This window comes from Malania oleifera, chromosome 2 (assembly GCF_029873635.1).
Source record: "Malania oleifera isolate guangnan ecotype guangnan chromosome 2, ASM2987363v1, whole genome shotgun sequence".
NCBI lineage: Eukaryota > Viridiplantae > Streptophyta > Magnoliopsida > Santalales > Ximeniaceae > Malania > Malania oleifera.
This window is the reverse complement of record NC_080418.1, coordinates 146,216,833-146,288,921: the sequence shown is the minus strand read 5'-3', so window position 1 is coordinate 146,288,921 and position 72,089 is coordinate 146,216,833. Positions and strand designations below refer to the sequence as shown.

Below are 72,089 nucleotides of genomic sequence, written 5' to 3'. Positions count from 1 at the left end.
AGTTCAAATATATGTGGATGATATTATATTTGGAGTTACAAATAAAGATCTATGTAAAGAATTTGCCACATGTATGCAAAAAGAGTTTGAGATGAGTATGATGGGAGAACTAAACTACTTTCTTAGATTACAAATCAAACAAGCAAGAAATGGAATTTTCATAAATCAAACTAAATACATTAAAGACATGTTAAAAAAGTTTGATATGGAAGAAAGTAAACCCATAGGAACTCCTATGAGTACTTCAACTAGTCTTGACAAAAATGAAAAAGGAAAATAAGTTGATACTAAGCATTATCGAGGAATGATAGGAAGCCTACTCTATTTAACAGCAAGTAGGCCAGATATCATGTTTAGTGTATGTATGTGTGCAAGATTTCAGTCAGCCCCAAAGGAATCACATCAAACAGCAGTCAAAAGAATCCTTAGGTATCTCCTAGGTACACTTGAACTAGGATTTTGGTATCCAAAGGAATCTGAATTTGAAATGATTAGTTATTCAGATGCAGACTTTGCTGGATGCAAAATAGATAGAAAAAGCACAAGTGGAACGTGTCATTTTCTAGGACATTCTTTAGTTTCATGGTTTTCAAAGAAACAAAATTATGTAGCATTATCTACAAGCAGAATACATTGCTGCAGGAAGTTGTTGTGCTCAAACATTGTATATGAAACAACAGTTAAAAGATTTTCAAATACAATATCAAACTATCCCTATCAAGTGTGATAACACAAGTGCTATTAATATTTCAAAAAATCTAGTATCTCACTCAAGAACAAAACACATCGATATAAGACATCATTTCTTGAGAGATCATGTACAAAACGAAGATATAGTACTGGAATTTGTAAATACACATAATCAATTAGCAGATATTTTCACAAAACCTTTGTCGGAAGAAAGATTCATATTTATAAGAAGAGAATTGGGCATGCTTCACAGTCGTGAAGTAATTTAGGAATTGTTCTGGTTGGCAGGCGACTGCCTTGCTACTGTCTTTCAAAATTCCACAAAGACAGGCACCTGCCACATTGAAGCAGGCGACTGCCTCGCGGCGGGTAGGGTTTAAAACCCTATTTTAAGTCATTTTAAAACCCACCAGGCGCCTGACCATTCTTTTTTCTCTCTGAAACCCTTCGTCTCGATCACTCTCCATACACAAATCCTGCTCAAAACATCTAGCAACCTAGTATCAAATCCTTCCTCCACACCCTTCCTCCACACAATAACTCGAGCTTAACTTAGAGTTTCTTTGATTTTCTTCTTCATACAAACATGCCTAGATCAAAATCCGTTGATGTTAAAGGATCCTCATCTTCCACAAGAATCAATAACGATGAAGTGGAGATATGGTTGGTCACTCCACACGCCAAGCAACTTTACCAAAATCAAATTGCTTCAGCTGAACCGATATTAGGTAAAGTTCTCAATGTAACGTTTTTCAATTCCAATTTTCCATAAATCATGGAACTTTTCAAGAACATTGGGTGGGATAAGTTTATCACCTACCAAGCTAAAGGCTATTATCCCAATGTTGTACGTATTTTTTATGCAAACATGAAGCGATGTTAAAATGGAATCAAAACAAATTTTCTTGAGAAAGACATCCACTTAACTTCAATATCTTTGGGAAAGATTCGTTGAATTAAGATAAGGGATTTTGAGGTTCATATTATTGAGAAGCAATGGATTATGGCTCAAGGTTTTACACCACAAGAGTTTTTACCTCTGGTTATGACTAACACTCATGTTAACTTTGGCCATCCTCCACTTTATAAGTAGCTTAGTTTAAAAGCCCTAATTCTGCACAAGCTCATTACAGATAAAATTTTACCACGATCTGGTTCTCACGATCACATTTCATTTCTGGATTGTTTTGTAATGTGGTGCATTCTCAAAGGGAAGAAGTTGGATCTTCCAAGTTTGATCATTCAGTGGATTATTATGAAAGTTGATGCTCCCCGTGTTGTCCTACCATTTGCGGGAATGTTGAATATGGTTTTCGCTCATTTTAATGTCTTAACTCCATCATTCAACTTTACTAGCAAGATGTACTATGATATCTTTTCTAACACCGTTCTAAAACGGATGGGCTATAAATATTCTCCTCAAGGGTGGTTCCATAAAGGACATATGAATGTCTCATCTGCACCACCACCTTCTTCATCATCTATCCACACACCTTCAGTTCAGCCTGATCCAGATACTCTGTCATGGTTTGTTCCATTTTTTAACCATTATATGCCGTTTAGTGATGGTATGAGATCTGGTCTTAGTACTTTGCAAGAGAAGGTTACATCCATAGAAACTCACTGTTCACAAATTGATAAACGAGTTGAAAAGATTGAGCAACAGTTAGCTAGTTCTTCTAAAGGAAAATCTCCTATGAGTATCAGCTCTGCTACATCCAATGAGGATGAATCTGGAGAACAAGAAGAAGGAGAAGATGACAGTGAACAAGAGGAAGGAAACAATGAATCTGAAGAACAACAAGAAGTAGATTATGAAAGTGAAAATATGGAAGCCTCTGACTAATGTGCTTTTACCTATCACTTTTATGTGTTTTTATGTATTCAAGTTTTATCAGCTAGGCTATCTTTGATGTTCTAAAACTAGTATTTTGACTTGCAGCATTTCTCTGTTTTTGTATCTCTTTCTCCTTTTTGATTGACATCCAAAGGGGGAGAAATGTTTAAGAGGAAGTTGTGAGTGCAAAAATATGATACAAACATGATAAACTTATGGTTTGCAAATCTTTATTATGGTTAGTGACTTTTAATAAGCTGGATGGATGTTTCTGTGTACTTATATGCATGGCTTATTCTAGGATTAGATTATGGACTTACTTATATGCATAAGTTATACTTTTAAATATATCATGCATATTGATAGGGGGAGCCATAATTATTAAAAGCTTATTATTTTTGCTCTCCATTTATCATCATCAAAAAGGGGAAGATTGTTGGCCTAATAAGGCTTACAATTCTTATTTTGATGATAACAAATCAAATGATATGTTTAATATGTTTCTAGCAAAAGTTTTCAGGAAAACAGTAAACTTAAAGTGCAGAAGGAAGTTGATGAATTACAAAGAATCCTTGAAGAATACAAAGAAAAGCTTATGGGTTATAAAGAGCATGAAGAACAAAGTTATACTGTGAAAAGCTCAAAGGAAAGATTGCAACTACAAAGTTGATGGAAGAACAAGTTTGAAGACTAAAAGAGTTATATTAAGGATATTCTAAATGTAAGTACTTCAAGGTTAAACTCAAATATAAAGTAGTTTGAAGCTCATAGAAAATCAAAAATATGTTTTTAATCATATATAACTTTTCAATAAATAAAAAGGGCTTAAAAAGAGAATTTTTTTTTTTTTTTTTGAAATAAGGAAGGTCCAGACGACTATCATGATGAGACAGGCAACTGCCACATTAAGAAAATGATTTTTCAAAAAGTCAGTAGTTAAATAGGCGACTGGCGGCATTCTATGTTGAGAGTTGCTTTGTGACAGGCAACTGTCAATCGTGGCAGGCGATTGCCACTCTAACATTGGCAATAAATCTCTCAACGGGAAGATTTTTTAAACCACGTTTTTAAACATATTTATTTCAAAATACCTGGAAATGATTTTTAGGAATCTTTGGGAGTAATGGATGGTTTCTAAAGCCTCTATAAATAGTCCTAATCCCCAAAAGTTTTTTTTTTTTTAAGAGAATGAGAAAAGAGAACATTGGTGAAATATTCAAAAGAGTTTTGAAATTGAGCAATCTTCTAAAGCTTCCAAATCTAGCAATCTTCAAAAAGTTTTCAGATCCAGCAATATTCAAAGGCTTTTAGATCGAATTTCAAAGGTTTTAAATCAACCGGGTCTTCAAGTATTCAAAATTTTTCAAAGGATCTGAAACTCTTTCAAGCTTAATTTCTAATCTGATATTTATTTATATTTTGAAGCAAAGTTTTTTTAAAAATCAGAATCTTTTATTTTCTTTGGAAAATTATTTGATAATTCATACAAAGTATTGAGCTTGAAATTTCTTATATTTGAATTACTTTGAAGTATAAAATGAGCTGATCATTGTACTAATTTACTCTATTGTGAGAGTTCTCTTTTGTACACAAATTTCTTTATTATCTTTCTTAAACGATTCAGAGTTGTTGAATCATTGAACCAAGCAAGGGGTTATTGTTTGGAGAGGCGGGCGCTAGCCTAATCGAAGGAGTGTGTTGTAAATTGGTATTGTTCCTCCAGGTAACGCAATTGATATAGTGGAATCCTTTGGTGCTTTGCCAAAGGTGAGGACGTAGGCTGTGTTGAAGCCGAACCTCGTAAAAATTCTTGCCTCTTTCTCTCTACTTTATTTTACATTCTTTACTTGCTATTGTAATAAGATTTATAAGTGCCGATTGCAGGTTCTAAATTAAGAAAGAAACAAAGGTACTTGATAAATAGAAAGTACGTTTTGATTAATTGTTTGCAGAAACCCAAAAAGGGAGTACGTTGATTAATCTGCGGAAATCCTAATCAAGTAAAGTGTATACTAAGAGACTACAGAGAAATCAACAAAAGCTTAAATATTTTTGATTGATTGATCTCATTGATTGAATTATATTTTTAAATTTCAGCTTTCTTAAGTGTGGTTATTGTTCATATATATCTTGATTTCTGGGTTATTAAAATCAGAAAGTCTAAAAATTACTAAAATATAAAAAGAATCCAATTCACCCCCCTCTTGGGAAGATATTCCTCATTTCAATAGCATTATTGGGAAATAGAAAAAGAAAATGGTATATTTTAGGGAATGTAAATATTTTATATTTTATGTCTTATGTTTTAAAGATGGTAAGAAATAAATGATTGTGAATACTAGATGTTTTCTTTTGGGATATGTATATATGTTGAATACAGGTGGAAGCATGATTCATTACGGTATGTAGGTAGATTTTAGAAAACTCTGGTATTATATTTGTGGAGATTATATTTATGTTTCCGCTGCGTATATGTTAATTATGGATTATCAGCGATTTTATTAGGTATAACGCGCCGGACCCGGGTTTAAGGGTTTGGGGCGTTATAGACTGCTTCCTGATCGAGAAGTTGAGTTTGGAATTGACCTAGCTTTGGGGACAACGCTGATTTTTAAAGTTCCGTATAGAATGACACCGGTCGAATTAAAAGAGTTGAAAGAGCAGCTGTAGGAGTTGTTAGACAAAGGGTTTATTAGGCCTAGCGTGTCACCCTAGGGAGTGCCGGTGTTGTTTGTGAGAAGGAAAGATGAGTTGATGAGAATGTGCATCGACTACAAAGAAATGAATAAGGTGACTATTAAAAATAAATACTCGCTTCCCTGCATTGATGATTTGTTTAACTAGGACCATTTGAGGAGCACGAGGACCATTTGAGGACAGTACTGCAGATCTTGAGGGAAAGGAGATTGTATGTCAAATTTAAGAAATGTGAGTTTTGGTTGAAGCAAATAGCGTTTCTCGGTCATGTTGTATCTGGTGGTGGTATCTCTGTTGATTCGAGTAAGATTGAGGCGATAGTGGACTGAGCACGACCGAAGAATGTGCAAGAGATCAAAAGCTTCTTGGGACTAGTAGGTTACTATCACCGATTTGTAGAAGGATTCTCTAAACTGTTAGACCCTTTGACTAGAATGACCACGAAGAATGCAAGGTTTGAATGGATATATAAATGTGAACAGAGCTTCCAAGAGTTAAAGCAGTGACTCATCACTGCATTGGTTCTGACAATTCCTTCGGGAGAGGAAGGTTTTGTAATTTACAGTGATGCGTCACGCAAAAGGCTCAGGTGTGTTTTGATGCAGCGAGGGAGAGTTGTAGCATATGTTTCACAGTAGCTCAAAAAATATGAAAAGAATTACCCTACCTATGATTTAGAGTTAGCAGCGGTGGTTTATGCATTGAAAATTTGGAGACATTATTTGTATGGGGGTAGGTGTGATATATTCACAGATATAAGAGCTTGAAGTACTTATCATACAAAAGGAATTAATTATGAGGCAGAGGAGATGGCTAGAGCTGATTAAAGATTATGACTGCACCATCAGTTACCACCTAGGAAAAGCTAACGTGGTAGCTGATACTTTGAGCCAGAAATCAATAGGATCATCAATGTTAGCGCTCGTGAGTCAGCATCTGATCCACATGGATTTAGAGAAGCTTGGCGTGGAACTGGTAGAGGGAGATCACCAGGCATTCATTGTCAATCTGGTAATTCAGCCCACATTACAGGAAAGAGTTAAAACTATTCAAATGAAAGATGCGGAATTAGTGAAGATTATGGATAAAGTGTATAATGGTCAGGGAGCGGAGTTTAATATCTCATATGATGGAGCTTTGAGGATCCGTACCAAGTTGTGTGTGCCTGCTGATGCTGAGATTAAAAAAATTGTCTTGGAGGAAGTGCACCGATATCTTTATACAGTGAGCCCTGGTAGTACTAAGATGTACATGAATCTTTGGGAGTCTTTTTGGTGGAGTAATATGAAGAAAGAAATTGTTGAATTTGTAATGCAGTGTTTAACATGCCAGCAGGTAAAAGCTGAGCATCAGAGACCGGCGGGATCATCGTAGCCACTTCACATCCCCAAATGGAAGTGGGAGCATATTTCGATGGATTTCATTACAGGATTACCGTTGGCGTTGCATGGGCGGGACACCATCTGGGTAGTCGTTGACCGATTGACAAAGGCTACCCACTTTCTTCCCATCAGAGTTAACTACTCCATGAGTAAATTGGTCGAGCTATACATTCAAGAGATAGTTAGACTACATGGCGTGCCAGTGCCCATAGTATCGGACCAAGACCCACGGTTCTCATCTCGTTTTTAGAGAAGTTTGCAAGGAGCCATGGTGTAATGACCTGCTTTTCATGTTGTTTTTTATTTTTTTTACCACTTAAACACATAGAAAATATAGAGCAAATATTTTTGTAATACTACTGAAAACATCTCTGGCCCCAAGGGAGCACTGAGGAAACTATGTCCACATTACATTGCTAAGCAGCGAAAACATAAAACCGTAAACAATATATACAATACCAGAAATCTAAAAAGTCCCAAAATATACATTACAAAATACCCAGTGACGTCGTCAAAGATCCTGAGATCTTCCCTCAAACCACTAATACCACAGAAACATCTACCCTTTCAGGAAGGGCAGTGCAAGAACTCCTCTACCCGCGAGCCTGATCTGCTCGCCTAACTGGATCACCTAAAAAATGGTAAATCATTGGGATAAGACAACGCTCAGTAAGAGAAAATATGTTATTACTAGTGTGTAGCTACTGAGTTACTCATTTAAAACTACTATTATAGTACTTGAGACTATAAAACTTCTAGTCTAGTATACTATACAGATCACGTTTATTATAGCTTAAAATACAACTGGATATCTGAGTTTTCTAATCACATATAATTCTAATATTATAATAAAACTGCTGTTGTACTGTATATCTGTATGTGTATATATATAAACAACTGTGATAATATCTCATGATAGGGTTGTACGGCCAGTAGGCGGGATTTACTTTGGTTGGCCTACCAGGCAAGTCAATCCATATCTCTATCAACAATCTGGCCCACTGCAGTCTCTCCGGGCATACTACTACTCTATCTAGTCTAACTGGCCACCTCAACCTAGCTTTCTAGGGAGACTGTAATCTCTCCTGATGCGGTTAGACAGAATCCACATACTATCTGAGATATGTGGTTGCACTCTAATCTGAAATAGCAAAAGTACCGTGCTCTGCTGTCTAAATCTGACTGAATATCTCCATAGGGTCTGATACTATTTAGTACTGATATATATAATCATCTTGCTATTTTTACCATGATATAGAAATAACCATAACATCTTTACTACTCTGCATAATCTGGATTTCTAACTGAATAATTGAATAAACTGAATGACTGACTATTATGGATCTGAAGTCATAGCATTCTGAATATTAATTTAAATCATATTTTCTGAAAACTGATATCAATATTTTCCTGCTAATAAGCTGTAAAATATGATATTTGTAAAACTGTATAAATATCATACTAAACTGTAATAAACCCATGCCACACAATAAAGTAATTAAATCTCATGCTTCAAAATTTGCATCTCCTGATATAATAATAATAATAAAATTCTAGAAAACTAAATAATAATACTGATACATATAAAATTTTGTGGCAACCTCTCTAAAATTTCTAGCATAACATATTTCCCTTACCTGGCTACTGAAAAGCCCCTACAATGTCACACCCGTAGGGTTCCCCGTTCAACACCCTGAAAACAATATCTCCCTGAACAAAATTTCAGTATTTCTTCGACTACTACTTTTCCTACAACTACGAAAAAGAAAAATACTAATTAAAGAGTCTTACCTTGAATTTGGGATGGAGTTCAAATCAGCCCTACTAACAATCCACTCAGCAGACTTGAAGAGAACTTTCCCAGGAGTGTTGTGGTGGCTTTGGATCGTCGAACTGGCAAGAATCCAACCCAAAATCTTAGAGAGAAGGGGGAGGGGATGAACAGGAGAGAGAGAGAGAGAGAGAGAGAGAGAGAGAGAGAGAGGGGGGGGGAGGGTTTCTGCGCGTAATTCTGCAGAAAATTAGAGTTTACGCTATTTATACACTGGCCTTTGTCGATGAGGACCTGCTGTGACCCCCCCTTTACAATTTTCTTTCTTTCTCCTTTTATTATTTAATTAATATAATTCCTTTGGGTCTTTACACATGGGTTCTTAGTTGACGTTCGGCACAACATTTCATCCTCAGACCGATGGACAGACAGAAAGGGTCATACAAATACTGGAGGATATATTGCGAGCCTATGTGTTGGACTTTGGAGGTAGTTGGATCCAATATTTACCACTGATTGAATTTTCTTATAAAAACAACTACCAGACCAGTATTGGGATGACACCATATGAAGCATTGTATGGTAGGAGGTGCCGATCACCGTTATATTAGAATGAAATTGGTGAAAATAGGTTTTGGGGCCAAAGATGGTTCAACAGACTTTAGAGAAGATCAGACTCACTCGAGACCGAATCAAAATAGCTCAAAGTTGATAGAAAAGTCATGCAGACACTCGCCGATGAGAGCTAGAGTTTGGTGTGGGAGATCATATATTTTGGAAAGTTACACCGATGAAAGGAGTTATGAGGTTTTGGAAAAAGGGTAAGTTGAGCTATAGTGATCCAAAAATTAAATTAAATTAAAATTAAAATTATTTAATTAAATAAATAATAAATTATTATTATTAATAATTTAATGATATAATATAATATTTTATATATATATATATATTTATCCTTCAGGAAGAAATTGATTCTTCTGAGATACAGAGAGCTCTCGCTCTCTCTCTCTAGCTCTACTTCGTCTCTCCTCTCAATTCCTCTCCATCTCTCCTTGATTTCCGGCAATACATACGCCGATTGGAGAACGGAAAATTACCCTGGGTTCCATTCTCCGCCACCGATATTTCAACCGGAGTGGATTTATCATAGGAGCGTCATAGGCACCACTCCTGCAGTAAGGTAAAATGAATAAATTATGTCAAGAATTTTTATAATTTAACCGAATAAATTGTAATATGAAACTACAGGAATTATATAAATGTTTTTCTAAATAATTTAGTATATGGAAAGTGGATTTTGGATTATTATTATTATTATTATTATTATTATTATTATTATTATTATTATTATTATTATTATTATTATTATTATGAGTTAATTAAATGGGTGTTTGTGAGCTTAAGGATTTTATAATAATTATTATTTTAAAGTTGAACTGATTGAATTAAAGTATTTGATTTTTGAATTATTGTAATAAATTTTCTGAATGATTTGGCTGGGTGAAATTATTAGCTCGAGTGTTTAACATGTTTTGGTTAAGGATTAAAGTGAGTAGGGTTGGTTAACTCTGTTTTTCCTTTAAATATATATTTTGAATTAAATAAATGACGAAAATAATTAAATTGGTATTTTTCGGTAAAATATATATTGGGTATAGAATTTCTTGTTTTCCTGTAGTTTATATAATTATAATTATTGAATAAATTGTGTGGCATAAGGTTTAATTTATATTTTATTGCATAATTGAATTAGAGTATTTTTGTGGTATTATCGTGAAAATGAGATTTGGATCATTTGATGGAAATACTGTATTAATTTCTGGAATGGTTGAAAAGAATGCATGTATAGTACATAATTATGGTGGCATATAGACCACGGATAGTTTTATCAAATTGCAAAGTATGGTTTAAAAACTCCGATGGACCATAGATCACTTGATATCGTAGCTACAGTAATGAAGAGTTAGTGCAACCACACGTCTCGAGGAGAGTGTTGGTGTTGAATAGTCAATTGGGCCAGTGAAGCGTAGAGTTCCCCCTGGAGTCTAGACCAGCATGGGAAGCCAGTCGTACTAGCAAAGATGGAGTGTAGTTGACTTAACTTGGTGGCAGGCAGACCAGGGTTAAGTACAGCCTATGGGCCGCACAACTCGTTATGGGGGGAAGCATGTCGTTTATCCATTCAGAAGTGAGTTCTTATATTCATATTTGTAAATTTAACCAAAGTATAATAGAGTAAAGTATATGAAAATAGAGCATATTTAACAGAGTATAACAGAGTAGAGTATTTTAGAGATTATAATTCATAGAATATAGCTACAAAATGTTTACAGTACACAACTTATAGTTGTAAAAGTATTAACAACTTACAGTTTATAATAGTTATAGTTTTCATGTGAAAGTTAATTATAGCAAAGTATTAAATGTATTTTATTTTGTAGTTTTTCGTGTAAATGAGGCGAGGTAAACTTTCCATCGAGGGCTTGCTGAGTAAGGCGAGTGCCCTGATAGGTAACAGTTATAGCCACGCTCAAGCTAAATGGGAAAGGTTACATAAGGTATTAGAGCAAAGAGGCATTACATGTATGGGCGTATAATCTCCCCAATCCTCGAGAACTCTCGCTTATAAATAATGGTGCATGTGTGAGTATGGTCTATAAATGATTTTACAATTGTTGTTTATTAACAAATAGTTATTTTATGTATACACTAAACTGATTGGCCACACACTGATGATAATTTTATTCATCCTTAGTGAGAAATGTCTCACTCCATCATTATCAAATATTTTTTAGATGTCATATGGAGAGAGAGAGAGAGAGAGAGAGAGAGAGAGAGGGAGAGAGGAATCAGTGTAGCGCAACGGAAGCGTAGGTGGGGGTTAGAAATAGTAGTTTAGATTAATAATTAAATTTATTATTTATGGTTTATCTTAGAATTTCTAAGAATGTATTTAAATTTGTTCTTGGAGATATTCTTGTAATAAAAGGTTTTTAGTACTCTGATATATAAATATTGAGGTCTTTCGCTATATAATTATTTGGTATCAAAGATTTATTATTTTAAAATAACACTTTGGACCCCAGTTTTGGGTTCGGGGTGTTACAAGTGGTATCAGAGTTTTATGTTATTACTTCCTGCAAACTTTAGGGATGATTAATACCAGAGTATAGGTTTGAGTTAGGATGAGGATAGGAACAAATAGATTAGGATATTGAAATTAAATTTTGAGTTTTGTTTCGTGGCCTGGAGGCAGAAACCCCTTGATGGTCTTTTGTGGTTTTCTGAATTAGTTGCAAGTTTTAGAAAATCATGGTAAATCCATTGACGATGATGTTTCTGAGCAGAGAGATTGGAACTTGAAATTTGAACTCGAATGTTAGGTTGATTGATTTGTGGAGAAAAGTCATTAAAAGGGAATCTTAGTAATTTATGTGTTGTGATTTGACGGTTTGTGATCAAGTTGGGTGTTTAATGTTTAAATTGAAGTTTGAGTGTCAAACTGGTAACTTATTCAGGAGAAATTCATAAGGGAAAATTTAAGTATTTCAATATGAGGATTACTAATAAACTCGGGCTATCAATCTTATAGTTAAATATCTATTTAAAGGAAAATCTCATAGTTGTGTTAAGTGATTGATTAACGAATTTTGAGAAAGAAATTCTTTTTAGTTTAATAATATAATATTATATATATATATATATATATATATATATATATATCAATCCACCTGAAGGATCAAAAGATCCTTCAGGAAGAAATTGATTCTTCTGAGATACAAAGCTCTCTCTCTCTCTCTCTCTCTCTCTCTCTCTCTCTCTCTCTCTCTCTCTCTCTCTCCTTCTCTCTCTCTCTCTCTCCAGCTCTACCTCGTCTCTCTCCTCAATCCCTCTCCCTCTCTCCTTGATTTTTTGGCAATACGTGCACCGATTGGAGAAACAGAAAATACCCCTAGGTTCCATTATTCACCATCGACATTTTAACCAGAGCGAATTTATCGTTGGAGCGTTGTAGGCACCACTCCTAGGGTAAGGTAAGGAGAATAAATTATGTCAGAAATTTTTATAATTTAATTAATTAAATTGTAATATGAATTTATAGGAATTATACACACGTTTTTCTGAATATTTTGGTATATGGAAATGGATTTAAATTATTATTATTATTATTATTATTATTATTATTATTATGAGTTAATTAAATGGGTGTTTGTGAGCTTAGAGATTTATAATAATTGTTATTTTAAAGTTGAACCGTTTGAATTAAAGTATTTGTTTTTGGATTATTGTAGTAGATTTTCTGAATGATTTGGCCAATTGAAATTATTAGTTTGAGTGGTTAAACATATTTTGGTAAAGGATTAAAGTGAGTAGGGTTGGTTATCTCCATTTTTCCATTAAATATATATATTTTGAGTTAAATAAATGGTGGAGATAATTAAATCGGTATTTTTCGGTAAAACAGATATTGGGTATAAAATTTTCTGTTTTCCAGTAGTTCACATAATTATAATTATTAAATAAATTGTGTGGCATGAGGTTTAATTATATTTTACTGCATAATTGAATCTCAGTTATTTTGTGGTATTATCGTGAAAATGTGATTTGGACCATTTGATGAAAATACTAGAAATGTGTTGATATATATATATATATATATATATATATATATATATATATATATATATATATTAATTTCTCAAATGGTTGAAATTGCATGTATAGTAAATAATTATGGTGACATATAGATCACGGGTAGTTTTATCAAATTGCAAAGTATGGTTTAAGAACTCCGATGGACCATAGATCGCTCGGTACTGTAGCTACAGTAATGAAGAGTTAGTGCAACCACACGCCTTGGGGAGAGTATTGGTATTGAATAGTCGATTGGGCCAGTGAAGTGTAGAGTTTCCTCTAAAGTCTAGACCAACATGGGAAGGCCAATTGTACTAGTAGAGATGGAGTATAGTTGACTTAACCTGGAGGCAGGCCGACCTGGGTTAAGTCCAGCTTACGGGCCGCACAACCCGTCATGGAAGGAAGCATGTCGTTTATCCATTCAGGAGTGAGTTCTTATCTTTATATTTGTAAATTTAACCAAAGTATAATAGAGTAGAGTATAAAAATACAGAGCATATTTAACAGAATATAACAGAATAAAGTATTTCAGAGATTACAATTCATAGAGTATAGTTGCAAAATGTTTACAGCACACAAGTTATAGTTGCAAAAGTATTAACAGCTTACAGTTTATAATAGGTGTGAGTTATAGTTTTCATGTGAAAGTTAAAAAGTATTAAATGTATTTTAGTCTGTAGTTTTTCGTGTAAATGAGGCAAGGTGAACTCTCTACCGAAGGCTTGCTGAGTAAGGCGAGTGCAATTGTGGTCACGCCCAAGCTAAATGGGTAAGGTTACATAAGATATTAGAGTAAAGGGGCGTTACATGTATGAGCGTGTAATCTCTCCAATCTTCAAGAACTCTTGCTTATAAATAATGGTGCATGTGTGAGTATGGTCTATAAATGATTTTATAATTGTTTTTTATTGACAAATGGTTATTTTATGTATACACTAAACTCATTGATGACACACTGATGATAATTTATTCCATCCTTACTGAGAAGTGTCTCACCCCGTCATTATCAAATATTTTTTAGATGCCTTGTGGAGAGAGATAGGAATTAAAGTAGTGCAGTGGAAGCGTGAGTGGGGTTAGAAATAGTAGTTTAGATTAATAATTAAATTTGTTATTTATGATTTATCTTAGAATTTCTAAGAATGTATTTAAATTTGTTATTGGAGATATTTTGGTAATAAAAGGCTTTTAGTACTTTGGAATATAAATATTGAAGTCTTCCAATATATAATTATTTGGTATAAGAGATTTATTATTTTTAAATAACACTTCGGGCCCCAATTTCATGTTTGGGGTGTAACACCCCAACCTGGGGTATTTGTAAACTGTATAAATACTGTACTAATCTACTATGAGCTCATGCCCACTAAAAAAAATTAGGGTATAAGTGACGGTTTTAAAATAGTTACTATATGTACTGGTACTACTAACTTTTAGTGACGAATTAAAAATTTCTTCACTAATAATGGAGTATTAGTGACGAATCATAACTATTACTAAAACTCTAATACCATCACTATAAATTCAAGAACGACTCAACTCAAATTCATCACTAATACTAAGCGTTAGTGAAGGATTCAAATTTGTGACTAATAATAGGGTATTAGTGACGAATTATAAATTCGTCACTATTACTAGGCATTAGTGAAGGATTCAAATTCGTCACTAATACTAGTCATTAATGACGAATTTGTTATTCGTCAATATTAGTGACGAATTTGAATCATTCACTAATAATTTAGAAAATTTAAAAATCTTTAATACTTATTTTTTTTAATCATCAATTTCTATATATCTGTAATTACATTTTCGAATACATAAAACGAAACCATAATTACTACAAAATTCGTAAATCATTCAAAATTTCGAATTCAAATACAAATTCAATTAAAATAAAGAAATAACATTTGTTTAGATAACAAAAAAAAAATCAAAATATTCAAAATTCAAATACAAATACTAGTACAAATTCAAATTAAAATACAAAAATTTCATTTGTTCAAATAACAATAAAAATTATAAAGAAATAGTCAAAAGTTGCATCTGACGTCGACTGTAGTGCACGTATGGCATTATGCTGATGTTATGACAACCGCGAACCCTACAAATTAAAAGTCATTAAAAAAAATTAATATACAAATAGAAAGCTGACGCTCGGTATAATCAGGAAAAATAATTATATGATATAACAAATTCGCAAAGATTTCATAATCGTGCATATTACACAATTTGTACAGTAGTAATATCAATAATGAAAAAAATAATGTCAGTATTTAAAGCTAAACATTGAGTTCACATATTTCCATTGAGTTGCACACTTGAAAGGTAGTCTAAAAAGTCGAAGGGATGAAAGGGTCTTTGAATAACCATAAGAAGATACACGCACAACTATACTTGCAACTACTTATATATATTATGTGTAATTACCTTTTAGTTTTTTGAAAGGTAAATTGAGTGATTTCATTAATAAACAAAGCTCAAGTCAGAGGCCTGAGGATACAAAAGTGTAGGAAGACCCAAAACAGGAAACCAACAAAGCAATAAAAACAATGAGCAGCCAACAAATCAACAGAAAAACTGAAGAGAACACCAATAATAGAAAATGTCAAAGCAACTGAATCAACCACCAAGAATTTGATAATGTTCATTAACCATTCATGTAATTATTATCTTAATATTGAGATACCTTTAGTTAAAGTCTTTTAGGCATGTTTAGTCATGAAAATTAGTTTATAATTTTTTTCTATGATGGTGTTTAAGACCTTTCAAATAGTTGATTAATTTTTTAGGACATGAGGTTAGTCTGTCCTTCTACCCTAATCTCCAATTAAATAAATTTATGTCTAATATTTGAGTCCTCTGTTACCCTTTTGATAAGCTTAGGTGCTTATGAGCTAGTTTTAATTACGTATTTAAAATTTTCATTAATTAATTATTTAATTTTTATTCTTCTTAATCAGTTTGTCATCCTAAAAAATAAAACAGTTTTTGGAGAAATCAAATAAGTTGAATAGAAGGGAAAATGTGCATATGACTTAAAATAGGAGAGGACTTAAAATAGGAGTCATGTTTCATTACATGCTCCTCCTTTTAGATAGATGCATTTTGAAAAGTTTTGAAGGGAATTGAGAAAAATGAAAGGAAATGAAAGAATAAGTTACTCATAGTTTAGGAGAAAATGATAATTAAGGAAGAACAAAGATTTACTTGAAGATAAAAAGATTACAGTTTTAAGGATGTCTCTTTGTAAGTACTTCATGTAAACTTCAATATAAACTGAATTGAAGCTCTTATAAATAAAAAGAAACTAAAAAACACATTTTTAAAAGACCTTAAAATATGTTTTTAAATCAAAGTAACAAATGTCTCAAATGAAGAAAAGTTTTCAAAGTAAATAAGAAAAATTCTGAAAGCCAGGCGACTGCCCCATATAGGCAGTTGACTGCCAAATTTTAAAAGAATTAAACTTGGGAGGCAGTAGGGTCTCAGGCGACTGCTTGAACATTGTCAGGCGCCTAGGTGGTCAAGTCAGGCGACTACCTATGTCTTGGTAGGTGACTGCCAAATTTAAAAATAATTAAACTTGTGAGGCAGTAGGGTCCAAGGCGACTGTCTGAACCTTGTCAAGCGCTTGAGTGGTCAATCTAGGCGACTTCCTGTGTCTTGGTAGGCGACTGCCAATCTTCTAGTTGTTTTGTTTTTCACTATGGCAGGCGACTGCTAGGTTGTGGCAGGTGACTGCCACTCGAACAGACTTTTAAAACTTCAACTAGAAGATTTTTTAAATAGATTTCTTGGGCACTACTCTTTTGGAAAACTTGATGTTTATTCCTTAACAAGCCTCCCCCTCACAGTATGCATAAATAAAAAGAGTAAGCACTCTATGTCTCAATATAAGCATATTCAAATGAAGACTTCTAGAACTTTTCGAGTTTAAAACCCTTTGAGCTTAGTTCAATTTGCGTTTAGCTTTGAAAATGACATTTAAACAAATTTTCAGTTATTATGAGCCATATGCTACAAGTGTATGGCAAAGCTCAAAGACTCGGCTCCTAAGTATTGATTTGCTACTTATGATTATTGTGATCCAAAAACAAGTCATTTATGCTTTAAACACTTGTTACACAGTAAACTCTACGCTAAACTTTTAAGCCAAAAGTTGGGTGAGCATATCAAGGATGAAGAGTTAAGAATTTTTCTAAACAATCTCCCCCATTTGACATCATCAAAAGGTGTGAGGAACAAGAATAATCATTTGCTTCAAAAACTCCCCCTTTTGACATTAAAACTAGTTCAGACAAAATGAATCACTTATGCTTATTATATATCAATTCAAGTGAGTACTCTATACCAGTATAAGCAACCATTTGAATCCTTAGTAAATTCTAAAGCATAATACTGTGCCAAATGGTGTCCATGAACCATATTTTTATGAAGTCAAATGAGTTATATTTAATTTGCATCATTTTTAGGAAAGGCTCAACAACCAAGACACAATATGAGTTTCATGCATATGCATCATAACACTTTTAAGACAATTCTCCTAGGATGAAGCTTAAGATTCCATGAATGTTATCATGCATGCATTTATGCAATTTATATTAACGATGAAGTTCATTTACTCATTCATCATTTATCATCCTACATAATACCACTCAACCAACATATAACAACCTAATAACAACTACTCAGCATGCAGTTTTCATTGTGACTATATCCATTCATCAATTAGCATGCAACATCCTAATGTCAACTACTCAGCATACAGTTCCCAATACATTATTAACTTGTCAGCACACAATCAATTGCCTATTTTCATTCAGTTGCCTGCATATGACGATCCAACCAGCATCCATTATCCAGTAGTCAATCAGCATGCACTAATTTATCCAGCATGCAAAAGATCCATCAAACATGTATACTCCAAAATATAAACGTTATGCTAAAATACTCCATGAGCAGCATAATGAAATATATGTTTTTGTATAGTAATCTTTTGTTTTTATTTCCAAGAGGTTTCATCAATGTTTCTTTGAAGAGCAAGGTCTAGAGCATAAGCTTGTACTACGCAGGTCGTTTGATAATGTGAGGTTGTTGTATGGATAGTACTATTTGGGGAGTATTAGTCGCTTGTAGTTAAACCATAAGGGCCAACAAAATATAAGGATTTATGAAGGGGAAGATAGAGTTCCAAAGAAGAGCGATGAGAATTGTCCTAATTGTCACAATGCAAATATTCAAGGAAATCAATAGTGAGTTACTCCAGTAATATTGGGCAATCCTTTTCTACAATGGATAATAAATGCTATTCTAATTGCATCATGGTATCATGGAAGGGCTTCAAGCAGATTTAGTGGGATTACAAGTACTAAATACTAGTTATGAGACCGTAAATATTCTATGTTGCAACTACTAAATTCTAGTTGAGTTAATGAGCCGTGCAATAATTTTCCCACAAAGGTGGGACATAATGAAGGAGATTGTGCATGCTATTAGCTTATAAGACAAAGGTAGATGGTCTAGTTAAGTGTTCACATGGGTTTACAAGAAGGTTCATTAGAAGAATTTTGATTTCTTCGTTCAAAGGGTTTGTTAATGGATGAAAGTGTAATAATTATTCTAATCAATTATTTTTAATGATAATAAAAGGATATTTTTATAGTTAACAATAAGATTTTATTAAACTTTTTTTTAAAATAGGTTAAGGATGGAAAGATTTTTGAAAGAATGAATAAAAGAGAAGAAAATTTGTAGACTTCTAGTCTTCTACCGGCACTTAATTGCTTCATCTTGCAACTTAATTTTAAGTCGGAGAGATCTTTAGTTAGAGAAGAAAAATTGTAAAGGCAATCAATTGCTTGATCTGTCCACTGACCAATTAAAATTGTTTGCAATTTAAATTACAAAATTTATCATTTAATTAAATTATTACTTACATAATTTATTATTTAATTATATTCTGCTCAACTTACAATAATTAACAGTTTTCTTATAATGACATAATTAGAAAAACCCATGGTTGGATTGTTAATGTCACTTGTTCTTGGAATTTTTTTGCTTTCAAAATATAAAAAATACTCAAAAAATAAGTGAGATAATCATTTATAGAGTGAACACTAAAAATATTAATAAGATGAGCAATGTTGGTTTCTAAGAGGAAGGAGACCACCAAAACATGTAACAACCCAACCCCGAGGGGCCTGAGATATTAACTTTTTACTACTAATTTACAGCGGAAGCAAAATAAACTCAATTATTATTAAACCAGAGCACTAATTATCCATATTACAATCATTTATTTCGAAAGAAGAAAAATTACACAAGCATAAATATCTGACATCATACTAATATTTCTAAGCAAATCTTTATTTTTCTATCCCCACCTGCATACTTATTAAACCTGATTTCCAACATGCTCTTCAGAGTTATCTGAAATAAAAATATGATTGGAGTGAGACGACGCTCAGTAAGTAAATAAGATTATTATTAGTGTGTGACCAAAATGAGTTTTTTTAAAAAAATTTCGTAAAACAATATTTAATACTATAACTTCAAAATTTCTTTTAGAATAAATATAAATTTAAAAATTTCTGCATAAAACTTTTGTCATCAATTACAACAGTAAAATTTTATAATTATATAGTATAACTGTTAAATTAAACTTTTAACTTTAAAACTGTATAAACATTTAATGATAAACGTACATATACTTTTCCTTATACGTTTTCCTTAGATCGTCATTTAATTACCAAAATGATCCTTTTCACGTAAACTTACACTTTTCCTTCAAATCATCAGTAACTTTGTACACATAATTAAATATGTATAAACATATATTATAAAAACCACCCTTAGGCCTATTTTCCGTAAGTCATGTTTACCCCCATGACTGGGTTGTGCAGTCTGAAGACTGGACTTAGCTGGCTGGCTGACCAAACTAAATCAACGTACGTAAACTTTAAGTGAGATTTTCTTTATTAAGTCCTGGTCCGGAACCAGGTGTGCACTCAGGAGAAATCCACTAACATAAATAACCACTCTGTAAACAGTGTGGGTGCACACTGATCCGTATAAACTTTAAGCTATGGTACCGAGCATCTGTAACTTTGAACTTTCGTTGTCATAAGGGGTTTTAAAATCATCTTATTATAATTTATGCAATTTAAAATAATATCGTGAAAATCTCATCTTTACTCATATTTTCATAAAAAATGTAACGTAAAAATAAACTCATGCCACACAATTTTTGTATTAAAAATATATATAATTTTATTTTTAAATAGAAAGAAATGCTGAAATTTTACCCGATGGGATTAGAACATTTCTTAACCCAAAAATAGATGTAAGTATATTAAAACTAGAACTGGTATAATTAAATATGCGTAAAAATAAACTCATGGAAATTTTGTAGAACTAATTAACATAATTGAAATTTACTTATAAAATAAACTCGGGTATAAATTTTAAATAAAAAAAAAAACTAACATAATCAAAATTTACTTACCTTCTTCTTTTACAGTGTGCTACGAACACAAAAACTATCTTTAAGAAATGAGATCGGAAAGAGTGGGTGAGTGAAAACTTACTCAAAATTCTCTCTCCACCACAAATTCTTTCACTCACTAATCCTTCTCTTCCTTGGAAAATTGTTGTGAAAAATGAAGGTTGAAAGCTCCCTATTTATAGGAAATTTTGGAGAAGAAATGAAATTTATAAAAGTATGGGGAGATGGGTGAAATTATAATTTTTTTAAAATTAAAGAATGGGCAAGGTATGGGTTGAGTATGGGATGGGGATGAAGGCCATGTGAGAGTGCTTGCCACCATTCCCATTAAATAAATTTTTAATTAACTACTTACCTAATTAATTAATCAATTAGTTAATTAATTATTTTATTATTTTATTATTTTTTTTAATCATTATTATCATTATTATTATCATTGTTATTACTTTTAAACTATTTTTAGTATTTATTTATTTTATTATTTATTTTTGAACAAGAATTAAATTTAAATTTTGAAAACTTATGTGGGCCCCACATGGTCTTGTGGGCCCCATACAACTTCGAGATTCGAATGGATCCTACGTAACTCGAATAACTCTTATACGATTTTATGTATCCTACATAGCTTTGAGACTCGTGTAAACCTCCATACGGCTTCGGGACTCATGTAGGCCCACACAATCTTGTGGGCCCCGCATAGGATACTTATATTATTATTATTTTATCATATATTTCTACAAATTATATCAGTCAAAACATTATTTTATGTACTTATTTACGTATATAAATAGTGTCTTGTGGCTCCGGGACTCATGTGTACCCCACATAGTCTTGTGGGCCCCACATATGATACTTATATTATTATCATCTTATTATGTATTTCTATAAATTATGTCTGTCAAAATACTATTTTATGTATATATACTTATTTATGTGTACAAACAGTGTCTATCCTGTTTATCCTATGAAATTCTATTTTGACCAGGCCGACCTCCAGGGAGCGACTGAACCGCAATGGTCTCTGAGCACTCGCTTAGACAAGGTCTTTCTTAGGCATCAAACATGGAATCAAGGATCCTATAGAAAAACACTTCTGTATTGATATTAACTCAATGACCATTTTTATTATTTTATTATTATTGTGCTTTAATCATCTATATATTTTTGGGTCATCACAATCTCCCCTCCTTATAAAAATTTCGTCCTCGAAATTTGCTAATTTAAAATGAATACTGTATAATTGGTTGTGCTATTTAAAAGAGTACATTGATTAACGATTTGACTAAGTCTTAGAATAGATTGAGGGTCAATTTGGCGAAGTATTTTATTTTGGGAATTGAAGTGTGAATCGTCGGTCTAATAGAGGTTGAAATGAAAAAGAAATTCAGAAGATGTAGAAAAGGATAATTATATATATGTATATATATTATACATGTCCTATAAATTAAAAATAGACGAGATCTGGCCTTTAAAGCCTTAGATCAACGTCAACATCTATCGCAGTACTAGCGGTGTCACTACTAACTGCTTTTTTCCTTTCTTGGCAGAGTTGACCTCTTATAATGTCTCCGGCTTGGGTCGGAAAAAGGGAGAGAACACCCGTTTGTTCGGCGAAGGAGGAAGAGCTGCCCTCTTCCCGAGTTATTGGTGGCCCGTGTATGAGTCTCAATGCGAATCGGATTTCCTTGTAATGGTGAAGTAGGCCAGCATTATCCGAAACCCTTAGTGTGGTGACTACGATATTGCCATTGTAAGGGATATGGCTCATTGGTGTGATATTAGTTGTAAGTTTCATAGTCGGAATATTCTCGATAGGGAAGAGGGTTGGAAGAATGGCAGGGGCACTGCTCGGGTCGGTAGTGGCGGAGGAGGTAATATGGAGAATTGATGGGGCAGTAGTTGAGATAGTGGCTTCTCCAACTGATTCCCGCCTACCCCTACAGTTCTCAAACCAAAAGTGCACATTCCTCTGCTCGATTGGACCATACCTTCGAAGTTGTGCTGCAAGTAAGATAGTTCGCTCCACAGAAGGGAGTTCCCCTTGACTACTGCAGAAGGCCTCCTCTAAAATCTCCAGCTGTGCCTTGCTAGGTTTCCATCTTTGGATTGGCGATCTAGTGCTGCTCTCAGCAGCTTGAGGAGTTGGGTGATTTGGCAACATTTTTAAGTAATGAGACAACCAAGAGAAAAGTTGGGAAGAACTAATCTCTTCAAACCGAAATGTGGTTGTTCAAGATGGTAGAAAACTGTGAGGCTTAGAGTTTAAGGAGGGCGTACCCTTTTTATAAGGGAATGACCGCGTGTTGTGGAAATCGAGAGAGAGCGACGTGTACTGCGAGAATCGAGGGAGAGCGACGCGTGTCACGGATATCGAGCAACGCATTTTGCACAAATCGAGGGATAAAGATGTGCGTCGTGAGAACCGAGAGGGGGTGACACGTGTCATAGATATCGATTAACGCGTTTTGCACAAATCGAGGGAGAATGACGTGTGTCACAAGAATCGAGAGAGAGCGACGCGTGTCACGGATATTGAACAACGCGTTTTGCACAAATCGAGGAATAGCGACATGTGTCGCGGAAATTGAGCGAGCGACACGTATTGCAAAATTTGCGGACTCTAGGTTTTTTTTTTATGTTTTTACATCTTTATTAATGCTTTAACTATAATTAATTTCATCCTTAGATCACCACTTGGGTGGGTGGCCTAGAGGTAAGGAACCGGCCGCGCATCCATGTGATCGTGGGTTCAAGTCCCCACTATGCCCAAGTGGTCTCATGCCCTGGCTTTGCTTCAAGGGTAAGTGAGCTATAGCTGATGATTTTCACCCATGAGGTTTTTTTTTTTTTTTTTTTTTTTAACTACAAGAGTAGCCCTTTATATATATATTCCATTATTATTATTATTATTATTATTATTATTATTATTATTATTAAATATATGTTGGGCATGTTTAGCCAATTGATGATTTGACATTGGTTAGTTATTTAAAGGAAATTAGTTAATTTTTATATTGCTTTCATTAATGGAATTTTTTTTTTATATAGAAAAAATTAAGTTGTATTAAATTTTATAAATTTATACCAAATTAAAGATTTTGTCAAAATTTGTACTCCTAAATCAAACTTGGATACTTGATGGAAATTGAATATGTAATGGGAAAAAATAGATATACATATTTAACTTGCACATACTAAGAGATTATATATATATATATATTTTTTTTTGAATTTAAATATAATAAGCAATATTTGAATTATATTTAATTCCTTATAAACTGATACAAAATTAAAATTAAAGATTTTGTCAAAATATATATTCCTAAATTAAGCTTGAATGTTTTGTTGATAACTGAATATGTAACGTAAAAATACATATTCATATCCAACTTATGCATGCAAAGAAATTTTTTGGATAAATTCAGATTTCATAATAGACCGTTTGTTCATATCTATTTATATGTGTAGTACTTCTAAACTCAGGAAGGTCTAATGGGTTATTTCTTATATATTTAGTGAAAATAATAACAGAGAAAATAAATAAATCTAAGATATTATTATATTTATATATATAAAAATTTTAAATTATTAATGCATTTGACAATTAATTATGAATCATCAATATGGGTACGTGTTTCTACAAACATAAATAACATATTTAAATTAATTAACGTGTCTTCAATAATACTACCATTTTTTCTTAGAGAATTTATGATTATTACCTGTCTTTGGGAGCCTTCACGTTAATCTCATTTCCTTCAATGCTACTATCTTTAGGATCCATTCTTAAACAATGACCAAATATTATTTTAAAATCATAAATCTATTATTAACGTATAATAATATAACAAACTAAAATAAATATTTTAAACTACCCAATCCTACCCAAACCATGTTTTATACCTATGCTCTGGTAAAATTTATATATTATATTATGCAGAACCTATATCCTATGCTCTGGTAAATTATTTCTTAAAGTCTACAGAACCTATAACCTATTGCTCTGATACCAAATGTAACACCCCAATCCCGAGGGGCCTGGAATATTAACTTTTTACTACTAATTTATAGGGGAAGCAAAATAAACTCAATTATTATTAAACCAGAGCACTAATTATCCATATTACAATCATTTATTTCAAATGAAGAAAAATTACACAAGTATAAATATCTGACATCATATTAATATTTCTAAGCAAATCTTTATTTTTCTATCCCCACCCGCATGCTTGCTAAGCCTGATTTCTAACATGCTCTTTAGAGTTATCTGAAATAAAAATATGATTGGAGTGAGACGACGCTCAGTAAGTAAATAAGATTATTATTAGTGTGTGGCTAAAATGAGTTTTTTTAAAAAATTTCGTAAAACAATATTTAATACTATAACTTCAAAATTTCTTTTAGAGTAAATATAAATTTAAAAATTTCTGCATAAAACTTTTGTCATCAATTACAACAGTAAAATTTTATAATTATATAGTATAACTGTTAAATTAAACTTTTAACTTTAAAACTGTATAAACATTTAATGATAAACGTACATATACTTTTCCTTATACGTTTTCCTTAGATCGTCATTTAATTACCAAAATGATCTTTTTCACGTAAACTTACACTTTTCCTTCAAATCATCAGTAACTTTGTATACGTAATTAAATATGTATAAACATATATTATAAAAACCACCCTTAGGCCTGTTTTCCGTAAGTCATGTTTACCCCCATGACTGGGTTGTGCGGTCCGAAGACTGGACTTAGCTGGCTGGCCGCCAACCAAACTAAATCAACGTACTTAAACTTTAAGTGAGATTTTCCTTATTAAGTCCTGGTCCGGAACCAGGTGTGCACTCAGGAGAAATCCACTAACATAAATAACCACTCTATAAACAGTGTAGGTGCACTCTGATCCGTATAAACTTTAAGCTACGGTACCGAACATCTGTAACTTTGAACTTTCGTTGCTATAAGGGGTTTTAAAATCATCTAATTATAATTTATGCAATTTAAAATAATATCGTGAAAATCTCATCTTTACTCATATTTTCATAAAAAAATGTAACGTAAAAATAAACTCATGCCACACAAATTTTGTGTTAAAAATATATATATATATATATATATATATATATATAATTTTATTTTTGAATAGAAAGAAATGCTGAAATTTTACACGAGGGGATTAGAACATTTTTTAACCCAAAAATAGATGCAAGTATATTAAAGATAAAACTGGTATAATTAAATATACGTAAAAATAAACTCATGGAAATTTTGTAGAACTAATTAACATAATTGAAATTTACTTATAAAATAAACTCGGGTATAAATTTTAAATAAAAAAAAACTAACATAATTAAAATTTACTTACCTTCTTCTTTTACCGTGTGCTACGAATACAAAAACTATCTTTAAGAAATGAGATCGGAAAGAGTGGGTGAGTGAAAACTTACTCAAAATTCTCTCTCCACCACAAATTCTTTCACTCACTAATCCTTCTCTTCCTTGGAAAATTATTGTGAAAAATGAAGGTTGAGAGCTCCCTATTTATAGGAAAATTTTGGGGAAAAAATGAAATTTATAAAAGTATGGGGAGATGGGTGAAATTATAATTTTTTTAAAATTGAAGAATGGTCAAGGGATGGGCAAGATATGGGTTGAGTATGGGATGCAGATGGAGGCCATGTGGAAGTACTTGCCACCATTCCCATTAAATAAATTTTTAATTAACTACTTACCTAATTAATTAATCAATTAGTTAATTAATTATTTTATTATTTTATTATTTTTCTTAATCATTATTATCATTATTATTATCATTGTTATTACTTTTAAACTATTTTTAGTATTTATTTATTTTATTATTTATTTTTGAACAAGAATTAAATTTAAATTTTGAAAACTCATGTGGACCCCACATGGTCTTGTGGGCCCCACACAACTTCGAGATTCGAATGGATCCTACGTAACTCGAATAACTCTTATACGATTTTATGCATCCTATGTAGACACCCCATTTTTTACCTAGGCCCAATATATGTATTACTATTATTATTATTATTTTATTATTATTATTATTATTATTGTTTATTCTTATTATTATTATTATTATTAATCTTCACTAATCTTGTTATTTTTATTATTATTATTATTATTATTATTATTATTATTATTTGTATTATTATTATTTTTCAGTAGTATTATTAATAGTACTTTATTATTATTATTATTTTCATTATTATTTTTAATTTTTATTATCATTATTATTAGTATTTTTATTACTATTATTACTATTATTTAATTTATTATTATTATTATTATTATTATTTTTCATTAGTATTATTATTATTACTTTTATTTTTATTTCTATTTATATTGTTTATTATTATTATTATTATTATTTATTATTTTCATTATTATTGACATTATTTTTAATTATTAGTATTTTTACCTTTATTATTACTATTATTATTATTATTTTATTTATTTATTTATCTTTGTTATTACTATTATTATTGTTATTATTTATTTCGGTTATTATTATTATTATTATTATTATTGTTATTATTTTGTTGTCACTATTATTTTTAGTATCTTTATTATCATTATTATTATTACTATTATTTATTTATCTTATTATTATTATTATTATTATTATTATTTTCTGTATTATTATTATTATTATTAGTTATTTTTGTCATTACTATTATATATATTATTACCATAAAATATGAAGGGAATAAAAATGAAAAAGGAAAGGAGAAGAAAGAATTTTTATGGTTGAGATTTTATAAAAGGGGGGAGCCGGGGGCGCTACACAGACACAGCCAGCAGCAAGCCAAGGAAAAAAAAAAAAAAAAGACCTAAACCTCTCTCTCTCTCGCTGCAACAGTAGCACCGCCACCCTCCATCCATTCCCACACCCTCATCTCTCAGCACCTCCGTCCCTCTCTCCCATTCTGTCACAACAGTCGAGCCAGCATCAGACAACCTCACCTCGCCCCACTGCCAAGCCTCCGGCCACCCTCCCACTCGACGGCACAGCAACCCAGCTGCCTCAGGCTCCTGCTCTTGATCCCCTGCCGCACCACACCTCAGCCCCGTCGCTCACTCACGTCGTCTCCGGCCACCAGCAGAAAAACGCAGCGGCTGCTCCATCCTCCAGCCACCGCACCATTCCCAGATCCAGTCCGGCGGCCCCTTGTGTCCCTGCAACTCCGACGAACCTGCAATTCCGGTCACCTTCTCCAGCAACAACCGAGCACCATCCTAGAATTTCCACCGTCATCTTAGGCTCCTAAGCTCTCCGGTCACCTTCTCCAGCAACAGCTACTCCTCCGGTATCCCCCTCTGCAACTGCTGCTGCTGCTGCTCCTTCCACACTGAACTCCAGCTCCCAGCACCGCCAGCCCTGCAGACCCGAGAAGCCACCACCGAGCCAAGCCATCATCTCCGGCAACCCCTCGGTGACTCTCTCAAACACACACACCTTGTAAACACCCACACACACGCACAGGACACACACACACAGAACACGCACACACTCACACCCTGCACACACACACTCTGCTGCTCACTGTAATACAGCACACACAACACTCACATACACACACACACATATATATATATATATATATATATTTTTATTGTTAGTGTTAATATATATATACATGTATATACATATATACTTTTACATTTATTGCTATTCCTATATTATTAGCCGTATTAATATTATTATTTACATATTATCATTAGTAATATTGTTACATTACTTGATATTATTATTAAAATTACTATATATATATATATATTTTTGGATATTATTATTAGTATTGTTATTATGTTGATTATCATATTGATTTTATTTGTATTGATATTCTATTGTTGTATTATTATCGCCATGATTATTGTTGTATATTATTGTTAAAACATTTGTTATCGTCATATTTATATGTATATGAATTTTTTCTGTTTTCATTGTCATTATTAATTTTAATGTATACATGTCTATATTTAGGGTTTATATTGTTTATATCGTTACGAATAATTGTTGATTATGTTAAGCAGTTTATATATGTATTTAGCTATGCATGTTTCATGATTTAACATTATTATTCCAGGCTACATATCCTTGTCGTGGTAATCGTTTAATTTCTTTGGTGAATATTAATTGATTTGTTCCCATTGTTGTAGGGTTCGTAAAATTTGTTAGTTGATGTTCTTGTTGGTATTTTGGTGGTGCATATTATTTAATGAACATTATTATTGTTGTAGAAGTGTTACAATTAAAATTTGTTTTAACCTTCAAGCTTATACTTTTGTTGTATTTAGGGTATGTATTAAATTTCATATTCATTTTTAGGGTTTCCTTATTTGGATTTGCAGAGTTTCCATTTTATCACGTATTGATTTCCATAGTTTGACTATTTCTATATTATCATATATATGTATTTATTGTTTCCATATTGTTACACATTGATTTCCTTTTTAGGGTTTGATTTTTCCTATTATTGGATATTATTGTTTATGATCAAATTAAAGTTATATAGAGCCTATATTGTTATTAATATTATGATGTATACACCTTTTTATTCTAGTAGCATTTATCATTGGTAATTATGTGCTATGATATATATACATATTGGTTGTGTTATTTTTATAGTAGTATTATTGGTACAAGTAGTGTATTATTATTATAATATATTAGGGCTTCAGTTACTTCATGTTAATATGGTATGTTTTGAACTATTATTATGATTTTGTTAATATGGTATCTTTTGGATTATTAGTATTATTGTATTACTACCGTATACCTCGGGTTCTTCCCTATTGCTATGTTAATTACGTATATATCTTAGGGTTTTGATTAATTCATACTGTTTATGGTATTTTTAGAATTTTTAGGATCTAAGCATATATGGTATTTTTTTTTTTAGTATTTTGATATATATAGTGATAGTATTATAGTATTGCTATTATGTTTGCATGTGATGAGATGTATTTATGGTATCTAATTACTTATTTTGACATTCATGATATTTTAGTAAGTGTGAGTTGCTTATGACTCTATCACCATATATTAAAACCTCCCATACTAGTATTTTTCTTATAAAAATTTTATATACAATTTCAAAATTTGGGAGCATATTTTTTTTAGATATTTTATTGATTTTTATTATCCCTATGATTTTATTGCGGGGGTATGAGCCTTCGGGCATCACGTACCCTAAGCTCTGAGGGAATATATATATGTATATATTTATTTATTTATTTTTCATACGTATTTATAAATTCATTAAAAGGAGTAATTTAAAGACTTATTAGATTAACTTAGGGATAATTTCAAATTAATTAGGTACCGTTCGTAAGAACGGGCGCGTAGGGGGTGCTCGTACCTTCCCATCGCGTAACCGAACTCCCGACCCCAACTCTGGTAATGTAGACCGATTCTTCCCCTAACGGGGTAGTAATCATGTGTTCTAACCGCACTAAAGGTTAGTGGCGACTCCAAAATTCCATGTTTTCCTTGAAATATTAAAATGATTTCTAATTTCGCCGCCCGGGGCACACGCGCTCCCGGGACGCCCCGACATCCTACATAGCTTTGAGACTCGTGTAAACCTTCATACGGCTTCGGGACTCATGTGGGCCCCACACAGTCTTGTGGGCCCCGCATAGGATACCTATATTATTATTATTTTATCATATATTTTTACAAATTATATCAGTCAAAACATTATTTTATGTACTTATTTACGTATATAAATAGTGTCTTGTGGCTCCGAGACTCATGTGGACCCCACATAGTCTTGTGGGCCCCACATGTGATACTTATATTAATATCATCTTATTATGTATTTCTACAAATTATGTCTGTCAAAATACTATTTTATGTATATATACTTATTTACGTGTACAAACAGTGTCTATCCTGTTTATCCTATGAAATTTCATTTTGATCAGGCCGACCTCCAGGGAGCGACTGAGCCGCAATGGTCTCTGAGCACTCGCTTAGACAAGGTCTTTCTTAGGCATCAAACATGGAATCAAAGATCCTACACAAAAACACTTCTGTATTGATATTAACTCAATGACCATTTTTATTATTTTATTATTATTATGCTTTAATCATATATATATATATATATTTGGGTCATCACAAGACAAGCAGCTAAACTAGCTCCACCTCATGTTCAGCAACCAGCTCCTCTACGTGATGCACCTTCATGGTTTATGTCTTATCATCAGCAGTTCACAGACTTTAGTACAAAAATGCGTGCTAACTCACTCTTCAAGCAAACTATGCTTCTCTAGATCAAAGACTTGGCCGGATTGAGTAGCATATGACCAGCACTTCCTCTTCACATGGAAAGGTTCCAATGGAAGCTGATTCCGATGAACGTAAAGAAGAAAATGAAGAAGAAAGAAAAGATGATGAGTCTGATGATGATGATGTTGGGAACACTCTGTGACTTCTTTTGTTGCTTATTGCTCGTATTGCTTATTTTTTGAAAGCTTGTTATTAATATGCCATGAACTTAATTTTAGGACTTATTGATTCTTACATGGAACATGTTATTCTCTATTTTTGTGCTTAAATCTAATCTTTGTCTTAGTATGCATACGCTTATTGTTTTATCTCTCTTTGACACTAATAGTGTTTATCATTTTTGCTTCACTTTTTCAACATTAATTTAATTTTGTGTCTTTCTAGGAAAATATTTTGTCCACCCTATTGTATTTCTATTCTCATCAAATATGTTATCCTATTCTATGAAAATTTACAAAAAAGTGTGTGCAAATGAAATAAGACTTATAAGATGGTTAAGCAATATAAATATGGAAGAATGCTGGCAGAAATGAACTCATTTGCAATAGCTAGTTTGTGTACTTGCAATCATGGTTCATGGAAGCGGCAGCAGGTAGCATAACGTACAACAATGGGAGTAGCAGTCCTCATTTTAAAATCTAAGTTTAAAAATATTTTAGCTGGTTTAATATGGAATGCTCATTTCATAATTCCTCTGTTTAAATAAGCATATCATATTTCAAGACTGCCATAAGATTGAAACATAAGGTTGTGACAGTGGAAAAGATGGAGGTGGATTATAGTGGTTAAGGCGGTATTCCTCACGAGTATCAGCAAGCTAGTGGTGGTGGATTATAGTGATTGGTATAGCAACAAGGTGTGATTGTGGTCCTAGTTTTGGGGCAGTAGTTAGATAGTGACGTAGATTAAACTAGTATGAGTATTCGTTAATCATTGAAAAATTTCTATAATATAACACAAACAAAATCATGAAATACTTTTGCACAAGTACTATGTTAAGCTATAAGTACCATACATACCTTCTAATCAGAGGAGTCACCTGCATCATCTGGTCAAGATTGGCGCATAATTTCTTCGAAATGCACTTGCCTTTTCATCATGGCTTGCAGCTGGGCTTGAACGGTGGAGATCATGTCTTTCAATTGCGTGTTCTCCATTTCCACCATTTGCATCCATCAAGCCATCTCCTGCTCATGATACTCGGCCTCTCGACGCCTTCGCTCCATGTCTACACGAGTCACCGCACCCATGGATGATGATGTTGTTGGGATGATGTATCCACTTCCAAGTCCTTTCACCCAGCCCCCCGCTCAGCCTCTCGACGCCTTTGTTGCTCATTGCCCAAGCACCTGGTAAAGTAGGCATCGGTGTTTATCCTAGTCTTTTTAATGCCGATGTCCCACCAAGTATACTTAAACAGGTGGACGACTCTGTTGGCTCCATAGCTAAGCTCTATAATGTCATCTAGCACAACAAAGTAATCAATTTCTTTATCTCGTTCTGTGCCTAGCACCGCAATCCCACAATTTTGGGTTCGTCTATGTAGTTCAAAGGACTTTGTATGAAATTGTAACCCGTTGACAATGCAACCGCTGTAGCAGTTAACTCGTTGATCGGGGCCACATGCCAACGCATATAAATCTTTACTTGCCATTGGTTCCTCATTGTAATACATGATTTTCATCAATTAAATAAACAGGAGTTTAGAAGAATAAACCCTCAATAGAGAAAACATACATTGCTTCTCACTCAAGCAGTATTTGTTACTTACACGACTCTCCTACCAATTGATAAATTCCTTCTTATGTCTTTCGTCAACATTCCGTTCATTTTAGGTCAGGAGTTCAGCTTTATATTCGCTATATGCAATAGTAATACATGTTAATGTCAACTAAGTATATAATTATGCATATGTAAATACAATGCAAAGTAAGGAGGTTGGAACCACGTACTCGATATATGGAACAGTTCATCACAATTATTGAGGACGTAAAAATGAGCCTTTTGTAGGTCGTCCATATCAATAAAATCGTAAATTTGTGCACCAAGAGGCTGAACATTTTCTCAAAATATAAAGCTCCTGGGTTCTTCATCTTCGGCATTAATAGCATGAACGTCTGCATTTCGCTCCTCACGAGTGAGTATTGTGTCAATACCATGTAGATACATTGAGCAAAATGCAAGACATTCACTGTCAATGTATGTCTCAATGATTGAACCTTCCAGTTGTGCCTTATTGCGCATGCAGTCCTTCAAAGTGGACAAGAACCTATGCATTTTACATAGCATTATAGACTTGTAGATACAATAAAGAAAAAAAAATAAAAACAAGGAAATCACGTGATCATTATACAAGGACTTTATAATTTAACTCTCAATAGAATACATCCAACGACATTGAACCGGTCCTCCAATTATGGCTTCCCTTGGTAAATGGATGGCTAGGTGGACCTTCACATCGAAGAATGTTGGCGGAAATATTTTCTCCAGCTTGCATAATATGATCATGATATCATCCTCTAACCGTTCAAGTACGTTTACGCTCAATTTTTTTTAGCACAACTATCGAAAAAAGATTCTCAACTCAATCAGCACCGAGTGAACATCTTCAGTCAAGTGTCCACGAAGGAAAATAGGTAGAACATGTTGTAGAAGGACGTGACAGTCATGACTTTTCATTCCTAGCATCTTCCCTTCCTTCGTGTTTATGCATCGAGTTATGTTTGATGCATATCCATCGGGAAACTTCACTTATTTCAACCATTCGAAGAAGTTATTCTTCTTATCCTTCGAAAATGTGTAACAAGCTGATAGCATGAGAATTTTGTCCCCATCATGAAACAAATGCAACTCAAGTCGTATTCCCATATCTTCCATATCCTAGTGAGCATTTGCGGTGTCCTTTGTCTTCCCATCTTTCTAGTATGGCAACTCAAAGAAGATACTTCTCTTTGTCCAATTCAACTGCCACTCAGCGCGTTTTCTTTTTCTACTGGTCGGTGTTTCCCCAAATTTCACATCTCCGATCAACCTTAGCTGATTTAATATCTCTTCCCCACTTAGTCGCTTTGGCTAAGACCTTCGTTCCGGTTTTCCATTGAAGCTTATGACGCCACGAGTCCTCCAAGGATGTCCAGTTCGTAGAAACCAACGATGACACATAAAGCATAACTTGCGGCCATGCTTCAAGGATAAGAACCCATTATCCTTATTACATACTAGGCATGCTAAGTAACCTTTTGTGCTCCAACCTGACAAGTTTTCGTAAGCGGGGAAATCATTAATTGTCCATAAGACGGCGGCATGCATTTGAAATGTTGTCCCAGTTTCCACATCAAATGTCTCCCCTCCTTTTCCCCATAATTCTTTCAACTCGTCAATTAACGGATGCAGGTAAACATCAATATCATTACCAGGTGCCCTCGGTCCGGGAATAAGCAGAGCCATATAAATGAAAAGTTCTTTTATACATCGTCATGGCGGCATATTATATGACATCATCATAACTGGTCATGTAGTAACCCGACCCCGAAAAAGAAAAAAAAAAAAAAAAGATATTTTGGAGAAGATATTTGAAAAGAGATATTTTTAGATATTTATATATAAATATCTTGGATGAGATATTTATTTAGATTACTTAAGGGCTAAGTAAGGATTTATTCTATAAATTCTCTTATCCTCTCTCATTCTCTCATTCTCTCTCTCTCTCTCTCTCTCTCTCTCTCTCTCTCTCTCTCTCATTTTCTCTCTCTCAAGGATTTATTCTATAAATTCTCTTATCCTCTCTCATTCTCTCATTCTCTCTCTCTCTCTCTCTCTCTCTCTCTAAGATCCTTCACCGTTCGTCATCCGTTTCCAAAAACGGAGGGTACTGCGTGGATCAGAAGAGGAAACTCTACACTTTTAGTAGATCGGATTGTCGTTTCGGAGAGTTTCGGGTTTTCCCAAGAATCGAGGTAGGAATCTAATCCTAATTTTGATTGGATATTTGGATAACAGTAGAAAACATAGTAAGGTTATGTTTTGTGGTTTTAGGTTTTCAGGATCTCGAGTTGTCGTTTTGGACCGTTTTCGTACGAAGTTTCATTTCGAATATAAGGTAAGGGGAATTTGATTACAACAATTATTTTGGAAAACTAAACCGCTAAAAAGTTAGTTTATGTTATTATCTATGATTTAACTGCTTATTTGTGAAATTCTACCGAGCAGAGATGCCGGTTTGACGATTTTACGATTTTTGGTAAAAACGAGGATTTCGACGTATGATCTCCAAATTTTACAAATATCGTTATTTGTGTTTATACTATAGTAGGAGAGGCTCGTTTCCTTTATTTATTTAGTTAAACTATGTATATTGAATTTCTTTCATTTAGCGGGTTTTTGTATTAAACTTGTGTGATATATGTTGAAATTGAAATGAATGTATTTTCTATACTACTGATATAGAATATGGGAATGAAATTCCAATTTGTTATATTGACAATGTGAGAAACAGAGGCTGGTGATACACCGAGCCGCATCAGTAAACAAAGAGGGGTACACTGAGTGGAAAGACGCCAGTTTGAACCCGCTGGAATTATTTCTATACTATTGATATAGATTATGGGAAATAAAATTTTATCATATTTGTATAAATTGAATTTATGATACACGGAACCACAGCTTGAGAGTCTCGGGAGGGTTGAAAAATACTTTTTTTGCAAGGTGAAATGAAACCACTGTTATATGATACGGCACGATATCGTAGCTAGATGTACACGTGCAACCACACGTACTAAACGATGTGGGTACCAAGATGGTCGGCTAGTAGGGTGAAACCATTGGCTGATATTGGGCCAATGGAGGTAGTCGGATCGTATGTAGGTACTCGGCAGTGTCTGCACGAACAGGGCATTGGCCGAGTACCAGTGCACAATCCGAGCCACGGGGTAAAACTGGTTATAGGGATATTTTGCTGTTGGTCATTTGATAAATCATTAAATGGTCGAAAGACAGATGTGAGAATTTTGTAATATGAATAATGATATACCTGATGCATTACTGTATTGAAAATATTTGATTTATATTCCAGATGTTGAATGAAAATATGCATGTATGCAGTCACACACTGTTGTAACTCCTTCTTCTTTACTGAGAGGTGTCTCACCCTATCTTACAACCTTTGTTTTCAAGTCCATCCGTGTGTCGGTCCTAGTAGATAAAAGGACTAGGGAGGTTATTTTGGTTAGCTTACGTAAGCATCTAAATTTTTGTACTAAACTTAATGAAAGTCCTTTTTGGAGGGTTGTAATATGACGATTACTCTAAGTCCGAATGTATGTAAATTATGGATGTATTAGTGAACTCTGGTATAAGGCTAGTAGTAATCCCAATGGATGTTTATGTTTTTCCGCGACATTTACATCATGATTATGTATGTTTTACACTCGTATGTCCCTGTTTAGGGCGGGTTGTTTCCATATCTTGAACAGGTATAGGTATTTGATGTATGTGAGTGACACCTGAGTCCGTGTAAAGGGTCGGGTCGTTACAGGTCACATGTTATACGAATTGTTCATGTTACCGAAAGAATTGAACCCATCTGAAGCAAGGCCAAGTCTGATATTGCAACGATCACTAGCAAACCACAGATGTATTTTATCAAAATTGGCCCAAGCTTCGGAGTTCGCTGGATGGCTAAGGGTGTTTCCATCTTGAAGACATTTCTCTTGATATCATCTCATATCTGTAGCAGTCTTTTTGCACATATACAATTGTTGCAACTGCGAGATTAATGAACAATATCGCAAAACTTTTTTAGAGATCTTTTTACCCTTCTTCTAATTAGTTGTATACCTCAGTTCACCACATTCTGGGCACTCGTTCGCATTTTCATGTTCACCATAAAAGAGTGCACAATCATACCTACATGCATGTATTAGAGTGTAACCGAAACCCAATTCACACATGTACGTCTTCGCCTCATAAAAAGACCTAGGAAGTGTTTCACTATCAGGCAATGCTGCCTTAATAAGGCTTAAATGCATGTTGAATGCGCTTTGAGATAGCTAATGCATTGTCCTTGGATGAAGCAACTTTATCAAAAACTCTAATTTTGAGAACTTTTTACAGTTTGGATATAAGGGCACCCGTGCATCCCTCATGAGATTAGCAAATGGTTACCGAGTCAATTCAACGTACTAGCATCGCAAAGTACAATACCTGCTGAAGTAGATTCATCACCAGTACGCAACACAGGCACATTGCTCGTGTCCATTACAATCCCCCTTTTCAAGTCACCTAACATTTTAATTACCCCTTTCGAATATGTATCACCACCTACTATATTTGCCCCTTCATCTTCAGCGTTATCATCATTGCCCTAATTTGCATAATCTTCACCGTGGAACACCCATGTTGTGTACCTTTTCTCCATTCCAAAGTCTAATAAATGTGAATGGACCAAATGAATGTGTTTGAACGTTATGTTCTGGCATTTCTTGTAAGGACACCTTATTCTACTGGCTTTGTCTGCACGATGACGCGTGAACTCTATGAAATCATGTACCCCTTTAACGTATTCTAGCAAAAACCTACCCCAAGCGTTCATCCAACTTTTATCCATGTTCATTAATTACCTTATAACATGTTCAAGTAAATGGTGTTCATTACATTCTCATAATGTTTATAACGCATGCATTGTGAATCCTATAATCAACCATCATACTCTAAAGGGTAGGGATCCTATCTCATTTAGGAATATTTCATTTACATTGCGATCAATCGCTCAAATTCCTTCGTCGTAGTCATTATAAATTTTGACAGCATCTCCTCATGTCTCTCCAAGTACACGAGATGGAGGAAGTGAACATGTTGCTAGTTTTCCATCACTAACAAATTGTCACGACCCCCCACTATGCACCCAGAGAACACAAGTAGAGACGCGCTCAAAATATATAATGACAATTGACAAAGCATAAACAATGACAACAATGTAAATTCAACTTCCTGAACTATCCACATTGGACAATCCAAGAATGATTGAAATACAAACATTACTAATTATAAGTGAAACAAATAATTAACATGTTCAAGTGATTATTAGTCAACATAGTATGACTAATAATCAATTGAAATATAACAATTGATTTGTCTCACATGTACGATTAGGTATGAATGTACAGTAATCGTTCTTGGACGAGTCTAAACTTCAATGAATACATGAAATTGCAGTAATTAATTTGGCATTTTACTTCATATGACATTTAGTTCTTGACCTTTCACTGTACACTTAAGATTGTTGTTATTAGTCAAGTCTTTTTGATTTTCAATTATAAGTCTAAGATCGTCTCTTTTCTTACGAATTTCAACACGTGAGAGGTGTGAGTTAGAATGACTTTAAGTTTTAACTGATCATGCATAAATTTCTTTGTACATAGTTTTATTATGGACAAACTTTAACGAAAATTCGGCAACATGCCGTCTGTAAATTGAACATATCCCAAAAATTCCTGCACTAAAATTTGATAGATTCAAGCAATATACTAACAATATGTATAATCATAACTCTTAGAATCGTATTCCTGACTCAAATTATAAATTCATAGAAAGGCATAAATCATTTCGAATGTATATGAATATCATAGAAGACTATCGAATAGATGAAACGAATCATACGAACGTAAGATTTGGATATGTCTCCCCCAAAACCCAACTTAAAATTTTTATACATTTGCACAATGACCTTCTTTCGCCATTTATGTAAGTTTTGTCCACCAATAGAGAAGAAATAAGTTGAACTCTAGTCATACTCCTCAAACTTTAAATTTCATTAAGTTAATTAGTTTGCCTATGTGGTTGGTGAAATTATCTTATCTCTCTAGCATATTGTACTGTTCATTCTTTAGTTTGTTTTCTAACTATTTAATTATTTTGTGTATTCTCTTTTTAACAAATTTAATTATTGATCGATGTTACTATTAGTGTATCCAAATGGTGTTTAAGTATCTAATATATATATATATAAGATGCAGCGTCATTTAAAGAAGAGAATCCCAAGAGGATCTATGTTTCTAATTTGCAATCATTAATTGAAACGCTTTATGCTATAAATATATCTTGTATGTAGTTGTCACCATTCACCACCCATCAAAGTTTTTGAGTCAAACAAATTTTTGAGTCAAATGGAAGCTACTTGGCAGAATGTGATGGAGAGCTCTTATCAGTTTTTGTGGGTCATTTGGGAAATGGGTTGAGGTCTTCAGGCTAAATCACATTGCCACGGTATGGGTCAAGATTGAGAGTTTGGGAAACCATATGCTCTTTTTTAGTGATTCGTCCTCTATATGGGCAGTTGCTAAAACCCCAAAAATGGGGAACAAAATTTACTTTTCCAGATTTTATGGTGAGACTCAAAGCATTATTTTCTACTCTCTGAAAATGAAAAGGTATCACTGTTTTGGTTATGACGTTTCTTTGGAGAATTTCTACAGCACAAGGAAGCAAAACATTTGTTGTTAGGTTGAGCCGAATGGACTTTAGATTTTTTTGCAGAGTGAAGTTTCAATGGCTTTGTGGCAGCTAAATGGTTCTTTTTTTTTTTTGGTGTCCATTGAATTTTATTTAATCATTGCTAGAAATGGGTGTAATTGTGAATGTTTTGAGGAAGTTTAATATCATATTCTATTCTAAATATGTTGTGAAATTCTTTGTGTGCACGTTGTGTAGAAAAAAATTGCTATCTTTGAACTAACTGTTGAATTTCATGGCGAACAAAATCATAGAAATTTTGATTTTTGCTTTGGTTGCAATTTAGAATTTGAAAAACATTTAAAAAAAAAAAAAAAAAAGAGCATAAAACTTAAGGACTTGTTTAAAATTTGGAAAATGTTAGATAAACGAAAGAAAAATATGAAGAATTTATTTTTTCATTCTTTATTATCATAGAAAGTGAGAAAGAAATAAAATACATGGCAGATAAATAAATAAGAATTTGATTTTACATATTATAAGTGTTTTGATTGTTTGAACATTTAAATCATATTAGAATAACTTTTTATTTATAACAATATTTAATATTAAGAGAAAATATAATGAAAAATAAATTCCATTCTTATATTCCAAGAATCTGCTAAACCAAATTCTTGAACCAATGGATCCTAGCCTCCATCGCCCAAAATCTTTAATAAAAGAAAAAAACATACCAACTGGGGTTGGGAGGCAAGAGGACTCAAGTGGCGACGCGGCTAGGGGTGCGGCTCTGAGTGCAGCCAGAGGCGGGATACTTGACGGCGACTAACTAGCCAGGTAGCGGCGGTGTGGTTGGGGCTGCGACTCCTATTGCAGCCGGAGGCCGAGGACTCAACGACAAGTGGCGGGTAGCAGCGGCGGCGGCAGCTACAGTACCTGTTAAAGGCAGCCGAAGAAGGAAGGAAATGAGGGGAAAGAAGGGAGGAGGAAAAGCCAGGGGAAAGAAGGAAGAAGGAAATGAGGGGAGGTGCACAAACGAGCGGGAAAGGAAAGGGAAAGGAGGGAAGAGAAGGAAGACCAGTCAAAGTTAATAAAAGGACTAGTAGTGACAAATCCATAACCGTCACAACTAGTAGGGCAATAGTGACGAACTAATAAATTCGTTACTAATACTCTGCAATCAAAATTTTTTTTCTTTAAATACGTGAAGTATTAGTGACGGTCCTCAAATCCGTCACTAATACAAGGGAAATAGTGACGAATATCGATATTCGTTACTAATACTCTGAAATAAAAAAATTTGAAATTATTTTAGAATACGGGAAGCATTAGTGACGATTCTCAAATTCATCACTAATACTGTGGCAATAGTGATGAATATACAAATTCGTCACTAATATTCTAAAACAAAAATATTGAGATTATTTTTAAATACGAGAAGTATTAGTGACAGTTCCCAAATCCGTAATTAATAATAGACAAATAGTGACGAATAAATAAATTCATTACTAATACTCTAGAAAAAAAAATCTTATTTATTTTTAAATACGAGAATTATTAGTGACGATTCCCGAATCCATCACTAATACTAGGGTAATAGTGACGAATATACAAATTCATGACTAATACTCTGAAAAAAAAAATTATTTATTTTTAAAATAATAGTAGTGACGGTTATTTATTCGTCACAAATAAGAATCTTTTAGTGACGGATCTTATTCGTCACTAATACTGTACAAATTATCGCAAATATTTTCCGAAGATAATTTCTGCGCAAAAAACTATTTCTAGCGATTTTTTTCGATTTTTAGTGACGAAATTATTAGTGACGGATTCAATTTCGTCACCAATAGTTCTATATTAGTGACGGTTTTCAAATTCGTCACTAATACCCCCCCTTTAGTGACGAAATTGAATCTGTCACTAATAATTTCGTCACTAAAAGCCAATTTTTTTTGTAGTGGCCACACAATTTAAATAAATAGATTTACATGCTCTAAAATCGATATTTTCTGTTATACTGATATTTTATGATCTAAATAATAATCTGGTGAAACATATAATTTATACTAAAATCATACTAATATTTCCTAGCATAACATATTTCCCCTACCTGACTATCTGAGCACTAACTGCTATTACAATCCCACGCATGCAACATTTATAATTCCAACATCCTAAGATAACACACGTGTAATTCTCAATCAAACAACTGAATTCACCTAAATTATCATCACATACATATTTCCCAAAATCCATATGCATAATTTCTAGACTATAAATTATGTTATCATTTTACTTGGGTTCCTGAAATACCACCCGTTGGGTCCTCAACCCATTCTTGCAGGATCCCAAAACACCTTATTCCTGAAAATATAATACCCTGATTTTACTTCACAAAACTCGAGTATATTCTCATATATTACAAACTCTATGCTCAAATGAACTTGGTAATACTCGAAATACTCAAATAATCTACTTACCCTGGTTTTGATATGGTTCTCAAACTTCTCAAATCAACATTTCACTCCGGATATGTTGTAGAGAATCTCCCCGAGATCACCGTGGTAGCTTTTGATCGTCGAACTGGAGAGAATCGGAGCTGAAAACCTAGAGAGAAGGAGGGAGCACTGACTTTTAAAGAGAAAGAGTGATTTTGGATGAAATTTTGCGCTAAAAACCCGAGTTTGAGCTATTTATATTCCTGACTTCGTCGACGAGGCCAAAAAGGGAGTTCGTCGATGAACTAATAACTTTTATCGACAAATTTCAGGCCCTGAAATAATTTTCTCGGTAATTTCTCATCGACGAGACACATGTCCCCGTCGACGATCCCAATAAGCCGCTTCGTCAACAAACGCGAAACGTTCGTCGATGAGATCCTGTTGTGACCCCCTTAAAAATTTCCTTTTTCTTTTTTTCTTTTATTATTTAATTGCTATAAATTCTCTGGGTCTCTATAATGCTAATTAACTCCTACAAATTAGGAGAAAATAAAACACATTTGCTGCTATTAATTTATTCAACAAGCATTACATCTCTGCTCTCATCAACAAGTTCAAAACTTAAACCCCCTAGGTTTCAATGCATCTCAATTTCAGATGGAGATGCTGTTTGGAACTCCACTTCCTGTCACCCCAGGTTTCGAGAATGGCTTCAAAAGCTCGTAAGGCACAACACCAGCCCCATTTCTGTTCTTCAAATTGCAGTCTGCATTCCTATCATCAATGATCCCTTCAAACTCCTTCAACCGCCCTGTAAACCTTTCGAAGGCAGCATTTACAATAGGGTCTTCAGCCCACGAGGGCTCGGGCTTCTCCCCTATGTACTCCTCATCAGGAGAATGATTTGATAACACATCCAAAACAGCCATAACTTTTGTTGCCTGAATCTGCGAAGGGAAGCACATCAAAAGTGCAATCTCAGGCTTGTCCAAGAAGAACTTCCGGCCTTCGTCAGTTGGGTCTTCGGTGGGCATGTTGGTTCTCGCTATTGTAGGCCTGTTTGGAAAATAACCTGCATAATGGTACTGCCCAAAGTTCACAGCGGCGTGGTGACCAGAGGTTACCCATATTATAATTGTGAGAATATCAATAAGGTCTTTCGGGGTTTTGAGAACCGGCCACCATGGTTCATCCTTCTTATCTGCATGGCCTTTTGTTCGGATTTCTGTCCACCATGATTGAAGCTCTGGGTCTGACTCAACTAGGCTGGGATCCGGGTAGTATTGGTTGACATAGTCAGTCACCCATTGTTTAATGGCCTCCCAAAGCAGGAGACCATCATTAGCAAATGGGTTGTCTTCGATCGTAAGCTTCAGACCATGTGGAGCACTTGGATCCTCAACAGCCAGTCCCCTGCAATTATGAAAGTCAAAATTTTAGCAGAAGATATTTTATAGAACATTTTTTATTAACATAGTCCTAGTCAGACCATAAAGGATCATTTTTTTTAGGGAAATGCATTCATGTTTTCTACTTTTCTTGCATATCAAAGTAGATGGATTCAATTAAAAACATGCCATATTTCAGTTCAAATCATTCAAAACTGCGGTCTAAAAGCAGGAATTTTTTAGTAGACGGATTTCTTGTTAACTTCAGACAAGGAAGGGTGGAAGGTTCAGTAAATATTTGCAATGGCATATAATTCACATACCAAAAAAAAAACAAAAAAATCCGAAGCCATACCAGCTTCACCATCAAGAAACATTTTCCCCCTTATCTAGTTACCTATAGGTAAGTTCCATAAATTTTTTTTGGGATAACAGAGGGTTTCAACCGTCCAACCATATATTGACCAGCTACCTCCGCAAAACCTAGTGTTGAACTTCTCCATCACCGACATCTACATAAATGCAGGTTTCTTCCAACAAGGAATCAAATTCAGGACATGTTAACGACTCACTCCAGAGCTTTACCTTACTGCCAAAGTACCTTACAAGGGGCACAAGCTTCATAAATATTATGGATAATGCATATATAAAATCTGACAGCAGCCAGATTTGTCCTCTATTTTTCCAATACCTGTTGATTAGGTCCGCTGGCAATGCCTGCTTGTCAAACTGCCACTGCAGGTCATAAATGGCAGAACTGAGCTCCATGGAATACTTGCCAGGTGAGAATGCGCCTTCAATGATTCCCCCTGCATTAATAAGGGCTTCACGAGCAAGAGCATTGATTTCCATAGTATACCTGAAGTATGGGTGTAGCAGCCTATAGATTGGATGCATCGCACTGAGTTGCCGATTTGTTGCAATTATATAAGGTTCGGTGCAACAATGAGTTCTTAGCCTGCATAAGCGAACAAATGAGATCACTGTTAAATGCAAATCTCATTACTCCAAAGCTGATGTGGGTCTTAACAAAGAATGTTCAGTAGGAGGGAAAGAGGAGGAAAGAAAAAGAGTGGAAAGCAATGACAAGCAAAAAATTCGCTCTTTCTCTCTCTCTTGTTAGGACGCAAAAGGGAAGGAAAGGGACCTTCCCATCCATTTTATATTCAATATGAATCTCACTATCAATTTGTAAGTAGTTTGTCCTAATAAGATCAGAAGTTAGCTTCCCAAAATTTTTTTATTAAAAAAAGGCCGCTAGTCCTGTATAATTGTATTGAACAAGTTAATAGGAAAGTACCAGTGACTGACAAGCTGGTGATAGCCAGAGTCGTGAGCAACGACATGAGCCTTAGCAAGCCTCCAAAGCCAGCAAGAAGTGGCATCCCAGGTGGGCGTGAACACTTGCTTCCACTGTGGCTTTGCCTCTGAAGGCGGTCGAGTCAGCTCAATGGCAAGTACCTTTAGCGTGCTATCAGGGGTTAGGAAGAACAGCGTCCGTGACGCGTATAACGTTGTTCCTTTGAGCTGTCGCACTTTGTTCACATATGGTAAGAATGCATCATGGTAGTCCAATATGAACAGCTTCTTATTTTTTATGGCCTGCAAGTAGCCAACGTACACCACTCAATCTTTGAGGAAAAGAAAAATGATCACAGGCATTCATGTTTTTTTTTTTCTTAAATCTATTTTCTAATTCGGTTTTGCAGTACCTCGTCAATAGTCATGAAACCTCTTATTTGTTGCTCGACCATCTCTGTTGTGATTGCTGATTCAGGCGAGCCATAGATATTGGGGTCAAGTTTGCTCTTCAATGGCCATTCCTAAAATATTATGAACAAGTTCAGAGCATTGAATATGGCCTTCACATAATTCATTCCGTGCCATTTTTCCTCCTTTCTCCCTGTGGGCATGCTTATTTCTTCATCTCCCAAGATAATTTTCAGTGATTATATAACTTCTGACTAAAAGTAACTGAGATCTAGGATTTCCATGATAATATCATATTCCCCAACAGCAGGCGTTCAATATGTCCCACACACTCCATGGACAATATCACTAGGACTATCTACCACTAGGACCAGAAGCTTATATAACTTTGTATGTGATGTGCATGCAAAGTACTTGGATTATGCTCTTCTGGTAAGTGTACCTTTACCAAATTAGTTAACTCTACACAACCACATTTAATGGCCAAACTTCATGAAGAGATTATTCAAGATTGCACATAACCCATTTGGTGCAGTCAAGGAAAGCAGATATGCATCAACATTTTTGTTCATGACAAAAGCATTATACTGCTGGTGACAAAAGCATTTTTGTTAATTTATACTGCACCATACCGTGACCAACTGAATGCTATAGGGGTTGAGACCAGCGAGAGTCTGGCGAGAGAATTCTTCATCCCTAAACCAAGCAAACTTGTCCCCTGCCATTAACACATACAGTTATATTATATAGGGGTATGGGTAGGGTAGGGTTGTGTGTGGATGTGGGACGAGATTTCTTACTCTCATACAACTCGGGGGTCTCAAAGCGCAAGACATTGTCTTCAGCATCAGAGATGGCCTTCACTAGCCTAGGCAAGAGAGTTTTGAAGAAACCTTGCTTCTTGAGCTTGGGCACATTGATACCTTCATTGAACAGTGAATCTATGGCCGTGAAGTATGGAAATCCAAGGTTACTGTCCACAAGTGCTGTCTCCAGAGATGGTAGCAATGCATGCAATACTGAAGATACTGTCTTTACTGAGAACGTTAGCTCCTTCACCTCTGAGAAGCATTCATCCCTTGGCACATAAACGGAGCTACTCCTTGACTCCGACAGTGGATCTGCATACACGCATTGGTTCAAATGTGCCTCTCCATTCAAAAGAATGTGATTGACTTTTCCAACTAATTATCAAGGAAAGGACATAGAAGGTGTGAGTGCTCTGCCTACACATGTTGCTTCTCTTCTAATTAGGACTTAGTACGACTCCATAAATGTGACATTCATCTTAAAAAGACGCGCATCAAAACTCAAGCCTAGGTTAGAGTTTCCTAGGTGCAATTCAAGCCAGTCTCAAATAATAGCATGTGACATTGTGTATGTGCTCTGCACACGCCCGGAGGACACATGAAATGAAAATTTTTTGTTAACATTGTAGAAAATTAGAGTGGACACTTAATAAGATCAAAATGATGGAGTTCATGCTGTTTTTCCCCATACCATTCTTACTCGGTGGGCGACCCGTTCTGCAACGCCTTGGGTATGGGTGCTTCTTACCACCTAACACTGGTCGGGTATAATCAGCACTACTGTCAGGATCCCCGATGTCATTGTACGTGTCATAATCGTAGATCCTCTCGAACGTCTTGCGCTCTCCTTCTCCGTTGCCTCGTAAGATCGCGAGTTCTTTCTCTCTCATGCGCCTCAGTCCGTTTGGTGTCTGGGATGGCAAGAATGACTGCCCCATGCATAAGAGTCCAAAAAAAGTTTTAGACAGAGAAAAAAAAAATGGAAACTTAAGGGTAGAGATCTAGCATCATAATTTCCAATAATTCTTTCCTCCTAACACAAATTCATTGCATTTTGCACTGACAACCAAATTATAATTGTGGAAGTGAGTTAAAAAATATATATGTAACAGGTTTAAGCTGTCAAATTTCAAAATATTGATACTTTTTTTTATGTGTTTGTCCTAAAAACTAAGTGATTCCACATTCTTAAATGAGCAGAATAAAAAAACAAAAGGAGTGAGGGGGCGAGCCTTTCACACAAAGTACCAACATTTGTTGCCCTTGAAAATGACAAATCCTCTACTTGTCATCTCTTATCCAGTTTTGGACCGCACCATAGCAGTACATGTGGACTGCATCAAGAAGCTAGCGGTTTACAAATCTGAAAGATGTTGGACCACAGTACTTCCCTGTTAGTTGGAAGAGTTCATAGTCTTAATACACGAGGAGGTGAGCACCAATTTAACCTAAAAACTTAAGCTGCTCCCCTGTACATAAAAATCATCTTTCTTATGAGAGTAAACCTAATTTTTCAACAGTTGCTCAAGTGGGTCTACAGATGAGATTAAAATAAGTTTGCAATTAAACATATTATTACCAACCTTGTCTAAGCTCGATTCACTTATGCCCTAAGATTCTTCACACTTCCACTTACTTGAGAGTATGGATCTTGTATTTGAATTCATGAGAATTTGAATAAAATATGATATAAAATTACATATTTGTACATAAATGTAAATACAAGTCTCAAAATTCATACTTCCAAATACTATCTTACATCTTTAAACTCTTGCAATAATTTTATCATTGCAAAAATTTCCCTCATCGTTTTTCAAATTACTTGCTTCCTCCCAATGTTGTCTTGTAATCACGGTATTCATCCGCCAAAAGTGAGGGCATATCAATAAAGATTGTATTTTTTTATAAAAAAAAAAATTATATTAGGATTAATATATATATATGTATATATATATATTTTAAAGTATAAGCTTGTGAAAAATATTTGCTGGTATAATCTAATAATTCTCGTATAATTTTAAACAATATTGTCTTTAAACTATAATCCTATTTAAAATAAATGACACTCCCCAGGGATTATTTTCCATTACATTTTTAAGTTCAGAAAAAACCTAACTAATCATTTTTCTACTAACAAAAGCATATCGATATTATTTTTTGTCTTTACGTTTAGCAGACTGGTAGTTGATAAATTAAATAAGTAAAATGATAATATTAAAAAGAATATATAACCTGGGACCACATATTTTACAAATTAGAGAGAAATAAAAAACTTAAAATCGTAATCATAAAAATGCCCACTTATGAAAGAGAACTTATATTTAGGACCACCTCATAGAGCAAATAATTTTATTCCTATTACAAGTACAATTTTTGCGCACATTTAGGACCACATAATAGAACAAATAATTTTGTTTCTATTACAACTACGATTTTTATGCACGCACTATACACACATACATGCATCGATCACACTAAGAAAAAAAAAAATGAAATTACTCCCTAGTTTTTTCTTTTCCTTTTTTTATTTAGGTATATTCTAACTTTAATTTGGTCGAAGGGCAACCTTCTATTTATATATATATATATATATATATATATATATATATGTTGAAATTATTATTTTTTTTCCCCACTTCTTGCCTTTGTCCCTTTTTGGGAGGCTCAATTATGAATTTACCTTGTACCACTGTCACCTTTTTGGTGCGTGTAATTATTAATGCTGCAACTCCTTTAGTACAATTTTTAAAACACTTCTAACTTTTCAGGGATTGTAATTAATTTCACCTTCCAATATTAAAACATTATAGAAAAATTCAACGTAATATATTCAAATAGAAGAGGTTTTAAATCTCATAAGGCTCATGAGGTAGTTGAAAATAATATATAAAGAAAAAAAGAATGGTCTTTTGAATTTAATAGGTCAACATGAATTTCAAACTCTAAATATCTGTGAATTTAGATAAAATTTATGACAAATTTATAAATTCGGATTTTTTTAACTCCTAAATATAGAGACGGGTTCTTTTCAAAAATCATATATTTTAAGTTTTGGGTTTTGACTTGTACGAATTTAAACAACTAAAAAATATAATTTTGTACCCTATTTAATTTTTTAAAAAAATTATATAAATTTAAATTTAATATTTGAAAACTCAATTATCAAATAAAAGGTCAAATAATTAACTGGAAAGAAATTAGATTTAAATTTGTATTGGATTTGAATAAATATAATATAAAATTGTATTAAAATTTATTTTTATTATTATTATTATTATTATTATTAATGGAATATAAATAAATAAATAAATAATAAAACAGACCTTGTTGGAGAAGAAAATTCTTTTTTGAGGATTGTCAAATTTGGAGTGGACCCAGGAGTTGCAGGTGAAGAAGAGGGGGCCAGTGAGGAAGCCGTCGAGGGAGATGGACTTGAGGTACATCTCCTTATGGTGTTCGTTCTCCACCAGAACCGCCCCCACCTCCCCGAAGTCGCCGGGAACCTCCATCTCCGACTCGTACCTCACCTCGTCCTTGTCCTGCCTCACCCTGTGCGCGTAGTTCCTTATCGTCTTCTTCTCCTTCCCCGTCTCTTCATTCATTCCCCCCATTCCATTTTTCATTCCACCCCAAAATTTTTTAAAAAATAAAAAATAAAAACAAAAGAAAGTAATCATTAAAAAGAATATCAATATATATATATATATATATAAGAGAGAGAGAGAGAGAGAGAGAGAGAGAGAGAGAGAGAGAGAGAGAGAGAGGACATTGGAGAGGGACTAGACAGGGGTCCATTATGGTTGCAGAATGAGCAGTGGCTTCATTATTGATTAGCCCATTCAACAGTGTGACTGGTTCCTTCATTTAAATTTTTTCTAAGTACATATATTTTTGTTTAGGATATTCTAATTTAATATTTTATTTTCTCCACCTATAAAATTTATCAAAAAAATTTAATTAACCCACTCAATAAACATATTATGACCACAATAATCTTATAAAAATTATTCTTAATTTAAACTCCCAATTATAAATAAAAAGTCACAAAGACAATTAAAGTGATATATGCTCGTAACTCGGATCACAAAATTATCAAGTGAGTTAATGAACCGATCTTAGCCTTTTAAAAAAATTTAAAATAAAAATTAAATCATTAATTAAAATTAGTTTAACTATGGAATTAATTATTTTTTACTTTTTAAATAATAAGTCGATAATAAGAATATTAAGTTATGGTATAAATAAAAAGATAAAAGACATTGACATCATTCCCTAAAACTTTAAAATCTCAAGAGTCTTTCTTAAAATTTTAAGAAATTGAGAGGTCTCTCCTTAAATTTGTCAAAAAATACAAATTTTTTTTATATTTTATAAAAAAATAAAAAAAAAAAAAAAAACAAATCTTTTGAAAAGAGATTTATGGCTTTTTGGCAAATCTTGGGAGATTCATGTCATTTTTTAAACATCATGAGACGTTTAGTGGAATTTTTGAAATATCAAGAAAGAGCTCTCGGTTTTTTTTTTTTTTTTACCAAATTTTAGGAAAGGTTAATATTTTTTACCTTAAATAAAAATATATGTATATGTGTAAATTCAACGAAAAATTTTAGAAATAAAACTCAGAAAGATAGAGCTAGAGAGAATTTGGTTTTTATTTATTGAAGAAAAATATAATACGGCACATATATTATTTTTTTATTAATATTTTTCTCTTTATTATTTTTTAAAATATCATGAACTTAGAAGTTATCAATACATCAGTGATTTTTAAAATGGAACACCTAAAACTTACTTTTTTACTTTTGTAAAACCTAATTTTCCTTATGCTCAAATTAATTAATGATGATTAATTGAAAATATATATATATGAATAATAATACTTAAAGCATTTTATAGTAAAAATAGAAATAAAAATAACCCCTCATAAATTTCTATATTATACTAGCTTTTGTTACCTAATTTCATGAACCAGAGCCTAGTGTTCTCTCCATATCCCAAATGAGAAAATAAAAATAGAAATTCAAAAAAAAAATAAAACATTTTCCTTGTACTCAACTTAATAATCAAAACCTTTTTTAACTCCCTTATACTCAAATTAATTATATTATATATATATATATATAATAGTACTTACTGGGATCAAGCTCAGAGCTAACGAGCTCCAAGATGAGTGTTTTCCCGAGCAGATCAGAAATATCGTCGAGCCCTTTGGAGAGATCAAGGCTGGACAAGAACCCGCCGGCGGTGACCTTCACCGTCACCACCGCCTTCACAGATGTACTAGTCTGCTCCGCGGCGGAGCTAGCAACAGCCCCACTTATATTACTACTAGTATTGCCGGCGGCCTGGGACACAATAGCTCTATGGTTTTTCCTACTGTTCTTGTTCTTCGGGTTAAATGGGTAAAGCAGTGGTAAGACCGGCTGCCTCTGCCGGGCGGGGGAGGAAGGCCCGGCCCCGGCGTTGGGCCGGGGGAAGAGTCTCCGTGCAGGATGGGGCAGGGTAAGAGCAATGTTCGTGGACATGATTGTTGGGGTTTGGTGGAAAATGAGAGTGTGGTGGGTGAAGGCCAGGGACAGGGAGAGCTTGAGGTTATGACGAGAGATGAGATTAGTGTGCGCAGAGGCTGTCTTTGTTTGCCACATATATAGAGAGAAAAGTCTTACAAAAGTGAAAGAAATGAGTTTTGTATTGCTCTATTATTGCATGTGAAAGTCATTGAAAGTAAAATGTGAGTTTCTCGCTCTCTCTCTCTCTCTCTACAAATGATAGATTTTCTTTTTCGTATGTATAGGAATATTCATTAGGTCTGAATGGTGGGTAAAATCGTATAGGATCTAAATTTGGTACGTAGACATTCCAATTTTAGTCAGGCATGTTTGAGAAGATCCGGCATACTAAGTACGACCTTGGATCCTAAAAAATGGAAATATCCTATTTGAAAAAGTCCAATTAAGTCCTGATCGTCAATAAGTGAGTCTATTATTTTAAAAAAATGAGTCCAGGAACCGATCATTTTTAATGGGGTCTTTTAATTTCAAAGCTGATTTTGTTATTCAAAACGAGTTCTGGTGTCTTAAACCAATGCATGATATTTTAAGGAACATTTCGAAGTCACTTTGATTCTGATTTTAAAGATTGAGTTCTTCTGTTTCTTTAAATTTGGAAATTTGAGGTCTCAGTTTTTTTTCATTTAGAAATTGAGTTTCTTAGTTTTAATTTGGGTCTCTTTAACTTTTAGTTGAGGTCTTTAAGGGTCAAAATTAATTGAAGTCCTTTTGCTTCGTTCAGTTGAAAAGCGGGTCTCCTAGTTCTAATTAGTGTTTTGAGTTAACTTCTAAATTGGACCTTTCAAATCTTAGGATTGGGATGTTGAATTGAGTTTTTGAATCAAGCCTTTTAAAATTTGAGATTGAGTCCTTTAAATCTTAAAATTAGGTATTTTTATTGTTGAGGATTTTAGGTTGTGCCTCATTACCCGTGGGCTTTCTGGGTCAAAATTGGTCAACGTGAATTTTTTTTTTTGGTCAAGATTGAGAAACACACACATAAGGTCACATTTTTATTAAGAAATGAGAGGGGCACGTGCCCAAATAGGTACAAGGAGATGAAGCACGCATACATGAATAGAAAAAGTACATGTTGGAATTGGTGTATTCCCAAGAGGGAGAGTGAATTGGAATTTTAAAATTTATCTCCTAGGTAAAATGAGATAGTCGTATAATACAACCTAGGGTCTTTATATACAATCCTAAATATGCCGATAAATATAATATGCGAAAATTTAAATCATGCGCATCATTCACACCATAACATACATGTGTGATATATATAAAGTGCAAAAATATAAACAGACACACGATATGTTATCGGGGTTCGGCCATCTGTACCTACGTTCCCACCTCTAGCTCGTAAGTTCGAAGATTCCACTAATACCTCACTTAACGGGTGGAGCGACACCGATTATAACCTGGTCAATTCAAGGGGTTAACCTCAACCAACACGCCTTACTAGGATGGCGCACCTAACTTTCTTAATCAAGTCTAAGTTAGTCCGGGACTATTCACTAGGGCTAGTCTCCCTCTTCAGGCCCGTACCTGGAATACAATAGATTTGAAATACAATTTTGGGTATAACGAAATGCTTCTTACATAAGTTGATATGTATCACAATATGCGCAAGTAATAATCAATTCACACCAAACATGTAAGAACTGTAAGCTCAGTGGTGTATATGTGCAATCTACACTCAATATAATGATTATACTCAATCAAGTACAAGAGTGTTCAAAAAAGCTAATCTTTGAAAATAAAGTATATGAAATCTCAATATCATATTGGTGTTTCAAATATGCTAGTCATATTATTCAAACGAACTCAAAAATATTTTCTCAAATTATATCAAGTACAAAAGTTGTTTGAAAGCAAGCTTTATAAAAAATTTTACACACAAAAAATAATTACTTAAGGAATCTTGCAATAACAATGCAAAGATCTTCAAGCTAAAGAGTTTTCCAGACGCAAGATTTATCAATTTAAATCCATAGGAAGAACCCTAGTCAAACTCTAAACAAAAATCAAACAATACAAATATCAATGAGAATATAAGGCTATTAGGATAAAGCACTAATAATCTATACACTCTCTCTAGGCTTGGATGTTCAAAGAAAACGAAGTAGAGGAGTATTTGGATTTTGGGCCAAAAAATATTTTCTAAGGATTTTTCTTAATCATGAATCATAATCTCTTGTTAATCTTTGCAAATGATGGGCTATATATAGAAGTTGGAAAAATTATAGTCGTTAGAACATATAGGGTATTATTAATATTGTTTTTAAACCATTTTAATCCAGTTAATCCTATTTTATTATTTTAACCGCGGTAAAAATATTGGGGCAACCCAAGAGCACGGGTCAACCAAAGACAAGGTTCGGTTGATCGAGTTGTGCAAGTTCGGTCGACCGAGCATAAATTGAATTAGAAGTTCAGTCGACCGGTCAAAGAGGTTCTAGGGCGATTTTCCTTTTTAGCGTGGTTCGATCAACCGAGAATGAACTAACTAGTTTGGTTGACCAGACTATTGAGTTCCACACGTGGGAACTTGGTCGACCAGGGCGTTGTCATGCAATTTGGGCTCGGTCGACCAGGTAGTCAAATAGTTGACTCAGAGGTAGTTCGATCGACCGAGTGGAATAAACTGAGCATGGCTCAGTCGACTGGACAGTGGTCAAATTGTTGACCCGGTTTGGTTTGGTCGACCGTGAGAGATTTTGCTTTTAAGTTCAGTCGACTGAACATGTATTTTTCATACATTTCGGTCCTATTCCCTATGTATATTAACCCTATTCATATAAGCATATATATTTAAGCTTGCAAGGGGGTCCTAAGGTCATTCTATGTCCTTTTGAGGACATCGAAAAAATTCGGCGTCGGTCGACCTTTAATCCCTAAGGTCTTTCTAAGGTCATGATTTTGTGTGAGGACCTAGAGTCATTCTAAGATCTTTAAGCTTTGTAGTTCCTACATGATATGCATTAAATATTACAGATCTTTCCTACTTAAATATTACAGACCTAAATTAAATAATAATGAAATACAATAAAAATGATCTTCACGGTCTTCAAGCTTTACTTCATGTGCCATTAGTGTATCTGCTAATATAAACCTGCACATACACTTGAAAGCCATCAAATACCTGAGTATTTATCGTAATTAAAATAGGTTATGACCCATAGGGTCAACAATACAAATAAAAAATGCAGATACAAAATAAAAAGTTCAAGTACAGGGAATGTTACAAACAGATGTTGCAGTACAAAGGGATAAGGGGTACAATAGAATGCAAAAAATATATAAAAAATTTTACAAGAGCCCTCCACTCCCTGTCCGCCAGCTAGCACTCCTCAAGTCTCTTACGCACAAAAAGTAGTGGAATCGGTTTGTTAACCAAAATTCAAAAAATAAAATGAAATGGAAAATTTAAATTCACATGTGCACAGGGGAATGAAGTTGGTTAGAAATATTCCCTGCCAGCATAGGGAATAAATGAGAGATATCTATTAAGAAGGAAGGAATTTGGTGCCAATCAGACCCCGAAGCCTCTCTATAAATAGGGAGGCTCGCACTGTAGCAAACACACAAGGAGTGAGCTAGAAAACCCCTATAGAAATTGAGAGAAGAGAGAATTAGAGAAGAGAGATTTTGCAGAAATTAAGAGAGAACAAACCATAGAGAGGAAAGCTCTGCCAAATTGAGAGCTTTAGAGAGGGCAAGCTCTACAAACTGAGAGCTATTAGAAAAAGCTTTGCAATACAGAAAGTAGAGGAGCAAAGCAGATGGGCAGAGAAGTAGAGGGAAGAGAGCACTACTCTGCGCGCATCACACTCCCAGGACAGGTGCACGAGAAGTAGAACAACAGAAAGACACAGGGGAGGGAGAAGAAGACCGGAGGAGTTAGAGGTTTAAGGTCAACATGATTTTCATTCTAAGCATGCAATCATGAAATATGGATTGCGATTGTGAATGCAAGTGTTCCTCCCCCAGGTTTCAAGTTCATACTTGACCCTAAAACTAGTATCCACCAGGTTCTAACTCAAACCTGAACTCGGGTTCGGATCCATGGCCACGACCACTTCGTGTTGGCCTAACTAGGCTTACAACTCTTGATTTTGATGATAACAAAGAAAGGCTATCCAATTTGCTTCCAAGTGATGTTATTTCAGTTATTGAAGTCAAAGATGATTTCAGATGATAAAAAAGACAATTCTGAAAGCTTGTTCAACTTAGACTTCAAATGACATATCTTGAAAGCTCACAAGGATTAAGGAACATGGAAGGCCTTGCATAAAAGAAAATGATCCATAATGAAAGCATCAACGAAGTTTGAAAGATCAAACATTTGCGACAAAGAGAACTCAAAGTAAAGAGGAGTCAAATCAGTTTTTAGGATAAGCTTTGTAAGTACTTCAAATATGATTCAAGTATGATTTTTCATTTTGAAGCTCACTAGGCAAAGAGACTTAGAGACCTAATTTTTAAAGCCTTGGAACGTATTCTTCAAAGTTAAACAAGTTAATATTCCAAGATAAATTAAGCAATAAAGAAGAGAGAAAATAAAAATGTCTTAAAATAAGAAATGAGTGTTTGACAGGCGACTGTCAAGTACTAGACAAATGACTGTTAGTGACAATTGAGACGACTGCGTGTGTTTTGCCAATCGTCTGTCACCCTTCTGGTTAGTTTTAAGAACTTGGTTGTTCAGTGACAGTCGACTATCTTCCCTAATGACAGACGACTGTCACCTTACAGTTTATGAAGTTTATACTTGAAATGCATGGACAGTCGATTGCCAGAGACCACATAGTCATCTGTCTCACGAAAATTTTAAAATACTTAACGGACATATTTTTAAAATTTCAATTACTTGAGGCTTAAACTAATATAAAACTTGGACCCTACTCCAAGTAAACTTGGTGAACAAGTTAAATACCTTTATACATCTATAAAAACCATCAAGATACATTGATTTGATTACCAAGAATTCAATTTCAGCAATCAAACTCTCTCTCAAGCATTCTGAAAATCACAAAGCTCTTTGTTGCTCACAACTCCCACGAAGTTTACTAAAGTCTTGCTGGTTTTCTCACTAATATTGAGCCACAATTGCTAATTCTTTCGTCCATTGAAAGAATCATACGGTGAAAATTTTCTAGAGCTTCAATCTGAATTTTGTATTGTGAATTTTATTGAAGTATATAGTTTTTTATCTGTACTAATCAGCTCTTTAAGGAGCAATTCTTGTACATCTTATTTCAAATATTTGTAGCAGATTGATAGATGGTTCGAGTGTTGAACAGTTGGACCAAACAAGGGAATATTGTTTGGAAAAGGCAACCTTAACCAAGGAGTGTTGTAAATCGGTGTTGTTCCACCCGATAAAGGAACTAATAGTGAATCCTTTGGCGTTTTTCCAAGGGCGAGGACATAGGCTGTATTGAATCCGAACCTCATAAAACCTTGTGTTTCTCTCTTTCTTCCCTACTCTTTATTTTTCAGCAAAATTTACAAATTGCGTGGATGCTTTATAAATCTCTGAATTCTGAGTGTTTGGTTGCTAAATAGATCGGAAGATAATTTATTTTAGTTTGATTAGCATTGATTGCAGAAACCGAAAGGGACTATGTTGGTTGATCATCCTTAACTTATTAAACTGAAAGTTTATTTAAAAACTGAACATTGGGAAGAAGTGTGTTTGTGAATTTTAACAACAAGGCTTATACAAATCCAGCAAGCTTTACACATTGCTACAGGGCTATTGTTACAAGAAGCACGTGATTGGTTATTTTATCTTAGTTGCAGTTGATTTGAATTAATTTTGTGATTGTATATGAAGTGTATTTATTGTTATAACTTAGAAGTATTAAATTGAAAATAAAATTTTTAAATCCCAATTCACCCCCCTCTTGGGAAGCTATCCTAATTTCATTTCGGTATCAGAGCCTAGTTATAGTAATTTTTAACAAGAAACCATAAAAAGATCTAATGGCACACATAGGAGTAGCTCCCTTTGGTGAGGTTCAATCCTCAATGTTAGCTTTACCGTGATCCCAAGAGGGGGGTGAATTGGTATTTTTTAAACTTAAACCCTAGGTCAATCTCCTAACACCAGTATATTCACAACCCTATGGTCAATCTAGTGCAAGTAATGTAAATGTTTACCAGAAAGTAAATAAAGCAATTTAATCAAACACACATATACCAGAAAGCAATAAAGTAAGGATGACACATAGAAATGTTATCGAGGTTTGGCCAATTGCCTACGTCCCTGCCTTGGCTAACAAGCACAAAAATTACCACTATAACTTGCTCACTTAAACGGGTGGAGCGGCACCTAAAAAAATCAGGTCAATTAGCATAGGGCTGACTTCAACCTTTACAATCAATCCTTACTGGACTGGATTACCACCCCCTCAGACCACGCTTAGAAACACTCAGATTTTACAATCAAATGGTACAGAAATAGTGCTTTCACATAAAGTAGAAATGTACCCAAATACGCACATTCACATACACATCAATAGCATGGATATAGTGTAAGCTCAGTGATGCAAGTTTGTTCAATCAATACTCAACACAGTATAACCAGTATGATGCTCAAGAGTATTCAACACAAGCAATATCTTGGAATCTAAACAAGGTATTTCAGTAACACATCAATATTCCAAATATACTAATCAGATAATCAAACTAGTTTAAGAAAATTTTCTTCAATGTAATATGCATAATACTAGTTTGAAAATATTTGCTTGTTTGAAAAATCTTTGCACACCAAAAAAAAAAAGAACAAAGCTATTAGACACTTGCAACAGAATGCAAATATCCTAAGCTTATTCGATTTATCCTCACACAAGATTTATAATAAGCAAATCTGTGGGATAAATCTAGGCTAAAACTCCCCAAAAAAATTATCTCAATCACGCAAACAAGTGGAAGTATTTAGCAAAGAATAGCAATCACACTTACACAACAAGAACTCTCACAATCTTTGATTTTATCAAAAGGATGCAAGTTTGAGAGTAATTGGGCAAAGGGTGATTTTTCAATAGAGAGAATTTTTTGGCTAATTACTTTGCTAATCTTACCCTAATCATGCAAATGGACTCATATTTATAACCAAGAGTAAAAATATAATCGTTTGGGATATGATGGAAATAACTAAAAAAGTTCCAAATGATTAAAATCCAATTAGTCCTACTTAACCCAGTTTTACCGCGGTTAAAATAATTTTAACCGGTTGAGGTTCGGGTGGCTAAACCTAAGTTCGCTCACCCGACCAGACACTTACTAAAAAGGTCTTTAAGATAGTTTGGTCACCCGTGTAAAGGTTCGGTAGCCCGAATCAAAGTCAGTAGCATATGTTCGTGACTTCGGGTGCCCAGTCCAATGTTCGGTGGCCCAAACTCTTGTGTTCGGTCACCCGGGGTCCTTTTTGAACTAAAACTATTGGTCACTCGAGTTGGTGAATAGTCTCTTTCAAGTGGATCGGGTCGATGTGTGCATTCAAGGGTCGGTCGCCCGAGAGCCTGAGTCAACATTTTGACTTGTCAATATTCAGGCACCCGAGGAGTTTTGTACTCCAAAGGTTCGGTCGCCCGAGCTCTCTCAATTTTCTTAGATTTTTTGAATTAAAGCACAGTTTCAACACACCTATATATTATATGCTATGTGGATGAGTGTTGGAGCCTAGGGTCTTGCTATGGTCTAGTTGAGCTTACAATATATCCTATATGTATGATGTGCAGGTAAGAAACATACAAACCACAGCCTAGGTTACTATTACAGACCCATATTACAGACATTACATTTACAAATACAAATTACAAGTCTTCAGGGTCATCTTGTTTCTTCAAGTGTCCTTCCTTGGGATATTTATTTGAGCCTACACAAACACTTGGTAAACATCAAATATCAATATTTGTCATTATCAAAATCGGGTGCGACCTATAAGGTCAATATTCTCCCCTTTTTTTATGATGAAAAATACAACCAGCAAAAATATGGGTATAAGCCTAAGAAGGCTCCCCCCTATCAATATGCATCCAATTATTTTAACCAATATTATTTACCCAATTATCGGAAAGTGGTTTAGTGAATATATTCGCCCACTGTTCATTGGTGCATACAAACTCAAGATCCACATCTCCTTTTTGCACATGATCACAAAGGAAATGATGTATAATCTCAATGTGTTTTGTTCGTGAATGTGAGATAGGGTTTTTAGAGATGTTGATTGCACTACTATTATCACATTTAATCAGTATTGTTTCATAGTGCAATCCAAAATTCACAAGTTGTTGTTTCATATAAAGAGTTTGGGCACAACAACTTCCAGCCACAATATATTCTTCTTCGGCTGTGGATAAGGCAACTGAGTTTTGTTTCTTGGAGAACCAAGAAACAAGAGATTGTCCTAAGTAATGACAAGTGTCGCTGGTACTTTTTCTATCAACTTTACTACCGGCAAAGTCAGCATCAGTATAACTAACAATCTCAAAAGTAGTATGCTTATGATACCACAAGCCTAACTCTATAATCCCAACTAGATATCTAAGGATTCGTTTAACAGCTTTTAGGTGAGATTCCTTAGGGGCAGCCTAAAACCTAACACACATACACACACTAAACAAAATATCAAGCCTACAAGCAATGATATATAGGAGACTCTCGATCATGCCACGATACAATTTTACATCAACAGGGATTTTTTGCTCATCTTTATCAAGCTTAATGGAAGAGTTCATAGGTATACCAAGAATTTTGCAATCTTCCATATTAAATTTCTTTAGTAAGTCCCTAATATATTTAGATTGGCATATAAAAGTTCCATGATTAACTTGCTTAATTTGTAGCCCTAAGAAGAAACTAAGTTCACCCATCATGCTTATTTCAAATTCACTTTGCATGCATTTGGCAAACTCATTACACAACTCATCATTAGTTGCTCCAAAAATGATATCGTCCACATAGATTTGAACAAGGAGCATATCATCATTTTTAGATTTGATGAAGAGTGTAGTGTCAATCTTGCCACGGGTAAACCCATTTTTTAGTAGAAAACCACTAAATCTCTCATACCAAGCTCTAGGAGCTTGTTTCAATTCATACAAGCCCTTAGACAATTGGTAAACATAATCTGGATATTTATGATTTTCAAACCCGGGTGGTTGTTTTATGTATACCTCTTCATTAATGTAGCCATTTAGAAAAGCGCTTTTAATGTCCATTTAAAACAATTTAAAATTTTTAAAAGCAGCAAAAGCAAGTAGCATATGAATGGCTTCTAACCTAGCAACAGGAGCATATGTTTCATCAAAGTCAATACCTTCCTTCTGGTTATATCCTTGGGCAACTAGTCTAACCTTATTTCTAGTTACTACCCCACTCTTATCTTTCTTATTTCTATATACCTATTTAGTTCCAATAATTGTGTGATTATTTAGCCTAGGAACTAGAGTCCACACTTTGCTTCTTTCAAATTGGTTAAGTTCTTCTTGCATGGACATCACCCAAGACTCATCCTCTATTGCTTCTTTAACATTTTTAGGTTCTTCTTGGGATAAGAAAGTGGAATGATTTGATCAATGGGATGATTTATAATGAATTTCCAATCTTTATGCAACTCCTGATTTTCATTATCCTTAGATGATTTTTCATTTTGTTCTGGGTTTTCACTTACATTGTTTTCAATTGATAATTTATCTAAACATTTTCTAATATCAATATGATCTTCATCATCTTTCTTAGAAAATGGATTAGCTTCATCAAACACAACATGAATAGATTTAATGACAGTCAATGTTCTTTTGTTGAAAACCCTATATGTTTTGCTATGTAGTGCATAACCTAGGAAAATACTTTCATCAAATTTAGAGTCAAATTTTCCTAAATGTTCATTATCTCTGAGCACAAAGCATTTACAATCAAACACATGAAATTAGGAAATATTTGGCTTATGGTTGTTCCACAATTCATAAGGGGTTTTATTAATTGACGGTCTAATCAACACCCTATTCATAACATAACATGCAGTATTAATGGCATCGGCCCAAAAATATTTAGGCAAGTTATGTTCATTCAGCATAGTTCTACCCATTTCTTGCAGTGACCTATTTTTTCTTTCTACCACTCCGTTTTGTTGAGGTATCCTAGGTGCAAAAAAGTTATGTGATATGTCTTCTAAGTCATAATATTTTTCTATGCTCTTATTTTTGAATTCTGTGCCTCTATCACTTCTTATATGGGTTATCTTATATCCTTTTTCATTCTGAATTCTCCTACGAAGTTTGGTGAACTGTTCACATGATTCATTTTTGTATGCAAGAAACAACACTCATTTGAATCTAGAAAATTCATCCACAATTACAAAGGCTTATGATTTACCACCAAGACTTTGCACAGAATTAGGTCCAAACAAATCTAAGTGAAGCATCTCAAGTGGTCAGGTAGTAGAAATGAATTTCTTTTTCTTAAAAATAGATTTTGTTTGCTTACCCATTTGACATGCATCACAAATTTTATCCTTTACAAAAGACATCTTAGGCAAGCCTTTTACTAGTTCTTTTCTAACAAGTTTTGACAATAAATCCATGCTTGCATGTCCTAAGCACCTATGTCATAACCAATTAGCTTCATTTATAGCAAAAAAACATATTACTTGTTGTGAAGCTAGATTATCAAGAGAGGTAGTATAAATATTTTCATGGTGATTAGCAGTAAAAAGCACTTTATGATTTGATTTATTTTCTACTATGCATTTATCATTTTCAAAGGATACTTTATATCCTATGTCACACAACTGACTTATGCTAAGTAAATTATGTTTTAGTCCATCAACTAATAAAATGTTATCAATAGTAAGAGAGGAATCCTTACCAACCTTACCTACCCCGATGATGCATCCTTTTGCATTGTTGTCGAATGTCACATAGCCTCCATCCTTGGGAACGATTGAATTAAATTTCCCTTTGTCGCCAGTCATGTGCCGTGAGCATCCACTATCTAAGTACCACCGGTCCTTGGAGGAGGACGATCTTAGGCATACCTGCAAAATAAGCTAAGTAACTGATGCTGGTCCCTAAATTTTGTTGGGTCCACGGGGGTTAGTAGCAGGATCTCCCTTAACTACTCATACTTTCCTAATTTTAGCACGCTTACTCCTAAGTGAACAATCAAATTGAATGTGACCAATTTGTTTACATTTAAAGCATCTTATTCTACACTTAGGATCTTTAGGAGGAATATGGGACTTTGACTCACATGTAAAATGTCCTAAGTAAAGATCAGGTCGTCTAACATTTTCAATACCATTAAAACCAAGACCCTCTTTACTTAAGGAATTTCTTTGGACACTAAGTAGTTTTTCAAAATTTCATTTGCCCTCGGTGAATTTAAAAATGATTTTGGAGCTATCCTCCAATTTCTTCTCAAGCTCAACAATGGTAGCATCTTTTTCTTTTAAAATGGAAGTATGAGAGTTTTTTACAATATTAAACAATTTTGACCAATTTTCACATTTCTTTTTCAAATCATTATTTTCTTTGGTCATTTTGCCTAACAATTTAGATACACGAATATATTGCAGTTGCAACTCTCTAAATGTAGGCATGCAATCAGAATCACAATCATCAAATGAATAGTACAAAGATAATGAGCTAGAAGATGATACCTCATCGTTGTGTGCCATCAAGCACAGATTGGCGACCTCCGAGTCGCTATGGTCTGATTTTGAGTCGCTGCTGCTAAGCTTATCCCATGATGTCCTAACCTTCATGGCTTTCTTCTTTTTCTTAGCCTCCTTTTTTAGTAATGGGCAATATGGTTTGATATGCCCGACCTTGTTGCAGTTGTAGCACGTGGGAGCATTTGATTTCTCTTTTCTTTTACTTGACTTTCCCTTTTCAGTTGTAGACTCCCTGTATTTTTTATATGGCTTCCTGTTCTTCCTGAAAAATCTGTTAAATTTTTTGGTTAGTATGGTCATATCCTCATCAGTGGCAGATTCGCTGCATTCACTAGATGTGTTCGTGGAGGTTTTTAATGTAATCACTTTCTTAGCCCTATTTGTAGACACCCTATTTTTGCCCTAGCCAAATAAAACACGGGGTCCCCTCTTATTATTTTCATTATTATTATTATTACCTTATTTTTATTATTATTATTATTATTATTATTATTATTATTATTATTATTATTATTATTATTATTATTATTATTATTAGTATTTTCATTATTACTTTCTTATAATCATTTTTTTATTTATTTAGTATTATTAGTATTACTTTACTAATATTATTTTTGATATGTTTATTATTATTATTATTATTATTATTATTATTATTAATTATTACTTTTAATATTTGTATTATTACTTTATTTTATTAGTATTATTATTATTATTTTACAGATAATATCTTTATTATTTTTTATCTTTTACTATAATTATTTATTATTATTTACTATTTAGTAGTATTACCTTATTATGATAATTATTATTATTATTATTTCCATTTTCATTATTACCAAAAGCATAAAAAAATAAAATAAAATAAAATCAAGAAAGGAATTTTTTTGTTAGGGTTTTCAAAAAAATTTTATATAAGGAGAAGCCAAGTCTCCTCATTGGGGAGAGGGGGCAGCGCACAAGAGGCCAAAAGAAAACAAAGAAAAAACCCTATCCCCCACAGCAGCCCTGCTGCCCACGCACAGCACCACCATCATCCTCACCACCCTCCATTCCCTTGCTCTCCATCTTTTCCTCATCTCCACGACCTCCATAGCCTCTCCCTCCCACCATCATCTCCTTCGCTTTTCCCACACAGAAACAACAGAGCCACGATCAACCTCCAGTAGCTCCTGCAACTCCCCACAGACCCGAGCCTTCAGCCGAGCAGATCCATCCCGGACCGTGAGCCTCTTCCAACCACAGCAAACGCCATAGGCACTCGTGCACCAACTCCGACATCACCTGCATACAAGCACGAACAACAAGCTGCTTCCTCACGGCCAGCCCCTCTGCAAACTCCCCGTACTCCGGCGAACCCAGCACACCCCCTCTCTCAGTTCCGTCTCTCCTTCTGCTTCAGTCCTCTGTTTCTTCTCTGTTCAACAGAACTCTGCACAACTCCACTCTCCTGCAGCCGCTGTGGAGAACCAGAACACCCGAAGACCCACCAGGCCACTCTGCAACTCTCTTGCAGCCACCTTGGAGGACTAGAACACCCAGCACCAGCAGCACCAAGAACCCCTTCGTGAGTCCCCTGTAAGTATATTCACACACACAAGCACACAGCAAGCCCACAGGTGCAAGTTTGGATTTTTATTTTGTTTGCTGTATATTGTGATATATGTATACATGTAGATAAGATTATTCAAATTTGGATTTTTTTTATTGTGTTTTCTGTATATTGTAAATATTGAATATTATTATTTTTAAAGTTATAGTATTTAATAATTGTTGTTCATGTTTGTGCAGGGTTTTTTTTATTTATTATTTTGTCATATTTTATTGTACTCTTTTTTTTTACCCTCTTGTCTTGCTTTGTTTTGTTTTCTATGATTATTATTAATGTAAATATTAATTCGTTTGTCTTCTTTTTGTAGGATTCTCTTTAGGGGGCTTATTTCAATGTTCGAATGTTGAATCTTGTTGACATGATTTTATTGCGTATATATTTATGTTTATTGTGGTTTATTATTCTATATTGTTAATACGTATATATGTATATTTTGTGGTGTATTATGTGGGTGATATGGTGATTTATCATTGTTTATTTAGTTTAGTGTCATATGCATATTTATATTTTATCATGATTTATTGTTTTATTTTGCTACCACAAATTATTGTATATTATTTGTTACTATATATAATACTATTGTTTAATAGTTGTGAAAAATTTTGCTCTTATATTTATGTGATGTTCATATTTGTCAATGTTTAGAGGATTTCATGCTAATCTTGCTTAGGCGACTCCCTAATTTTAGGATATTGATTATTTTAGGTTTAAGTTCATTTAGGGTTTTAGTTATTTTTACATTTTTAAATGTGTTGGTTATTTTGTGTTTAGGGTTTTTGTCATAATTAATGTTGATATGTGGGGTTATTATTATTGTTCATATTTAGTGTTTATTTTATGTGTAGCATATTAATTTTTTGGGTTGTACATTAATTTTTGATTCAATCCATTTTCCTAATTTTCCATTTAGTGGTCATATTGAGTATTTACACATTAGTATCAGTTTTAAATCGTTTCCATAATTTCTACATTTGTCTACCTTTGTATAATCACCCGCTAAATTTAGAGTTAATCAGTTTCCATGTTTTGATCTTAAGTTCGAATTATTTCCTTAATCTTGGTAAATGCTTCCATATGTGTATTGAGTGTTAATATTAAGGTAAGTATTATATTATGCATCACATCCTTATCATCATTATCAGTATTAGAAGTAAGTTATTATTATCATTATTGTACGCATTTATGTATATTGTTATATTGTCATATGATGTATATGAGTATATTGTTATACTAAGTATGTTGTTATATTCAGTATTCTTAGTCTATCCGTTTATATTAAGAATGTTGGTATATTTTAGTATTGTGTTATTTTTAGTATTTTATTCTATATTATATATTATTATTATTATGATTATATTTAGTATTACTTATTAGTGTATATTCTTTCAGTATTCTAATATATATATGGTATTATTTTTTTATAGTATCTTTAATATTTTAACATATATTATATTATGGTATTTTGTTACTTACTTTGATATTCGTAATATTTCAGTAGATATGTGTTATTAGTATTATCATATATATTATGGTAGTTTAATTTCTTAGCTTATTATCCTATTAATATATATTAAAACCTCCCAACTAGTATCTTAATACTTAGAAAAACTCTAAAAGATTTCCAAAATTTTGGGAGTGTATTTTGTAAATTATTTTCGATTTTGTCCCTATGATTTTATTGCGGGGGTATGAGCCTTCGGGCATCACGTACCTTAAGCTCTGAGGGAATATGTATGTATATATTATATTTATTTATTTATTTATTTATTTTTCATATGTATTTATAAATTCATAAAAAGGAGTAATTTAAAGACTTATTTGATTAACTTAGGGATCATTTCAAATTAATTAGGTACCGTTCGTAAGAACAGGCGCGTAGGGGGTGCTTGTACCTTCCCCTCGCGTAATTGAACTCCCAAGCCTAACTCTGGTAACGTAGACTCACTCTACCCCTAACGGGGTAGTAATCATGTGTTCTAACCACACTAAAAGGTTAGTGGCGACTCCGACATTCCATGATTTTTCCTTGAAAATATAAAAATGATTTTAATTTCACCGCCCAGGACACCCGCGCTCCCGGGACGTCGCGACACTATTATGCTCATTAAGTCTCTCATTTATAGCCAATTCATAAGTGATCAGGGAACTTATCAATTCATCTAGAGTCATGACCTTAAGGTCTCTACCCTCAGTAATGGTCGTAGCCTTAGCTTCCCAAATAAAAGGTAAGCCTCTAAGAATCTTTCTGATCATCTCGTATGTGGGATAGGTCTTTCCTAATGCATGCAGTGAGTTTATGATGTGTGTGAATCTAGTGTACATGCTCTGAATGGACTCACCTACATTCGCCCTAAAGGCCTCACACTCACTGGTCAACATTTCTATCCTACTGTCTTTCACATCCCTAGTACCCTCATATGTAACTTCTAACTTATCACATATTTCTTTAGCACTAGAGCATGTCATAATTCTATTAAATTCATTTACACCAAGACTACAATACAAAATATTCATGGCAGTAGCATTTAAACGAACAATTTTTATATCACCATCATTATATTCTTCTTCAATCTTAGGAACCCAAGTTGTACCCTCAGTTTTCATAGGGACATAATTTCCCTTAGAGACAATCCTCAACACCTTCCAATCAATATTCTGAAGGTAGATGTGCATCCTTTGTTTCCAGAAGGTGTAATTAACACCAGTGAAAACAGGAGGTTGTGTGGAAAATGGTCCCTCAGGGAAAGGGGTCACGGAGCTATAAGCCATATGTGCTCTTTTTCAAATTAACAACTAGTCTATACTACGTGGCTTTGATACCAATTGTTAGCTTTACCGTGATCCCAACCGGGGGGGGTGAATTGGTATTTTTAAAACTTAAGCCCTAGGTCATTCTCCTAACACCAGTATATTCACTACCGTAAGGTCAATCTAGTGCAAGTAATGTAATTGTTTACCAAAAAGTAAATAAAACAATTTAATCAAACACACATGCACCAGAAAGCAGTAAAGTAAGAATGACACACAGAAATTTATTTGTCATCATCAAAAAGGGGGAGATTGTTGGCCTAACTAGACTTACAACTCTTGATTTTGATGATAACAAAGAAAGGCTATCTAATTTGCTTCCAAGTGATGTTATTTCAGTTATTGAAGTCAAAGATGATTTCAGATGATAAAAAGGACAATTCGGAAAGCTTGTTCAACTTAGACTTCAAATGACAAATCTTTAAAGCTCAGAAGGATCAAGGAACATGGAAGGCATTACATAAAAGAAAATGATCCATAATGAAAGCATCAACGAAGTTTGAAAGATCAAACATTTGCGACAAAAAGAACTCAAGGACAAGCTTTGTAAGTACTTCAAATATGATTCAAGTATGATTTTTCATTTTGAAGCTCATTAGGCAAAGAGACTTAGAGACTTAATTTTTAAAGTCTTGGAACATATTTTTCAAAGTTAAACAAGTTAATATTCCAAGATAAATTAAGCAATAAATAAGAGAGAAATTAAAAATATCTTAAAATGAGAAATGAGTGTTTGACAAGCGACTGACTGTCAATGGTTAGTCAACTGGCATGTTAAAGGACTTTAATTAAGTAGACAGAAGCATGATAGACAACTGTCAAGTACTAGACAGACGGCTATCAGTGATAATTGAGATGACTGCGTGTGTTTTGCCAATCGTTTGTCACCCTTCTGGTTAGTTTTAAGAACTTGGTTGTTCAGTGACAGGCGATTGTCTCCCCTGATGACAAATGAATGCCACCTTACTGTTTGTGAATTTTATACTTGAAATGCATGGACAGCCGACTGCCAGAGACCACACAGTCATCTGTCCCGCAAAAATTTAAAATACTTAACGGACATATTTTTAAAATTTCAATTACTTGAGACTCAAACTAATATAAAACTTGGACAGTACTCCAAGTAAACTTGGTGAACAAGTTAAATACCTTTCTACATCTATAAATACCCTCAAGATGCATTGATTTAATTACCAAGAATTCAATTTCAGCAATCAAACTCTCTCTCAAGCATTCTGAAAATCACAAAGCTCTTTGTTGCTCACAACTCCCACGAAGTTTACTAAAGTCTTACTGGTTTTCTCACTAATATTGAGCCACAATTGCTAATTCTTTCATCCATTGAAAGAATCATATGATGAAAATTTTCTAGAGCTTCAATCTGAATTTTGTATTGTGAATTTTATTGAAGTATATAGTTTTTGATCTGTACTAATCAACTCTTTGAGGAACAATTCTTGTACGTCTTATTTCAAATCTTTGTAGCATATTGATAGACGGTTCGAGTGTTGAATCGTTGGACCAAACAAGGGAATATTGTTTGGAGAAGGCAGGCTCTAGCCTTAACCAAGGAGTGCTGTAAATCGGTGTTGTTCCGCCCTATAAAGGAACTACAATAGTGAATCCTTTGGTGTTTTGCCAAAGGCGAGGACGTAGGCTTGTTGAAGTCGAACCTCGTAAAACCTTATGTTTCTCTCTTTCTTCCCTACTATTTATTTTTCAGCAAAATTTACAAACTGCGTTGATGCTTTATAAATCTCTGAATTCCGAGTGTTTTGTTGTTAAATAGACCGAAAGATAATTTGTTTTGGTTTGATCAGCATTGATTTCGAAAACCGAAAGGGACTACGTTGGTTGATCATTTTTAACTTATTAAACTGAAAGTTTATTTAAAAGTTGAACATTGGGAAGAAGTGTATTTGTGAATTTTAACAACAGGGCCTATACAAATCCAACAAGCTTTACACATTACTACAGGGCTATTGTTACAAGAAGCACGTGATTGGTTATTTTATCTTAGTTGTAGTTGATTTGAATTAATTTTGTGATTGTGTTTGAAGTGCATTTATTGTTATAACTCAGAAGTATTAAATTGAAAATAAAATTTTTAAATCCCAATTCACCCCCCTCTTGGGAAGCTATCCTAATTTCACTTCGCATCGGAAGCCAACTTCGAGAGGATCACTCCTCCACCCGCCAGTTGACACGTGGTTCACTCCCTGCCAGGCATTCAGAGGGCGACGCGGCTGAATCATAGTCATTCGTAGTGTCTTTTTGTGGATGGATAGGATCTCGCCAGGTCATCAATTCGTGCGTGCCCTATTACCCTCCGTTCAATTTGGATCTCTCTAGACGGTCAAGATCTGACCGTGTTAGCAATCCGAGCACACTCCTCCGCCCAATAACACGTGGCTCCACGCCCTCCTTGAAATTAATGCATGAGGCAGCCTCAGTTCAACTATCCGATCTCTGCAATACTTCAACAGTCACGATGGCGCCATCACATCTGAGCATGCTCCTCCATCTGATAGCCAACACGTGGCTCCATGCCTTCCTGGCTCACCTGAAAAATGGTAAAGTAATGGGGTGAGTCGATGCTCAATAAGTGGAAATATGTTATTACTAGTGTGTGGCAGTTAAGTTAAGAATACTTTTAAAAATAGCCACTGAATTGTAATGCAACAATCTATAAAATACATCTTTCAAACATGTCTATCTTTCTCAATTTAAAATATATTGTACCGTCTATATTTTCTACTTTTCATATTGATAATATCATACTATACTCATCATATACTATAAAACTGTATACATATATATAAATGTACTTATTCTTTGGGACTCTGTACGTCATGATTTGACCCCTCATGACAGGGTTGTGTGGCCCGTAGGCGGGACTTCATCTGGTCGGCCCTCCAGATGAGTCAATATACTCTACACTACTTCAGCCCGGCCAAACTGCATCCTCTCCTAGGCACAGGACTTGCTGCTACCTTGTCTAACTGGCCCCCTCTACCCAGCGTACTGGGGAGCTGCATCCTCTCCAAGCACAATTAGACGGTACCCACACACTATCTGAGATATGTGGTTGCACTCTATCTGTATATAGCAACGGTACCGTACTCTGTAATTTATATCTGTACTATATCTATCTGAAATCTTTCCACAGGGATCTGCTACTATATACATATATACATATATACTCTTTTACTGTTTCTGTCATGTTTCCAAAATTACCATAACTCTATCTTTCTATACTGTATATTTTTTAATTTCTATATACTGTATCCGTAGCATCTTGATGCTACCTCTATATATATATATATATATATTTGTTTGTATCTCTATCTATATACTCTGTCTGTATACTCTGTATGTTATGGTAATAGGAAACATGATATGCTATAACTCTGTATTACTGTTCTGTGTAAAGCTGTAATATAAATACTGATCTGAGTAACTGTATACCTATGTATGTATATATGTACATATCTGTTTCATGAAACTATTCATATAAAAACTGTATATGCATGTACATTCTCTGTATAATCTCTGTGAAAATATATATATATATATATATATCTATATATCTATATCTGGGTATTTTGTATAATCTCATATACTGGAAAAACAATATAAATTGCATATACTGTCAATAACTGTGTATTCAGTATAGTACGATACATTATAAAAGCTATGCAAATTCCTTCATCTCATGGAAATCACTTAGGCCACACAATCATTTAAACTCATATTTGATAAAACTATATAATAAACTGGCATAAACATACATCTATAAAATCGCTGTTAGCTTTATTAAAACTTCTAGCATAACATATTTCCCTTACCTTAACTTTGAAAAGCCCCTATATAATTCTGGCTCTATACCCGCAAGATTCCTAACTCAACATCTTGAAAACACAATCCTCCAGAACAAAACATTAGTACTTCATCGCCTACATCATTTCTTATAACTACCATAAAGCCAAAAATAGGTTAAAAGGTCTTACCCTGAATTTGGGATGAAATCCAACTTTATTTTCCCGACGATCCGCTCTGACAGACTTGGAGAGAACTCCGCCAGGAGCATCGTGGTAGCTTCGGATCGTCGATCCGGCGACTGGTGGGGCCGAAATCGAAGAGAGAAGGGAGAGGATTCGTAGAGAGAGAGAGAGAGGCGCTGGTAAATGGATAAAAATCCTGATTTTCAAATATTTATACTGCCATATTCATCGACGAGACACGTAACCTCGTCGACGAGTCCCTGTATTCGTCGACGAAATTCAGGCTGCTCCATACCCCCTCTCGGTATTTTCTCGTCAACGAGGCCTTGTATTCTTCGATGAATTTCCTTACGTACTCGTCGACGAAGCCTTGTATTCGTCGACAAAGCCCTGTATTCGTCAACGAGTTCTGGCAATTCCTTGAAATTATTATTATCATTTTTATCTCCAAAATCCGCTTTCGTCAACGAAACCTACTGCCTCTTTCTGTTTCTGTTTCCATTTCCTCTCTCTATAATATTTGAATATGAATATTTTCAGGGTCGTTACACTAGCCCTGTGGAATAGTCCCAGATTGACTTAAACCCGGTTAGGAAAGTTAGGTACACCATCTTGGTAAGGTGCGGTTGTAGGTTGAAATTAGCCCCGCTAATTGACTTGGTTGTAAACGATGTCACTCCACCCATTAAATGAGCCATAGTGGAATCCTTGTGCTGGTAAGTTAAGACGGGGACCTAGGCACTTTGGCTGAACCCCGATAACATGTCTAGTGTCAGTTTATGT

General features: G+C 34.1%; 1 protein-coding gene across 1 annotated transcript; it reads right to left on the bottom strand.

Annotated features, from left to right (window-relative positions):
* Window positions 1–42,276: 42,276 nt before the first annotated feature.
* LOC131147910 (linoleate 13S-lipoxygenase 2-1, chloroplastic) lies at window positions 42,277–51,297 on the bottom strand. Its single transcript, XM_058097555.1, has 9 exons — window positions 50,779–51,297; window positions 48,968–49,236; window positions 46,336–46,573; window positions 45,636–45,956; window positions 45,468–45,553; window positions 44,838–44,948; window positions 44,426–44,727; window positions 43,817–44,083; window positions 42,277–43,150 (listed from the first exon to the last, which is right to left on the bottom strand). Exons 1-9 carry the CDS (start codon window positions 51,287–51,289, stop codon window positions 42,391–42,393), a joined length of 2,865 nt encoding a protein of 954 aa, XP_057953538.1. The 5' UTR covers window positions 51,290–51,297; the 3' UTR covers window positions 42,277–42,390.
* Between the last annotated feature and the right edge of the window lie 20,792 nt (window positions 51,298–72,089).

What these genes read in the sequence shown, in the direction of transcription:
- LOC131147910 (XM_058097555.1), bottom strand. Translation starts at nt 51,289, where the DNA reads ATGTGGCAAACAAAGACAGCCTCTGCGCACACTAATCTCATCTCTCGT. An exon ending in TAGCTCTGAGCTTGATCCCA is followed by an intron (nt 49,237 to 50,778) that starts GTAAGTACTATT and finishes GAATGAATGAAG; the next exon opens with AGACGGGGAAGGAGAAGAAG. An exon ending in ATAGCATTCAGTTGGTCACG is followed by an intron (nt 44,949 to 45,467) that starts GTATGGTGCAGT and finishes ATAATATTTTAG; the next exon opens with GAATGGCCATTGAAGAGCAA.